The 72089-nt window shown below is 38.5% G+C and overlaps 1 protein-coding gene and 1 long non-coding RNA gene across 11 annotated transcripts; one reads left to right on the forward strand and one right to left on the reverse strand.

The window, feature by feature from the left end:
- The first annotated feature begins 10914 nt into the window (after nucleotides 1-10914).
- Nucleotides 10915-23935, forward strand: LOC130459445 (uncharacterized). The gene is made up of 4 exons (XR_008918843.1): nucleotides 10915-11260; nucleotides 11365-11476; nucleotides 12133-12197; nucleotides 23616-23935. It is a non-coding gene; the product is annotated as an uncharacterized lncRNA (long non-coding RNA).
- A 6201-nt stretch (nucleotides 23936-30136) lies between these two features.
- On the reverse strand, nucleotides 30137-46012 carry LOC110798076 (vacuolar protein sorting-associated protein 36). 10 transcript variants are annotated; one of them, XM_056843773.1, is made up of 20 exons: nucleotides 45343-46012; nucleotides 44068-44268; nucleotides 38605-38698; nucleotides 38406-38463; nucleotides 38246-38315; nucleotides 37857-37992; nucleotides 37698-37782; nucleotides 37059-37118; nucleotides 35702-36935; nucleotides 35298-35584; nucleotides 35047-35109; nucleotides 34374-34551; nucleotides 33655-33800; nucleotides 33370-33535; nucleotides 33007-33169; nucleotides 32799-32927; nucleotides 32525-32707; nucleotides 32279-32396; nucleotides 31938-32018; nucleotides 30137-30714 (listed from the first exon to the last, which is right to left on the reverse strand). In XM_056843773.1, coding segments are annotated over exons 1-9 (1299 nt in total). In that variant the 5' UTR covers nucleotides 45937-46012; the 3' UTR covers nucleotides 30137-30714; nucleotides 31938-32018; nucleotides 32279-32396; nucleotides 32525-32707; nucleotides 32799-32927; nucleotides 33007-33169; nucleotides 33370-33535; nucleotides 33655-33800; nucleotides 34374-34551; nucleotides 35047-35109; nucleotides 35298-35584; nucleotides 35702-36934. The 10 variants fall into 10 exon arrangements, with proteins under 10 accessions (XP_056699751.1, XP_056699744.1, XP_056699743.1 ...); XM_056843766.1 differs by having other exon boundaries at nucleotides 35298-35375; nucleotides 35459-35584; nucleotides 35702-37118; nucleotides 45343-46011; XM_056843765.1 differs by having other exon boundaries at nucleotides 33370-33499; nucleotides 35298-35375; nucleotides 35456-35584; nucleotides 35702-37118; nucleotides 45343-46011.
- Between the last annotated feature and the right edge of the window lie 26077 nt (nucleotides 46013-72089).

A 72089-nucleotide genomic window follows, 5' to 3' on the forward strand; every position in this document is an offset into this window, starting at 1 on the left:
TGAGCTTTGAACTTTGAAACTTGATTGTTGGAAATTGAATCTTGAATGCTTGCCTCTTCAGTTTTCGGCAACTTTGAATCTTGTATGTGTGCCTCTTCTGCTTTGGCAATTTTGAACTTTGAATGTTGAATACTAGATTCTTGAACTTGATGTTGTATTTCTTCTCCTCATCCCAAGGATAGGCTAAGGTAGGCTGAATAGAAAGGCATTTTGTAAGGTATTTTTGTAATGTTTTTTTGTGATGCTTTTTGTATGGTTGATTTTGTAAAGAGGGATTGAATTCCCGGTTTGTATTTGAAGGATGCTTTTTGAAGGTTTTGGTCTTGATGTATATCATTGGCGTTCCATTGCCTTGAATCAATTGTAAAATTTTGAGCCCCTTTTGAAAAGATCTTTTGAAAACATGTTTTTTCTTTTTATTTTTATTTTTATGTAAAGACGATCAAGTTAGGTAGTAAATGCTCATGTTATTTAAATGGAAATTGAAAATACGTACATGGAGGTCCTAATGCTAGACTTGCGGGGTAAGCTTAGAAAAAACATATAAAAAAGACATGGAATCCTGAGCTAGACTTGAGTTTGCGCGCTTGCGGCCTTTTAGTCCTCTTCATCATAAGAACCATCAGTCTCAATCTCCTCTGGCTCGCTTGTCAGGTCATCACTGAGTTGATCATCATTGTATGGGTCTTCTTCGGTGTAACACCCCCAAATTTCTCTCTTTTTGAAACCAACATTTAATTTAATAAAACCAACATTGAGAGAAACTTATGAGTATTACTGCCATGTGATTACGTTAAAGGCTAATTAACTCAACTAATGCAGCTGAATAAATCAAATACTTTTCTTTATTGAATAATAATAGCCGAAATAATAATAGAGTATATTCGATAAACCCTTGAAATAAAATACTAAAATCTGAACTCACAAATGAAACCAACTTAGAAAATAAATCATAACTAGTGAACTCTCCATTAATCCCGTATGCAAGCATGTCACATCATCACATCAAGTTCCTGAAAACTGCTCACCAAAATGTGAACAGGGCCAAGCCAAAACAAATAGGAAATACGGGTTAGCAAAAGCTAAGTACGAATATATTCAAGACATGTAAAACATTTATATATAGTTGAAAATACTTTCAGAAACCATTTAATTCGAACAAGATTAATTGAAATCATAGAAGATCCATTTTCCAAAATTAGAAACTTTCCATAAATAGTAACTTTCCGATTCAAGTAACTTTCCAAAAATAGATTCCAATTAGAATATGGAAATCCAAAACCTCTTCTTATCTCCCCTTCAATTCCTTTCTAAATGTGCATACCCCCAATCTAGTATTCCATCACAAATATATGCATTGGGGTACTAACCAAATAATAGTCAACAAGTGACCCTTGACTTACACAACAAGTGATGCGTATGAACTTTAATGTTCCATGAGATCCATTCCATTTTGAGACTTTACAAAAGTATAATAATGTCGCGAAAGACTTTCCGATTCCATTCCACATGATAAACCAATAAGCTCCTTTTACTTTTTTTTTTTTTGACGGGTAAGGGAAAATTTCATTAAAATAAAGCCATACGGCATCTACAATCAAATTTTTCCCTAAACAAGAACAAGAACAAATATAAAATAAAATAACAAATTCCTTTTTCCAAATAACTAAATGAGAAAATACTGAAGAACGGCTCCGGAATCATGGTATATGTGTAGCCATGAAATAACTTTGATGTCAAAGCATCTTTTTGTTGTATGGAGGACCTCGTAATAAACGTTATAGTCATCTTGAAAATTGAATCTGCTTCATATCATGGATTGATCTTGATCTTCAAAGTGCATACATCATAGAAACAACAAAATTTCCACCATGGAATACACAAACAACACCCCTCGACTCGATACCCACACAAAAGCAGAAAACCTTTCGAAAAGAAAGGAGAAAAAACCCTGTCTTTCAAGGGAGAATCGTTCCTCTCCGGAGGAGGACGCATTATTAGACCTACAAAAACAAAAGATAAATGAAGGAACACAAGAAATCAAAGCAATTGGGGCTTTCCACCGGTAAAAATCGATGAAAGCCCCTCAAAAATTACCAATGGAGGCTAGGGTTTGGAGGAGAGAGAGGAGAGCCGTGGAAGGAAGAATTAGATAGCTCCTTTTACTTAATCAAACATAAATACATGTGTAAATAAATGATTAATTATTAAATCATTAAAATACATCAATAACTCGAAGTGCCCTTTTAATTGAATCATTAACACTTGAAAATAATTATATTAATATATAAATTTGAAATCCATAAATCATTTGTCCATAAATTTAAGAATAAAATCAAAATCATAAGTTCACAATTCAATTGAAAATCGATTAATCAATTAGAATATAACAATTCAAACCATACATAGATTTAACACATAATTATTAAGCCACATACACGTACCTTGATTAAATAACACCTCACACAAAGATTAGTTTGATCCTTCTACGGATCACTCACGAGTTCCTAACAATTAATAAATAAAACCCTAATTAATTCATGATTAAACAATTAAATTAATAAAAATAAATATAATGGACTTAAATTTAATTCATGAGTTATGAATGCATAATAACAGTATTATAAATCAAAATTTTGAACTTATGGTTTAAAAATACACTTTTAAAAATTACGGCATTAACTTAAAAGAGTTTAAATAGTAAAAACTGACCGTAAAAGAGAAGGCTTTGAAAACAATTGGGATGTGAAAGTCACGACACCAAAAGGTAGACTTTGGCGGAAAGGAGTGCACTACGGGGGGGGGGGGGGGTGGTGGTTGTATAAGGGTTTTAGGTAAGAAGGTTTAGAGCCAAAGTGTAATCCCCCGTAATTCTATACATTGTTTATATATTTTTTTACGCATATTTAATATATTTAAATACAATTTGCGGATTTTAGAAATGAATATCTAATTAAAATATAATTATTTTATTACATTTTGAATATTTTAATGATTTATGAAATCAAAATTTAATTTTGAATTTTACGCTAAAACGGAATTCGGATTTTGAAATCACGTTCGATTGAAATTGGAAAACAATCGCAACCATTTTGGATTCATCAACCTAAATCCTACTCCTAGCCCAATTGGGCAAAGCCCAAACCAATAAACCCAACACAATACTCCCTTCCCCTTTTTCCTAATTCACGTGAAACTAGAAAAAAAAAAAAGAAAAAAAAAGAGAACCCTTTCCCCTATTCACGTAACTGCTCCTCCTCAACAATCCCCTCCTTGCTGCCGCCCCTCACACCGCCGGACCCTCCTGCACGTCACCGGAATCTTGTCGACGCCGGTAACTCTCATCCTCTTCTCCGTCGTTCCTTTTTCTTCCTCTGTTTTCGTTCTTTCTCTTCCCCTCTGTTTTTCGTGCTTCCCTTAACCCTTCGCGTGTTGCAGCAACCTGATTCGCGCAGCCACCGCCAAGTCGCGCCACCGTGTGCCGCCGTGCCCAGCCCCTGCCGCGAGCCACCTCCGTCCGCCGGCTCTCTCTCTCCTCCTTCTTGAATTGGTTACTTTCTTAAACCCTAAGTAACTAATTATTTTAAATTAAAGTTTGTTAATTTAGATTATGTTCTTGATAGTAAATTTATGATTTTTATGGTTTGAACATGATTTTCAGATTTGGGTTGAGATTAAAAACGAATTAATTTTCAGTTTTGATTAATTAAAATTAAGTTAGGGCTTAATCATGATTTATTAATTTGAATTATGTTTTCTTGAATTAAAGTTATGGGTTTTGTGATTTAAATTATAAATTTAAGATTATATGAATTTTATAATAAAGTTATTAATTTTCAGATTATCTAATTACATTGAAATATTGGTTTTGATTGTTTAAAGTATGAAATTCAAGGTTTTTATGATTATTAATCATGGTAGGTTGAGTATGGATTATTGAATTGGTTGTTTTGAGATACTAGGAACGTAGATTGACCTTGGTGAAGCTTTTAAATGAATTTATATTGCTGAAAATTTAAAGTACGATGTTTGCAAAAAGTTTTCAACGAATTTCAATCACTAGTTCAATAATTATGATGCTAGGAAAGCAAATGTTTAAGTTTGATATTGGGGAAAGTTCTAAATATGTTTAGGATGCATTTAGAATGCTTTATTATGGTTGCCAATGATTAGAAATTGATTGGGATTACTTGTTGGTTGTTTTAGGCGGAGAATTCTCTTTAGGCGACTTTTGAAAGTGTTAAAGTGGCCTATCAGTTTGTTTACACAAGGTACGTACATACCTGTGTGCTTGGAATGTGTGCTAATTGTTGAAACCATGTTGAATTGTTGATGAACTTGGTTATGTTAATGTTGTTGATGAACTTAGTCAGGTCGAAATCGCATGTTTGATAATGTTGGATGAACATATTAAACCTTTATTGCATTTTGAGGATTATAACATGTTAGTATGGAAGATTGATGCAAATATGCTTGATTGGGAACACTAGATTATTTAGTATATAATTCAGATCAGTTAATTGTTGTTCCCTTTTAGCTTTTCACTACTTTATGAGGGCGGAGGACCTTATTTAGTAAGTTGAAACCTTATACCCATATACAGGGGTTGATCAGTATTAAAGAAAAGATTGGAGTTAATTGGAATGAGTCTTGTTTGATGCCTTTGTGATCACTTACTCAATTCCAAGATAAAAACAGTTGTAAATAAATGTGAGTTGCATGTCTTATGTGATTGTTGAGTCATAACAGGGTGTCAATTTGTAAATCATGTAAAGTGAAACTGAGTAGCAATAGCTTTAGACTGTGCACGTCTAAAGTGACAGACAAACAGGAGTTGGGGTTCATGGTGGTAGCCCATGGCCTTTCATTCGGACCGGATTGATCACCGCGTCCTATTTTCAGTCAAACGTTCCTCGATATCGCAGGTCACTGAGGTTACGGAGTCGCGCCCGTACCTCGTCTTCCTTAGTGAAGACTTCTAGCTAGAAAACTCGGTCCATTGCCTATTTCAATTAAAATAATATTATTGTTATAAAAGTCTAGTCCAGTCTAGCCTAGTCTAGTTAAGTATGGTCGTCAGATTATCATGCTTTGTCTGCCCTTAATTATGTTTAATAGTATCATGTTAGGATTATTATTGCTTTAGTATGTAGTACTCAGCTTTGCTGATTACGTGCTTTGTTTGTGTGTGTTAATCATGGCTATGCCTATTGATCCTATGATGACCCATCTTTGGTGAGCAGTCTCTAAGGATCAATAAGCGTTGCCCATCTACAGGTTTGAAGATGATGCATCATTGGGATCGGGATTAGAGAGCTTGTAGTTATATTTGTTTTATTAAGTGATTTGGGTTGTTAACTTGGATTTGAAAGTTTTCGTACTATTCGTATTTCCTTATTTCCGTTAATTGGTTTTGGACTTAATATGTAATCGATTATTTATGAACCTAAAAGTTAGTTTTATGTTTTCCGCTGCAAAATTCTGAATAAGCCGTTACGTTTTCACACGGGCGATAATACTTTGGCAATTCTCTATAGTTATATTTATAAAAGGGTTGTTTTAGAAAAGGGAATTGTCGGGGTGTTACAAAGTGGTATCTAGAAGCTAAGGTTTTAATTTAATAAATTTTTAGGCGCCTAACTATCTAGTTATTTAAAATAAATTTCTTAAAAATCGAGATTCTACGTATTATAGTATTCAAAAATTGGCACTTTTTTTTTGGGGGGCCGATTTCCTTTTATCTTGTTTGAAAGTATATAATATTTCTTATTTAAGTTCGGAATCAAATTATTTATTCGAATTAAAGTGACTTTCGAAATTTTTATTCTTTTCTTATTATTTATTATTCAAAAAAAAAAAAAATGAGTACAATTTTTTTTTTTTTAGAAGTTCAAATTTTTTTTAAGTTGTTTCAAGAGTTAGAATTCGTTATTTTAAAAAAAATATAAATGTTTTTCGAATTAATAACTTTATTTTCGAATTTATTCGCTACGCATTTCCTTAATTTATTTTACTTTATTTATTTCATATTTATATTTATGTTATTATTTTATGTTATAATTTTCTTATATTATCGTTCTTTTACTTTGTCATTTAAATTATTTCAATGCTTTAGTTTATGAGAGATGGGTAGTATAAGAAGGGCATATAAGATAGAATTATATGTGCATTAGTAGATAGTCAATGCCAGCATAAGAAATTGATTGTTATGTACGTGCGTGTGCTAATTGTTTAATGTTACATTTAAATGTGCATAAAGAATTGTTTGCTTCCACCAAACTTATTGCATTATTGAACTTTGTTTATGATTTGGTTGGAAAATCGTTAGTGAGACATGGAATTGTTTATTTCAGGAATAAAATGTTTCTTTCCAAGTATACCAACATAGGATCCTTCGAGAAACTTGATATAGAGACCCCTGACATTTACGTGAAGAAAATTGTGTTTGGATGTGAATATCATGCTAAAGTTCAAGGGCAACCTATCTTAATGAGAAAGGATACCATAGCAACCACTATCATTAATTGCTTACCTAACAAATTTCCATACCTAGAACTCAAGGAAAAGTTTAAAGACATGCATTCTGAAAATGGAACTCCAAACTTGGCTAAGTATGGGACTTGGGATGGTAGATGGAAATATGACTCAGAAATTCTGACCACCATTATTGAGGCGGCAGAAAGTGGGTTTAGAGACGGTAAAATCGTAGGGAGTCATGTTGGAGATGTAGTTACAGAAGAACCTATGGGAGTAAGTGTAAATAATGACCTAGAGGAAAATGATGTAGCTGTGGAGAATGAGAATGTAGGTGTTGAGGCAGAGAATCCTAACCCAGCGGCCCATGAGCCAACCATTGAGATTTCTAGTGATTCAGATGCAGAGCTCGAAAGTGAACAGGAGATTGCAAGTGAGCCTAATCAAGATGAAGACATGGAAGAAGATGAAGACCCTGAGGAAGAGTTTGATGATCTTGAGATCTAAATTTCACTCCGCAAGTCTCAGGAGCAATGGATAGGCAAGAGGCCACAAATACTTTGAAGTCATAATAGTTAATTAGCTCTTTTATGTTTTAAAGAATAAGTAGCAAAGCTACAACAGTTTAAGGTCAAAGTTTATTGAAGTTTGAAATGTTCTTTATTATTTTGAAGGATGTAATAAACCTTTATGGAGTTAGCAATAAAAGTTAAAGTTTTCAAGGAATTGTTCTTTATTCTATTTTGAGGATTCCATAATACCCCAACCTTTAGGTAACACGTCATGGATTAATTTTTCTATTGGTTGCATACTCAGTGTGAATTGCGGATCAATTTAATTGCCACAATAATATTAAATGATTTGAGTACATAAAGGAAGTGAGGGCCAATTTAGACCCTCATGACCAATATGATTCAAAATGTTATGCCTTATGTGCAGTGTGTGAATGTCTTTCGTGAATTATTGAGGATGATTATTTTTCAATGATTATTGCATCTTGTAGACGGTCGTTGCACCTTCGTAAACGATTGTCGTGCCTTCGTAAATGATGTGTATTAATGTGAACATTGTTGGTTGAGGCGATCTTTATGGTCAATTCAAGTATTAAATTGTATGGGATAACGTATAGGTGATGTTTCAAACCTAAAGTAGAGTATACTAATTGCAGGTCGCGTTCTAGAATGGCCAACGACAATGATCTAGCCGTTGATATTCGCCTCTTGGCGGAAAAGCTGACTCAGGAAAGAACTGAGCGCCCCAATTCTGCAGGGGAAATGTTTGAAAGATTTGCTAGGGTTAAACCACCATACTTCAAGGGGCAATCAGACCCTACCTTCTTAGAAAATTGGATTAGGAAGTTTGAGAAACTGTTTGAGGCTGTGAGTTGCCCTAGGAGTATGAGAGTAGGTCAAGCTGTCCTTTACCTAAAAGATGAAGCCAATCTGTGGTGGAGAGAGAATGAAACTAGGCTAAGTACTGCCGAGGGATTTAATTGGGACTCATTTGTTGTTGCATTGAGGGAAAAGTTTTATCCTCCTTTTATAACAAAACGAAAAGCGCAGGAATTCATAAACCTTGGGATAAGGAGTATGACCATCGCTGAATATTATAGCAAATTTATAGCGCTGTCGAAGTTTGCACCTGAGGTTGTAGCCACAGAAGAGATAAAGAGAGGTTTGGGCAAGGGTTGACCGATGAGATCCAGTTGGGATTAGGTGGAGAAACCTTTACATCTTTAGATAATGTGTATGAGAGGACCGCTCATATTTATGGTTTGCAGTCCATAAGGGACGAGAAAAATGTTGTTGGGGAGAAAAGAAAAGAGTTTAATGCCCGGGAAAACCAAGGAAGTTTCAAGAGGTATATGAATGCGAATATGAATGAGAATATGAATGGGAATGGAAATGGAAATTTCCGAGGAGGAAACATTCAGGGGCACAACAATAGGAGTAAATCCGAGAGAGTGTATCACTGCAAGAGGTGCAATAATAACCACCCTGGGAAGGATTGTAAAGGAAAATTGGTGAATTGCCACTATTGTCAGAAAAGGGGGCATAGAGAGTTTGAGTGCTTCACTAAGCACAAAAAGGAACAAAATAGTAATGGAGGTGGGAACCAAGAGAGGCTTAACCAGTCTGGAGGTCAAAATTCAAAGCCTAGAGGGACACAAAACAATCAAGAGAACTATAACAAGCCTGCAAATGATAACAACAACCAGAATAAGTCTCTGGGCAAACTATTCGTGATGAGTAGAAAAGAAGCTGAATATTCTGCAGACGTAGTTCATGGTACTGTTTCTATTAACCCCGTGCTAGTCAAAACATTATTTGATTTAGTAGCAACTTATTCTTTCGTTTTGTCATTTGTTATTAAGAGTCTGAAATTAGTAGATTTTGAATGATTGACTTACCTGTTATTATGCCCACCGGTGTAACCATAAGGTGTATAAAATTATTCAAGAACTTGCCTTTGAAGACAAAAGGTTGCGTTTTCCCTTCTGACTTGACAAAAGTTTAATTTTAGGGACCTAGATGTAATTCCAGGGATGGATTGACTAAGTTTGTACAAGGTTAAGATAGACTGTGAAATTCAGAAAGTAAGTTTAAGGAACCCTATTAGAAAGGTTGACTTCATATCGACGTTTTGAGAAGTCCAATAACCCTTAGTTATTTCGGTAATGCAAGTGAGGAAATTTATGAATAAGGAGTGTGAGCTATTTCTCTGTAGTGTGCCAGTTGGGAGTAAATAAGTTGGAGTGAAGATCGAGGTTGTTCCCAGTGTGAATGAATTCATTGATGTGTTTCCGAGTGGAATTGTGAGTATGTCACCAGCTAGAGCATTTGAGTGCACTATAGAGTTAAATCTTGAAGCGATTCCTATATCTGAAACACCGTATAGCATGACACCTCCTGAAATGAGCTAATTAGGACACAGTTGCAAGAGTTGTTTGGTCAAGGAATATATTAGGCCTAGTACATCACCGTGGGGAGCTCCTGTGCTGTTTGTTAAGGGGAAAAATAAGAGTTAATAGGAATCATACCATGCATCTCTTTGCTCCAACACAAAGAGGCTTAACACTCGACCAACTAACACTCGACCAACACAAAGGGGAAAGATAAGAGTATGGAATCATGCATCGCTTTTAGGGAGATAAACACCATCAGGAACAAGTATCCTTTGCCTGGGATAGATGACATATTGGACCAATTGAGTTGGGCGAGGGTGTCCTCAAAAATTGATTTAGGTTTAAAGTACCACCGATTGAGAGTAGCTGATAAGAATATACTTAAGACCTCATTAGGATTCGTATTGTCATAAAGGGTTTAGAGTAACGTCTTTTGGGTTACCCATTGCACCTGCATTAACTATGGATTTGATGAATAAAATTTTCTACGAATTCCGAATTAAGTTCGTTATTATGTTATTGATGATATCCCGATTTTTTCAAGGAATGAGAAAGAGCATGACAAACATTTGAGAATTAGTTGGAGACGCTTAGAAAGAATCTAGTTTTATTAAATGAAGTATACAAATCTTGAAGTCATATGTGTATAAGTGACACCGACGGAAAAGTGAAGAGGACTAAATTGATTGAAAACTACGTTACGTAAGGGAATAAATTTAAGAGAAGATTTGAGTGGTCCAGGATCGTTTGAGATCATTTGTTGTCTTGAAAAGATGGGAATGTATGAATTGGTGAAAGTGCTAAGAGTTAAGCCCAAGAGTTATACATCCATTAAAGGCGTAATGAGGTTCACTAGAAAGGGAAAGCTGAGTAGAAGGAGTTTCTGTAGATCCTACTAAGAATCAAGATGTGAGTGAGTGACATACTCCAAAGGAACGTGTCCAATATCTAAAGTTTTCTAGGCCTAGATACCATTATAGGAGGGTTGTGAGAGATTTCAGGAAAATAGCAAGACCAATGACCAATCTTGATGAAAAAGGAGACAAAATTTGTTGAAGTGGAAATATCCAAAGTTATTCCCTTAGATGAGTTACGAGGGCGTAACTCGTTTTCTTTAAGGGGGTAGAATGCGATAGAAATTCGCGCTTTTTACCTATTTTTATGGTATTTTTATGCATTTTATGCATATTTGTTTTTAGCAACCTTTACATGTTGATGCAAGTAAATAGATTCTCCGCATAAGAAAATGTGTTCTTGAGTATTACAAGTAACGCTTAGTCGGCAAAAGAGTGCACAAGAGTGGCACAAAGTACTTCTACAATAAGAATAATTTGAAAAGTTTGGAAAGATAGGTGAATTTTCGTGTCAAGTTTCGGGACGAAACTTCTTTTAAGAGGGGTAGATTGTAATCCCCCGTAATTCTATACATTGTTTATATATTTTTTTACGCATATTTAATATATTTAAATACAATTTGCGGATTTTAGAAATGAATATCTAATTAAAATATAATTATTTTATTACATTTTGAATATTTTAATGATTTATGAAATCAAAATTTAATTTTGAATTTTACGCTAAAACGGAATTCGGATTTTGAAATCACGTTCGATTGAAATTGGAAAACAATCCCAACCATTTTGGATTCATCAACCTAAATCCTACTCCTAGCCCAATTGGGCAAAGCCCAAACCAATAAACCCAACACAATACTCCCTTCCCCTTTTTCCTAATTCACGTGAAACTAGAAAAAAAAAAAAAAAAAAAAAGAGAACCCTTTCCCCTATTCACGTAACTGCTCCTCCTCAACAATCCCCTCCTTGCTGCCGCCGCTCACACCGCCGGACCCTCCTGCACGTCACCGGAATCTTGTCGACGCCGGTAACTCTCATCCTCTTCTCCGTCGTTCCTTTTTCTTCCTCTGTTTTCGTTCTTTCTCTTCCCCTCTGTTTTTCGTGCTTCCCTTAACCCTTCGCGTGTTGCAGCAACCTGATTCGCGCAGCCACCGCCAAGTCGCGCCACCGTGTGCCGCCGTGCCCAGCCCCTGCCGCGAGCCACCTCCGTCCGCCGGCTCTCTCTCTCCTCCTTCTTGAATTGGTTACTTTCTTAAACCCTAAGTAACTAATTATTTTAAATTAAAGTTTGTTAATTTAGATTATGTTCTTGATATTAAATTTATGATTTTTATGGTTTGAACATGATTTTTAGATTTGGGTTGAGATTAAAAACGAATTAATTTTCAGTTTTGATTAATTAAAATTAAGTTAGGGCTTAATCATGATTTATTAATTTGAATTATGTTTTCTTGAATTAAAGTTATGGGTTTTGTGATTTAAATTATAAATTTAAGATTATATGAATTTTATAATAAAGTTATTAATTTTCAGATTATCTAATTACATTGAAATATTGGTTTTGATTGTTTAAAGTATGAAATTCAAGGTTTTTATGATTATTAATCATGGTAGGTTGAGTATGGATTATTGAATTGGTTGTTTTGAGATACTAGGAACGTAGATTGACCTTGGTGAAGCTTTTAAATGAATTTACATTGCTGAAAATTTAAAGTACGATGTTTGCAAAAAGTTTTCAACGAATTTCAATCACTAGTTCAATAATTATGATGCTAGGAAAGCAAATGTTTAAGTTTGATATTGGGGAAAGTTCTAAATATGTTTAGGATGCATTTAGAATGCTTTATTATGGTTGCCAATGATTAGAAATTGATTGGGATTACTTGTTGGTTGTTTTAGGCGGAGAATTCTCTTTAGGCGACTTTTGAAAGTGTTAAAGTGGCCTATCAGTTTGTTTACACAAGGTACGTACATACCTGTGTGCTTGGAATGTGTGCTAATTGTTGAAACCATGTTGAATTGTTGATGAACTTGGTTATGTTAATGTTGTTGATGAACTTAGTCAGGTCAAAATTGCATGTTTGATAATGTTGGATGAACATATTAAACCTTTATTGCATTTTGAGGATTATAACATGTTAGTATGGAAGGTTGATGCAAATATGTTTGATTGGGAACACTAGATTATTTAGTATATAATTCAGATCAGTTAATTGTTGTTCCCTTTTAGCTTTTCACAACTTTATGAGGGCGGAGGACCTTATTTAGTAAGTTGAAACCTTATACCCATATACAGGGGTTGATCAGTATTAAAGAAAAGATTGGAGTTAATTGGAATGAGTCTTGTTTGATGCCTTTTGTTAGGTTATGATACATATGACATTACATAGATCATGCGGAAACAACCATTAACCCAGGACAACATATTATTTACACATAATCATATAGCATAATTTAGATGCATACTCTTTGTTGCGTGCCCTCCCTAGCTGCGCCCGAACCGAACAAGAACAAGTCTTTAGGACTCCAAGTGTCGTCCCTCCGTAGATAGTCCACAGCACGTCCGGATCCGCCTTAAGATTGACCAACTAGAATCGCCCTTAAGGTACTAGAAAATTTCGGCACTTTTATGAGCAAGATGTGTGTTTTAATTTTCTCAAAAAACTCACTTTTGAATACTTTTAAACTTCTTATAAATTGTGAGCCCTAGCCTCATATTTATAGGGGTATGGAAAGGGAATCGAAATCCTATTCAGATACAAATTAATTAAACCTAGAATCCTACAAGAACTCTAATTTAATTAATTTATCAAATAGAATTAGGAATTTAATCATTAACCGAACTCTGCATGTTTTAGGAAACGTGCACGAACACAAACACTTGCACACACACGCACGGCTGCCACGATGGGCCCCATGCGTGCGCGCGAGCAGCAGCCCACGCAGCGCCCGCGCGCGCTGTGCGCGCTGCGCGTGCTGTGCGCGCTGCGCAGCCTGCTGGGCCTGGCCTTGCGCTGGGCCTGGCGTGGCTGTTTGTGCGGCGCGCTTGGCTTGCTGGGCGATGGCCTGGCTTCGTGCTGGGCCTCGTCCGGCATGCCTCGTCCGATGCTTATTCGTACGATGCGCTTCCGATTAAATTTTCTGATTCCGGAATTCATTTCCGATACGAACAATATTTAATATTTCCGATTCCGGAATTAATTTCCGTTTCGAACAAATATTTAATATTTCCGTTTCCGGAATTATTTTCCGATTCCGGTAATATTTCTGATTCTGACAATATTTCCGTTTCCGGCAATATTTCCGATTCTGGCAATATTTCCATTTCCGATAATATTTTCCGATACGTACCATGTTTCCGTTTCCGGCAACATCTACGACTTGGATAATATTTATATTTCCGATACGATCCATATTTCCGTTTCCGGCAATATCATCGTTTCCGGAGTATTCATTTCTTGCCTGTGACGATCTTAGCTCCCACTGAAACCAAGATCCGTCGGTTCCGAATATTCATAGATGGAGTATTTAATGCCATTAAATACTTGATCCGTTTACGTACTATTTGTGTGACCCTACGGGTTCAGTCAAGAGTAAGCTGTGGATTAATATCATTAATTCCACTTGAACTGAAGCGGCCTCTAGCTAGGCATTCAGCTCACTTGATCTCACTGAATTATTAACTTGTTAATTAATACTGAACCGCATTTATTAGACTTAACATAGAATGCATACTTGGACCAAGGGCATTATTTCCTTCAGTCTCCCACTTGTCCTTAGGGACAAGTGTGCATTTCCTAATTCCTTTGTCGCTCGATGCTTGCTCTTGAACATAAGGTAAGAGTTGTCATCCTTATTACGTCCAGAGGTGTTCCTCGGTTTCAGAGTTCAACTGATCAAATAAACAGATAATCATAGCCTATGATTCATCCGAGCACGGCCATGCATTTCACAGTTTCTAGCTCTCCGAGTGGCCTTGTACAACTTTTAAGCATCTCATCCCGACTTATGGGAGGACAATCCCAATCTTGCGATCTTGAGATTAGACTTCGTTTGATAGGTGATTACCTGAGCGTTGCCTTTATAGCCTCCTTTTACGGTGCGACGGTTGGTCAACGTCAAAGCAACCAGTTCTCAAACAAGTAATCTCAAATCACTCAGGTATTGAGGATTTAGTGTCTAATAATTTAATGAAATTTACTCATGACAGATTTTCATCTCTTACAGTAAAGTTTCATAGGTCTTGTCCGATACTAGTCTTCCCAAAGTAAGTATCTATGCAAATGATTATGACATTGCCATGTCCACATAGTTCAAGAAACAGAACTACTAGTCATCTTGCATTCTAATCGTCTAACGTTTTCTATGCGTCCAATTTTATAGAAAACTCCGATTAGGGACCATTTTCAACCTTTGACATTCAAGTTCACTTGATAGACATTTCTTAGTCACAGGACTGGTCCTGACAGTCTATCTTGAATATATCGTCAAATTGAAGGGACTCATCATTTAATAAACCACAAATTAAATGGAAAAATGAATTCTTTTCATTTATTGTGAATGATTAACCAATAATGTTTTACAAAGATTTAAACTCTAAAACTTTAAAACATTAAACAGAGACATCAAAGCCATTCTCCAATATGCTTGATTCCCATAGCTGCAGTGTGCGAGTTGTGCTTCGCCTGCGACAGAGGTTTAGTTAATGGATCTGATATGTTGTCATCAGTTCCAATTTTGCTTATCTCGACTTCTTTTCTTTCAACGAACTCTCGTAGAAGGTGAAATCTACGAAGTACATGCTTGACTCTCTGGTGGTGTCTAGGCTCTTTTGCCTGTGCAATAGCTCCGTTATTATCACAATACAGGGCTATTGGTCCTTTAATGGAGGGGACTACACCAAGTTCTCCTATGAACTTCCTTAGCCATATAGCTTCCTTTGCTGCTTCATGTGCAGCAATGTACTCCGCTTCAGTTGTAGAATCCGCAATGGTGCTTTGCTTAGCACTTTTCCAGCTTACTGCTCCTCCGTTGAGGCAGAAGACAAACCCAGACTGTGATCTAAAATCATCTTTGTCGGTTTGGAAACTTGCGTCCGTATAGCCTTTAACAATTAATTCATCATCTCCACCATAGACCAGGAAGTCATCTTTGTGCCTTTTCAGGTACTTCAGAATATTCTTGGCAGCAGTCCAATGCGCCTCTCCTGGGTCTGACTGGTATCTGCTCGTAGCACTGAGTGCGTACGCAACATCCGGGCGTGTACATATCATAGCATACATTATTGAACCAATCAATGATGCATATGGAATCCCATTCATTCGTCTACGCTCATCAAGTGTTTTTGGGCACTGAGTCTTGCTTAGAGTCATTCCATGAGATATGGGTAGGTAGCCTCGCTTGGAGTCCGCCATCTTGAACCTATCAAGCACCTTATTGATATAAGTGCTTTGACTAAGTCCAATCATCTTTTTAGATCTATCTCTGTAAATCTTGATCCCCAATATGTACTGTGCTTCTCCTAGATCCTTCATCGAAAAACATTTCCCAAGCCAAATCTTGACAGAGTTCAACATAGGAATGTCATTTCCGATAAGCAATATGTCGTCGACATATAATACTAGGAAAGCAATTTTGCTCCCACTGACCTTCTTGTATACACAAGATTCGTCCGCGTTCTTGATGAAACCAAAGTCACTGACTGCTTCATCAAAACGTATATTCCAGCTCCTGGATGCCTGCTTCAATCCGTAGATTGACTTCTTTAGCTTGCATACCTTTTTAGCATTCTTTGGATCCTCAAAACCTTCAGGCTGTGTCATAAACACAGTTTCTGTTAAAACGCCGTTTAAGAAAGCAGTTTTGACATCCATCTGCCATATTTCGTAATCGTAATATGCAGCGATTGCTAACATTATTCGAATAGACTTTAGCATTGCAACTGGTGAAAAGGTTTCATCGTAATCCACACCGTGGACTTGCCTGTAACCTTTTGCAACCAATCTAGCTTTGAAAACTTCAAGTTTCCCATCCTTGTCCTTTTTCAGTTTGAAAACCCATTTGCTTCCAATGGCTTGGTAGCCATCTGGCAAATCGACCAAATCCCATACTTGGTTTTCAGACATGGAGTCTAATTCAGATTGCATGGCTTCTTGCCACTGCTTGGAGCTAGGGCTCGTCATAGCTTGCTTGTAAGTCGCAGGTTCATCACTTTCAAGTAATAGAACGTCATAACTCTCGTTCGTCAAAATACCTAAGTACCTTTCCGGTTGAGATCTATATCTTTGCGATCTACGCGGGGTAACATTTCTAGATTGACCATGATTCTCACCAGATTCTTCTAAAGATCTCTGAGTTTCATCCTGAATGTCATCTTGAGCATTCTCTAGAGTTTGTTGTTCGACTCGAATTTCTTCGAGGTCTACTTTTCTCCCACTTGTCATTTTGGAAATGTGATCCTTCTCCAAAAAGACACCATCTCGAGCAACAAACACTTTGTTCTCAGATGTATTGTAGAAGTAATACCCCTTTGTTTCCTTTGGATAGCCCACAAGGATACATTTGTCAGATTTTGGATGAAGTTTGTCTGAAATTAATCGTTTGACGTATACTTCACATCCCCAAATCTTAAGAAAAGACACATTTGGAGGCTTTCCAAACCATAATTCGTATGGAGTCTTTTCGACAGCTTTAGACGGAGCTCTATTTATAGTGAGTGCAGCTGTATTTAGTGCATGTCCCCAAAATTCTAATGGAAGTTCGGCCTGACCCATCATTGACCTGACCATGTCTAGCAAGGTTCTGTTCCTCCATTCTGACACACCGTTCCATTGTGGTGTTCCAGGAGGAGTCAATTCTGATAGAATTCCACATTCTTTCAGATGGTCATCAAATTCATAGCTCAGATATTCACCGCCTCTATCAGACCGCAGTACCTTAATCTTCTTGCCTAATTGATTCTCTACTTCACTCTGAAATTCCTTGAATTTGTCAAAGGATTCAGACTTATGCTTCATTAGGTAGACATAACCATACCTACTGAAGTCATCAGTGAAAGTGATAAAGTAGCTGAAACCACCTCTAGCATTTGTACTCATTGGTCCACATACATCTGTATGGATTAAACCCAATAGTTCATTTGCTCTTTCTCCATCTTTAGAGAAAGGTTGCTTTGTCATTTTGCCAAGTAAACATGATTCGCATTTACCATAATCCTCTAAGTCAAATGGTTCTAGAATTCCTTCCTTTTGAAGTCTTTCTAAGCGTTTCAAGTTTATATGGCCTAATCGACAATGCCACAGATAGGTGAGATCTGAATCATCCTTTTTGGCCTTTTTGGTATTTATGTTATATACTTGTTTGTCGTGATCTAATAAATAAAGTCCATTGACTAATCTAGCAGATCCATAAAACATCTCTTTAAAATAAAACGAACAACTATTGTCTTTTATTAAAAAGGAAAATCCCTTAGCATCTAAGCAAGAAACTGAAATGATGTTTTTAGTAAGACTTGGAACATGGAAACATTCTTCCAGTTCCAAAACTAGCCCGGAGGGCAACGACAAATAGTAAGTTCCTACGGCTAATGCAGCAATCCGTGCTCCATTTCCCACTCGTAGGTCGACTTCACCCTTGCTTAACTTTCTACTTCTTCTTAGTCCCTGTGGATTGGAACATAAGTGTGAGCCACAACCTGTATCTAATACCCAAGAAGTTGAATTAGCAAGTATACAGTCTATAACGAAAATACCTGAAGATGGAACGACTGTTCCGTTCTTCTGATCTTCCTTTAGCTTCAAGCAATCTCTCTTCCAATGCCCCTTCTTCTTGCAGTAGAAGCATTCGGATTCAGAAGTGGGTTGACTGACCTTCCTCTTTGCAGATTTGGCGCCAGTTTGCTTAGTTGGGCTGGCCTTGTTGCCACCTTTCTTAGCATTCCTCTTCTTTCCAGATTTCTTGAACTTGCCCCCACGCACCATAAGCACATCCTGCTTATCACTTTTGAGCGTCTTTTCAGCGGTCTTCAGCATACCATGAAGCTCAGTGAGCGTTTTGTCCAGACTATTCATACTGTAGTTCAGTTTGAACTGATCATACCCGCTATGAAGAGAATGGAGGATGGTGTCTATAGCCATTTCCTGAGAAAATTGCTGATCCAGCCGACTCATATTCTCAATGAGTCCAATCATTTTGAGAACATGTGGACTTACGGGCTCGCCTTTCTTAAGTTTGGTCTCAAGAATTTGCCTATGAGTCTCGAATCTTTCGACTCGAGCCAGATCTTGGAACATGTTCTTCAACTCACTGATGATTGTGAAAGCATCTGAGTTGATGAACGTTTTCTGCAGATCCGCACTCATGGTGGCGAGCATTAGACATTTCACATCCTTGTTGGCATCAATCCAACGATTGAGGGCTGCCTGAGTGACCCCGTCGCCTGCAGCTTCGGGCATCGCCTCATCCAGGACATACTCCTTTTCTTCCTGCATAAGAACTATTTGCAAGTTCCTTTGCCAGTCAAGGAAGTTTTTCCCGTTCAACTTCTCCTTTTCGAGAATTGATCGAATGTTGAATGAATTGTTGTTTGCCATATTAAAAACTACAATTGAAAAGAATAAACAAATAAATAACCATTCACAGTTTCTCTTAATAAACTTAAATTCTAGCATACATGCATAATTCAATGTTTATTAAGCATTTTATTCAAGTTATGTGTTCCGGCAGGTGTGAATAAAATGATTCCAAGATCCTAAAATCATTGAAGAACTAAGCACAGTTTGTCGACTTAATCCTAGAACATCTTAGGTAAGCAAAAGCCTTTTGCTAATAGTCTAGAAACTATTCTTGGTTGATAGGTACGTCTAAGAACTTATTAGGTAAACCTATCGAATTTGCCACGACATAAAAGGACTCCTTACTTATATCGTTGAGTTTCACCAAAACTAACATGTACTCACAATTATTTGTGTACCTTGCCCCTTTAGGACCAATAAGTAACACCTCGCTGAGCGAAAACTATTACTAGATTGATGTAAAGGATATCCAAGCAAGTGTATATTTTGGCATGGCACCTTTTAACTCAATTTTTAAGTTTGGAACTTAAGGCTTTTACTATGTTGGTTAGATTTTAAGTGAACTAAAATCCTTAATCATGCAACATAATCAAGCTTTTGATCTCATGCATTTTAAGACATATTTAAAACAATAAATAACTTAAAACATGCATAAGATAAATGTGATCTAGTATGGCCCGACTTCATCTTGAAGCTTTGACTTCAAAGTCCGTCTTGAAAATCTCCGTGGGAGGCACCATTTTCTTCAAATAGGATAAGCTATAACTAATTACAACTATTTGATGGTTCGCAGACCATATTTGAATTGAAAAATAACTTTGGTACTTTAGACCAATTACATTCAAATTAATGGTACGCAGACCATATTTTCTATCCTATTTGGGCCATACTAGTCACTTCATAACCTGCAAAACAGTACATATACAATATATACCATTCACCCATTCATTATCATGAATGGCCCACATAGCTGGTTAGTAAAACACTTTATGCATCACGTAAACATCTGCAGCAATTAATCAAGGGCACCAATAATCTACCAATTATTCAGTCCTTATTAATTCTAATCAAGTTGTTTTAACCTTAAGGATTTGTAGACCTAATCAAGAGTTTATGACTAAAATACGCTCCCACTTAAACCAATAAATTTATATGCTTTACTAATTTTAAACATAAAAATGTATTTCTAGTCTAACCGGAAACATACAAATTTAATTAAAATTTAAAGCTCATATAAATTTATAATTGAATCCAAAAAGTTTAATTTAATTTCAGTCGTTATTTAAATTAATTCATGATTTTAATTTTAGTAAAATAATTAGAATAAATAACATTTATTATAATTACAATATTCAAAATTAAAATCCAAGAAAATAATTTAAATTATTAATTTTAAAATTAATTAAAATTACGTGAACTGAAATTTTCAAATTAAACATTCAAAACGATCTTTAATCGTAACGCAAACACCCTACGCGTTGCATGCCCATGGGCCGCACGCACACAGCCATTGTTGGCCATGTGCGCGCAGCCCATGCGCTCGTCGCATAGCTGCTGCATCCCCATCGCAAGCCTCCGCACGCATTGGTGCTCGCTGCGCGCGCCAGCGCTCATCGCACGCGAGCTATCGCTCGCAGTGCGCGCGCGACATCGCTCGCTGGGCGCGCGACATCGCTCGCTGGGCGGGCGACATCGCTCGCTGTGCGCGCGAGCAATGCTGGCTGTGCGCGCGAGTCCTCGCTCGTTGTGCGCGCGAGCAATGCTGGGCGCAGCGCTCGTGGCACGCGAGCTTGCGATCGCTGCGCGCGAGGCTGCGCGCTCTTGTGCGAGGCAGCGCGCGTTGTGGCGCAGCTCGCTTGCTGCCCACACGCGACTGCCTTGGCTCGCCCTTCGCCCATGCCCATTCGTCCATTGCTCGTGGCACACGACACAAGGCAGGGCTGCTGCCTTGTGCTCGTGCACTACGCCCTTGCTCATTGCATTCGTGCCGCACGGGCGACGAGCTCCCTTGCTCGTCGTCGCATGCCCGCATTATACAACACCCCTTAAGGGTAACACGAAGCGTCCATTGCTTCGTGCGTGCAAGTTTTATGAACGAATCGCATAAAAATTTAAAATTTATATTTAAAATTAATGACAAATTAATAAATAATATTAATTTCATAATTTTAGGGCGAAAAATCGAAAATTTATTATCCAATTGATTTCCGATTGTTATGGATTCAAGTCTAGGTCATAAAAATTTAAAATTTATCATAAATTTACAATTTTTATGGTGGTTTTTAATCATAGGTTTCTAATTAAATTACAATTAATTATGAAAATCAAATTAATTCTAAATTATTCTAATTTTCAACAAATTAATCATAATTACATATTAGATTGCATAATTAACAAGACTAGGCATTCAAACTTGTTAAACATATGCAGTAGGTCAATAAAAAATTCAAGATTTATCAACAAGAATCGCAAATATTTAATTTAACATCTTAAATTTACGAAATTTTGCATTCGAAAAACTAAAACCTTCGAAAAGTCATAGTTAGGCTTCGAATTTGAGAATTCTGGGTTCGGCAGAAAAATACTATTTTTGTCAAAATTTTAGAATGCCTTTTACATGCGGAATTGACACAAAAATCACTCAATTCGGATGAGTAACGAAGAAACTGCCGAAAAACTGCGTACGTATAATTAAATAAACGCAATTTGCAATTAATTAACAATTACGAAAATTAATCACCCCTTTTAATTCTTGCAAATTTGTAATATTTAACCATGTTCATGCAATTTAGATTATGAAAATAATAAGGGGCTCGTGATACCACTGTTAGGTTATGATACATATGACATTACATAGATCATGCGGAAACAACCATTAACCCAGGACAACATATTATTTACACATAATCATATAGCATAATTTAGATGCATACTCTTTGTTGCGTGCCCTCCCTAGCTGCGCCCGAACCGAACAAGAACAAGTCTTTAGGACTCCAAGTGTCGTCCCTCCGTAGATAGTCCACAGCACGTCCGGATCCGCCTTAAGATTGACCAACTAGAATCGCCCTTAAGGTACTAGAAAATTTCGGCACTTTTATGAGCAAGATGTGTGTTTTAATTTTCTCAAAAAACTCACTTTTGAATACTTTTAAACTTCTTATAAATTGTGAGCCCTAGCCTCATATTTATAGGGGTATGGAAAGGGAATCGAAATCCTATTCAGATACAAATTAATTAAACCTAGAATCCTACAAGAACTCTAATTTAATTAATTTATCAAATAGAATTAGGAATTTAATCATTAACCGAACTCTGCATGTTTTAGGAAACGTGCACGAACACAAACACTTGCACACACACGCACGGCTGCCACGATGGGCCCCATGCGTGCGCGCGAGCAGCAGCCCACGCAGCGCCCGCGCGCGCTGCGCGCTGCGCGTGCTGTGCGCGCTGCGCAGCCTGCTGGGCCTGGCCTTGCGCTGGGCCTGGCGTGGCTGTTTGTGCGGCGCGCTTGGCTTGCTGGGCGATGGCCTGGCTTCGTGCTGGGCCTCGTCCGGCAGGCCTCGTCCGATGCTTATTCGTACGATGCGCTTCCGATTAAATTTTCCGATTCCGGAATTCATTTCCGATACGAACAATATTTAATATTTCCGATTCCGGAATTAATTTCCGTTTCGAACAAATATTTAATATTTCCGTTTCCGGAATTATTTTCCGATTCCGGTAATATTTCCGATTCTGACAATATTTCCGTTTCCGGCAATATTTCCGATTCTGGCAATATTTCCATTTCCGATAATATTTTCCGATACGTACCATGTTTCCGTTTCCGGCAACATCTACGACTTGGATAATATTTATATTTCCGATACGATCCATATTTCCGTTTCCGGCAATATCATCGTTTCCGGAGTATTCATTTCTTGCCTATGACGATCTTAGCTCCCACTGAAACCAAGATCCGTCGGTTCCGAATATTCATAGATGGAGTATTTAATGCCATTAAATACTTGATCCGTTTACGTACTATTTGTGTGACCCTACGGGTTCAGTCAAGAGTAAGCTGTGGATTAATATCATTAATTCCACTTGAACTGAAGCGGCCTCTAGCTAGGCATTCAGCTCACTTGATCTCACTGAATTATTAACTTGTTAATTAATACTGAACCGCATTTATTAGACTTAACATAGAATGCATACTTGGACCAAGGGCATTATTTCCTTCACCTTTGTGATCACTTACTCAATTCCAAGATAAAAACAGTTGTAAATAAATGTGAGTTGCATGCCTTATGTGATTGTTGAGTCATAACAGGGTGTCAATTTGTAAATCATGTAAAGTGAAACTGAGTAGCAATAGCTTTAGACTGTGCACGTCTAAAGTGACGGACAAACAGGAGTTGGGGTTCATGGTGGTAGCCCATGGCCTTTCATTCGGACCGGATTGATCACCGCGTCCTATTTTCAGTCAAACGTTCCTCGATATCGCAGGTCACTGAGGTTACGGAGTCGCGCCCGTACCTCGTCTTCCTTAGTGAAGACTTCTAGCTAGAAAACTCGGTCCATTGCCTATTTCAATTAAAATAATATTATTGTTATAAAAGTCTATTCCAGTCTAGCCTAGTCTAGTTAAGTATGGTCGTCAGATTATCATGCTTTGTCTGCCCTTAATTATGTTTAATAGTATCATGTTAGGATTATTATTGCTTTAGTATGTAGTACTCAGCTTTGCTGATTACGTGCTTTGTTTGTGTGTGTTGATCATGGCTATGCCTATTGATCCTGTGATGACCCATCTTTGGTGAGCAGTCTCTAAGGATCAATAAGCGTTGCCCATCTACAGGTTTGAAGATGATGCATCATTGGGATCGGGATTAGAGAGCTTGTAGTTATATTTGTTTTATTAAGTGATTTGGGTTGTTAACTTGGATTTGAAAGTTGTCGTACTATTCGTATTTCCTTATTTCCGTTAATTGGTTTTGGACTTAATATGTAATCGATTATTTATGAACCTAAAAGTTAGTTTTATGTTTTCCGCTGCAAAATTCTGAATAAGCCGTTACGTTTTCACACGGGCGATAATACTTTGACAATTCTCTATAGTTATATTTATAAAAGGGTTGTTTTAGAAAAAGGGAATTGTCGGGGTGTTACACAAAGAGGGAGAAGAAGTTTAAGAGCGGACTTGGGAAAAATCTCAACTTTTGGTGTGAGGAATGATGAATGAAGTAGGGGGTATTTATAGGTGTAGGATTAGGGTTAGGGTTAGAATGGAACCCTAAAAGGTATAGCTGTGGTTAGTGTTTAAGCTATGATAGGATTCTGAATTTAGTCATGATTTTGGTGATATTCGGTTTAGAGTAAAATTGTTTAAAGTAGAAATACAAAAGATAAAATTACAAAATTTTAACAGAGGCTTGAATAATTATTTAGAAGATATCCTGAAATTTTCAGAATTTATCTCCAAGAATTCGAACTTTGAAAATTTTGAATTGGAAAACTCTTAAATTCCAATTTTAATAGAATTATCTTATTTTCCCAAAATAAATCAAAAATATATTCTCATAAATATCATATACTATAAAACTGATTTTATAAAATACTAAACATAATTTTCGGATGTATAAAATAATTTTAAGTTGATTAAAACTATTTTTCTCCAAAATTGATTCCTAATAGAATAAGGAATTAATAAAATCCGAAAAAAATAATTTAAATTCAGTTTTGAAAATAATATTCCCTCTAAGACATTTGAATATTTTCCTTCCAAATTAATTTAATATCAAATATATATTAAAAAAATGCATAAAATGATTAATAAAATGTCTAAAAATATGGGGTATTACAGTCTACCCCCCTTAAAAGAAGTTTCGTCCCGAAACTTAGGACATTACCATTCTATATTCCAAAAACGGAAATATATAAATTCTACCGACTTTCTAAGAGAAGGAAGGTGCTAATGCACTTGCATAACATAGACCAAAATCGTTAAAAATTGTTAAAAGATGCTAAAAATGGGTAAAAGCGCGAAATTCTATCGCATTCTACACCCTTAAAAAGAAAGTTACGACCCCGTAACTCACCTACTAACCTCAACAAAGAGTTCTTGGTGTTTCTCCTTCATTGCATTCCTCAGTTTTATGGTTTGACCACAATACCTTGATGATTTCTACATCCTTATTTCGGGTACTCCTGACTTTTATATCTAGTATCCTTACCGGCCTTTCCTCATATGTCAGGTTTTCATCCATTTCGACGGTTTCCGGTTGCAACACATGGGATATATGCGGGATGTATTTTCTAATCTAGGAAACGTGGAAAACATTATGCACTCGACTCAGCTCATTGGGTAAATCAAGTCTATACGCTACATTCCCAATCCGCTTCAGGATTTCATATGGTCCAATGTACTTTGGGCTTAATTTCCCCTTCTTTTCGAATCTCATCACTCCTTTTATTTGAGATATTTTCAATAACACCTTCTCTCCGACTTGGTATTCCTCTTCCCTTCTTCGTGAATTCGTGTAACGTTTTTGACGGTCTTGCGATGCCTTAATCTTTTCCTGGATGAATCTCACTTGCTTTACTGTTTCTTCTAAGAATTCTGGTCCAAGAACAACTGTTTCACTTATATCATTCCAGCAAATAGGACTTCTGCATTTCCTTCCATACAACGCTTCAAAAGGAGCCATTCCAATACTTGCATGGTAGCTATTGTTGTATGAGAACTCGATCAAATCTAAATTATCTTCCCATGAACCCTGATATTCCATCACACACGATCTTAACATGTCCTCCAAAGTCTGAATTGTCCTTTCTGTCTGACCGTCTATAGCTGGGTGAAATATTGTAGTACTCATAAGTATTTTTGTTCCCAAGGCTTTCTGCAAACTTTGCCAAAAGTTGGAAAAGAATCTGGAATCCCTATTCGAGATAATGTCACTTGGAACTCCATGATACTTCACCACGAACTTTACATAGGCTTTAGCCAATTGCTCCATGGTCCATACACTCTTCATTGGTATAAAAACTGCTGATTTTGTCAATCGATCCACTATCACCCAAATAGTATCATTTCCACTTCGAGTCTTTGGTAGAGCACCAACAAAATCCATTGAAATTGAATCCCATTTCCATTTAGGGACTTCTAATGACTGAACTTTCTCTTGCGGTCTTCGATGTTCGATCTTGGCCTTCTGACATGTCAAACATTTAGCCACAAATTCAGCTACTTCACGCTTCATATTGGGCCAACAAGATGTTTTCTTCGTGTCCTTATACAACTTATCCCCACCTGGATGCATTGAATAAGGCGAGTTATGCGCCTCCCCCATGAACCGTTGCTTCAAATCCTCGCTTTTCTGCGGAATGCACCATTTTCCTTTGAAACGAATACTTCCATCCTCAGGGATCTGAAAGTCCAATACTTCCCCTTCCATAATCTTTTCCCTTATTTTCACCAACTTCTCATCACTTGGTTGACTTTCCCGAGTTTCGTCATAAATTGAAGGTCTCACCAAAATAGCATTCAACATCATTTCCACTTCTCCATGCTCCAAGACTTCCAAATTCATCTTCTGGAAGTCTATACACAACTGATCTGCCATAATCAATGCATTCACCGAATGGCTGGACTTCCTACTTAAAGCATCTGCCACCACGTACAGTGGCCTTCCCTTCATGGTACTGAATATCCAAATCATAGTCTTTTATCAATTCTAGCCACCTTCTCTGCCTCATATTCAGATCTTTTTGGGTGAATATGTATTTCAAACTCTTATGATCCGCAAAAATCTTCACTGTCACCCCATACAGGTAGTGTCTCCAAATTTTCAACGCAAACACGATAGCTTCCAACTCTAGATCATGTGTTGGATAATTTACTTCATACGTTTTCAATTTCCTAGATGCATTAGCGATAACCTTCCTATTCTGTTGCAAAACACAACCCAAACCATACTTCGAAGCATCACTAAACACCTCATAACTTCACTCCCATCCGGTAATGCTAAAACCGGTGCATAAGTCAACCTTTCCTTCAACGTTGCAAACGCCTCCCCACACTCCGAAGTCCATACAAACTTACTTTCCTTTTTCATCAAACTCGTCATACGCCTTGAAATCCTTGAGAAGTCCTTCTATTGATTCCGTAGTTAACTATTTGTAAATTTAAAGTTAGTTCCGCTGCAAAATTCTGAATAAGCCGTTACATTTTCACACAGGCTATAATACTTTGATAATTCTCTATAGTTATATTTATTACTCCCTCCGTCCCTTAATAATCGCACCGCTTTCCTTTTCGGGCCGTCCCTTAATACTTGCACCGCTTCTATAAATGGAAACTTTTACCAATAACATATTATTTCTCACACTTACCTACTAACCCACCTACACACCTACTCCCTACAAAAAAAATCATTTAAACATTCACATCCCCCCACTCACCACTCCCCACCCTTACACATTTCCCACTAACTATATTAAAAAAAATACTCCACTATCAACTAACACCCATTAAATTAAAAAGTCAATTCAAATGTCTTAAACTCCGCACCGATCAAAACAGTGCGAGTATTAAGGGACGGAGGGAGTAAAAAGGTTATTCTAGAAAAGGGAGAATTATTGGGGTGTTACACTTAATCAATTTGTCCCACAACTCTTTTGGATTATTATCCTCTAAGACATTGTAATTGATCTCTGGTGCAAGAGCCAATCTAATCGTACTAGTAGCCCGTAGTTGCATATCCTCCCACTTGTCCTTGTCCAACAAATCAGGTTTCTTATCCTCAAAAGTCTTGCGAAGACCTTGATGTATAAAAATATCCTTAATTGTACTTTACCACAATGAGAAATTCGTCTTCCCATTAAAAGGTTCTACCTTGTACTTGTTCCCGGAATCATCCATGGCTAAAATCCAGCTCTTGTTACCAGTTTGTTATAACCAAACGCGTGCCACAAACGATTAGGAACAAAATCGCAAATGCAATATAGAGCAAATAGCAAAAATAATAATAAAAGACATAAGTGTTTGTGAGGAAATTTAGATATCGTCCCCTCAAATATTATCGTATTATTAAGTTCCTGCAAAATAACACAATAACCCCTCAATTGATAATTCCTCTCACCAATGTATTTTTCCCTCTTATTTTCTAACTAGGTCTAAACCCCATTTTATAGGCTAAAATAGAAACCCTCGTATACTAAGATACAATAACTTATCCTCCAAATATAATATCTTACGTACATACCAAATTCTATCTATTTCCTAAATATACATCCCATTGGTTTAGGAAACTAGAAGATAGAAACATAGTAGTGCATAATATATGCCAAAAAAAAAAATTCCTATGTTGACTTGATTTCCTAATTGTGTTGCTATCCCTACGTGACTTTCCAAGCTCCAATTCCTAGGAGACTTGCAACGCAATCCCCCTCTAAACTCTTCGCAACATTGTATATTTGATATTTTGGCATCTCGGCGTACTCGGCTTTGACCTCAAACTCCAATTGCAGCCTTCATCGGTTTAAGTAAGATGTGTTTATTTCCTGACTCGACGTAAAACCGGTCTTATAATACTGGATTTTGAACAAAATTTTGTGACCCGTGTTGAGAACACTAAATCACATGTGAGTTGAGATTAATTGTCTCACATGGAAGAAATAGAAAGAGCTTAACTTGCATATAAGATTGGTGGACTACTCCATCTATCACCAATTGATTTTAGAATGGAACACCATCAAACTTATATGTGGTGAATCTCATCTCTTAAAAAGGGAGTTCACATGTGAGGAAGAGTGTAAACTATAGCCTTCCCCCCAAACAACACAATAAGGTTAGGGGGCGTTTGGTTGGGGGTAATAAACAAAGGGAAAGGGAATGGGATGCAATCATTCCCTTTGTTGTTGTTTGTTAGGCTTCTTTTATCATTCCCTTTACCTTATTATGTTTGAGTTTACCCTAAAACCCTCTACACTCATCCCCCCTAAGACTTTTCCATACCCATTCCCCTCTTAACTTCCCCCACCTCCTCTATCTCTCCTCTGACCCTAGATCTAACCTCCGACCACGCCACCACCAAGCTCTGGCCACCTTCTGGGTCACCGATCAACTTGCTCAGCCACGGCAACACCATCCACGCCTGCTCAGCCGATAGCTTGCTTAGATCTAACCTCCGACCACGCCTGCTCAGCCACCTCCGCTCTGACCACACTTTTAAGGTGGCATGCGATAGAGGGGAGAGGGAGGGGCGACGGGAGGGGAGAGGCAGAAGGAGGGGGCGGGGGAAGGGCGGTGACATAGGGAGAAGGAGAGGGAGGGGCGGCGACAGAGGTGAGAGGGAGACAGAGAGAACAACGACGGAGGGGAGGTGGAGGCGGGCGGCGGGCGGCGACAGAAAGAGCGGTGAGAGGGAAGATGAATGGAAAATGAATAAAAGCCTTCCAAACAACTTTTTACATCAAAGGGAATTATTTCCATTCCCCTTCTATCCCATTTTTAATTCCATTCCGTTTACCTCTTGCGAACCAAACGACCCCTTAAGGTGTTGCTCCCTTTTTTCCATGTGGTTTTAAGGTGGAATTTGATACGGTCTTGTTAAGTAGATTCTCTCTTTTGATGACAGGTGCAGCTCAAGCCAGTATTTAACAACCCGATATCAGATTTTATTCAATACCTGAACAACCCAAAAAATAATGGGTCAAAATTTAACCGAACTGGTATTTGACCCGGCCGATTGAAAATGATTGTATTTATATAAATAAATGAGATTACAATTAACAATAAGCATAATAATCACATTGCTGTTGCTGAAATTTTCACCTTGAGCCTTTTAGATAATGATCTCGAAATCAACTCCGTTGTCAAGGAAATTTGAATTTACAGCAAATAAACATTAATGACATACTACTAGGTAGGAAAAATGAAAACAAAATTATCATAACCAATTACAGCCAATGCGAGGAATTGTTGAGGGCTATGGCCAGGTTAAAGCACCTGGTATAATCTGTCATCTACCCTGAGCCTGAGGAAACTGCATCTGAAGGTGAGATTGCCAGAGACAGAAAGACAATCCAACATTCCAGCAATTAAGAGGATTTTATTTCTATGTGCTCATGCAAGATGTTGAAACTGCTAATGACTAATGAGAAACTTGAGACCGAGCAACCTGTGCCTCATGCCTGTCTGATGTTGGATTTACTGAGTTCGTTGTCTACCTCAGAATTTTTAAAAAAACTAGTTGTTGGACCGCGTGCGATACCAAGGGATGTAAAACCTATTAGTAAAAGCAAATTTCTATTACTTGTATAATTAAGGGTAATGAAACGCAATATGAAAATCACAAAGAGAGAAATGATTCAATATATAGACGCAAATACTGACGTTATACAGTAGGAACTATCAAAAGTATAGAGAAAATACTTAGTTAAACAATAGGTACATGCTACATTAAACTAAGGTGATGCTTGCATGCAAAAGGACAAAGAGTGCTAGAGATGTTCAAAAGATTACTTTCATAAAACTTAACTGTCAGTCTAATTTATACATACACCCAACTGGCTAGCAATATGGAGATGCACATTAACTAAAGCCAGGAGACAGGAGCATCTGTGCAACACTGGTTTTACTCATGCACTCATAGTTTATAGGAATTTTGGTCCCAAATTTGCAAGAAGTTGTTGCATTTGCAGGCACTCCATAGAGTTCTAAGGTTTGTGACATCGATTGGAGACGGATATACTTCAGAACGATCTGAACGGACCTCAAGGTTACTTCTTGCTTTTTCATAACAAGCAACTGAAAGTGCGACATATGCATTAATGTGGCGGAAACATTATCCATGGGCGGCTGGTATTTGACAGATGGAAGCCTCCAGAGTAAAATTTGTTCCAATTAAGTCCAAGGGGCATCCTATGACAGAAGAAATAAGTTAAACTAATTGACCAGAAGCGGCTCATATAGACAAGCGATGAACATAATTTTTCTGATTGGTTAATTTGGTAAAGATTAAGAAAACAGCAAGTCGTATATTAGCAAAAAAGTTACACATTAGAAATCATAATACTTATTCTTACTCCAACCAAAAAGCTTAAAAAACTCAGGAACCACAGCCTAATGTATTAGTGTTACAACTTAAAGAAGACTTATACAAGAACCAATTACACATACAGTCATACACATTAGCCATCAGAAAAGCTAATCAATTGTGCTTCATAAACCACATCTCATCCAACTACATCTGATCAATATATAACATCAAATTCAACAGGAACACAGAGGCAATTGAATAATACGATGCAGGAAAGACAAGCAAATTTTAGGTAGGTAACTCAAAAAGACATAACCATGTCCTAATAACATTGCCCCATAATAATGTACCCTGTTAGGTGTTTTGAAGAAGTGGAACATCAGTATTGGTTTATGCAGTGAAAGTGACAGCAAAAGGAAGCATATATTGGTTATAAACATTTATGTTCTTTTAAGAAAACTACATAGAACTTAAAAAACTTATTTTATGCTAAATTATGAAAGTAACACTAATCTGATCATAAAAGCAACTATGTTTATTTAACTTTAGCAACAACACCAGCAGAATTCATAACTAATATCACACAACTACAATTGACAATGCCATCCCCGTGGACATCAAGAATTACTGATGCAGAGCTCCATGTCTATAAATAAATAGGATCCTCCCCAGATCCTAGGATCCCAAGTTCCCACTGTGGTCAACTACATAGAGTCTTGAACAAACCGAAGACTAATTTCATGGGAAGCTCCAGCAAAATTTTATTCCGCCCTTCCTATCCCTAAGCTACATTTTAACATACGGCTAATTAGTGATCACATATTCATCTCTTTCCTTTAGCTTGTGGTATCAAATCATAGATTAGCCTTATATCAATTCTGAGGTAAACCAAGGAAAACACTTTATTGAACCAAGCAACCGAACGCCGAAAGGAATACAAAACTGTAAGTAAACTACCAGGGATGTTCATCTAGCATTTTAGCCAACAAAACCCAATCAAGCAATCCAGACTTCAGTAACAGAATATGGAAGCAATCATAATTTACGTGGTTTAGATCAAGCAAAGAGCACATGTACGTAATACGAGTAGATAACAAGATTTTACCGTGTCCTTAAAACTCGGCAATTCTATGTCTTCAGCTACCCAGGTGGTTGATCAAGGAAAGCCACAAATGATTTTAAACCCCTGAGAAGAATATGGCACAACAAACAACTCAGTAAAACTATAGGCTTCATTTATAAATTATAATGCCTTCAAAAATAATTCCATTCCCCAAAATCTACATTTCAACACAAACTCAAACATTCTAGCCCAAATTAACAAAAACCAAGAAATCACAGATAATCAAGAAATACACACATGAATCAAAGTACAAAATCCAAAACAGTAAAGAATGAGATATGGGGCATCTCTTTCTTTTTAAAGGGTTAGGATAAAGGACAAACCCCAAGATCTTGCAAAGTTTGCTCAACTCGCTTTATGGTTATAAGGTTAGCAGAAGAGCAAACAGCCAACACCAGATACTCAAGAGCATACGTCCTCAAGTACACGCGCATCTAAAAACTGTTCACAGACCATATCAAGACTTAGTAGCCAGAAACCATATCTAGACTCAGCAGCCAGAAACCATATCTAGAATATTACAATTATCAAATCAGTTGACATATGACAAGAGGTGAAGGGAGACTTACCGTGCAAAGAGAAGCCCGTGAGGCAGCATAATCTGCTACAACAATAGGAGCTCTTGAGGCAGGTGATACAGAGTTGGGAAGAACATTGCAATCAACATTTTCCGTGCCAACATATGATGTTGATGGTAGTTCTGGCTATAATATGCCTCGTATTATCCATCAAGATTCTTTGTCTACCAGTCTCTGCATTAGGAAATGCTTTTCTTTAGGATAATGCAGTAAGTGTGAGTGTTTTAAGGAAAAAGTAGGTAAAAAAACAACTGAAACAAAGTACCTTGATGCTGTCTATGAAGTCTGATGGAATTTCTTGGTCGATTTTGTCAGATAGCTTGAAATACAGCACCAGACTTATGCCTTCACCATCGCTGTCACCCAGGAACATTGAAGGAGCATATGTAGGCATCTGCGAAGAAAAAACGAATATTATAAGTTTGAAAATGGTTTTATTCCCAACAAAATGCACGAGGGGAAAAGTGCCAAACCTATATATTAACAATCAGTAGTGGAGGCAATTTGCTGTTCCCTTGAGCGGTGGGAAGTTCAATGTGCTGAGCAATATGACTTATCTTTTGTGAGCAAGCAAACAAATCAACACCTATGGGAGTATAAGGACAGTAACCTTCTGCTACATGTTTCTGCTTGTCTCTGCATTTCAAGTCAATATACGTATAATTACATCTTCATACCGAAAGACCAGCTTCTCAGAGGGATGGCAAATGGCAATTATAGATTTTGAGGTAACTAATTGCATAGAAGACTTGTTGTATAAGGTAATATATAAAAGAAGATGGGATTTTTTTAATGTAATGAGTAAATGAAGATGCTTATAAACATATTGAACTTACTTGAAGTAAGTCTCGCCCCGGACCCTAAAAACGGAGGGTGAAATTGCAGACCAAGAGCCTGGTAATGCCTTCTCATCACCATTTGCACAGGGAATGAGCAATCCTGCTTGGGGACTTAACATGTGTGCACCTGACCACAGGTTTGACAGGTTGAGTATTTTTCCATCTACCACCCGCATGTAATAATCATGCAACAATCAGTAAAAAGGAAATCATGCCAAATATGAAAGTGTACTTTAAACAAACAAGAATTCTTGACTCCAATCAGGAAAGTGAAAAACGTACCATTTTCATCGACATGGTTCCAATGCACCTGAGTTAAATGGAAGGATTTATTAGAAACCTCAGATCTCCTACAAGTAGTGGTGCCTCCCTTTTCAAAGTCAATTTGAACAAACTCGCTCACCGATATGGGGTAAAAACACCAGGACCTACTCAAAAAAGAAAAGGGAGTCAAGACAAACATTAACATCCGTGAACATAATTGTAACCAGTTTAGGAGACGTCGAGACTGCAAATTGTAGTCAAAAACAAAAATATGCAGAGAGGACTTCTTAATGAGAAATATGCCTAATGAGTAACATATGCAGATACGTTGTTTCAGGCATCTTAATGTACTACCAAACAGTGCATCTTAATCCATTATCCATTATGCATACTACCAAACAGTGCATTATAAAAGGGATGAATTGAAGGTAACTCATGGTGTATAAGGTAAAAGAGTATTCTCCAGCCCCGTTATATATAATAGGAAGAGTATGTCGTAGAACAACCAGAACCATAAACTGCTTGCAAAGAATAAAAGAAATATCACTTCGGTTCCATATTGTAGATGACTGTATATATTAATTGCTACTAAAGATGAGAACATAATAAAGTTTGAAGAATCTTGATGTTAGATACTCCAAAACTCCAATTAGGATTGGTGTTAATCAACAGAAGAATGCTTGCTATTCAAACAAGTTTTGATATGCAAAAAACAAGCAAGGAGGAAAAGAGATTACTATGATTGTAATGATCCGGCAACAGATTATGCTTGCAGTTGGAGCTGTATAGTCATCAAGTCTATGATCGAAGAAATTTTCAGCAGCAACTATTGATGGATGAGTTTATTGATTACTCGTTGCAAACTCCCAAGGTACTACCCGGATTCAATGTATGGAGTCGCTAGTGTTGACGTATCTATAGATAATGGAAGATGATACATTAAAAAAGTAGAAGCTAATAGAAGTAGAGAAATATTCTACAAAGAAAGCAAGCTGGCATATAGCAGTTTCTATACATCACTCGCAACAATTTTATTCTCTAGACAAACAGTAATATTAGAATCCAAGAGTCACCCATAGCTTTGCTTAAGATTAAAAATGTCACTACGGATATCAATTAAGCGACAACATCTATTGCCACGTGATTCCTATCCATGTCTTATTCATTCTCTCATTCCAATTATAACCTTTACACTAATACAACAACATCAAGTATTCAAGTTATCACAATGACGAATAGTCGAACACTACGTGTAGGATTACAATAACTCTACACCAATTTCACCAATGCAGGGAACAATCCTTTCAATATTACTATAGTCGATTCAATGACTCGTATTCATACTCATAAAGATCAACCTAAGTAATTAACTAAGCAAGAAATATAGTAGGAACAAGTACATATGCTTACATCTAAATCCTGTAATGCCAACACAGCTGATTGATGGTTGTAAAACGCCACAAATGTAACAACCTGTAGAAAAAAACATACAATAAGCTTACCAAATGAAGAAATACTTTCCCTAAAAAAATGAAGAAACATAATCCAAAATCAGAAAAATGCCAGCAAAATGCAAAATCAAACCATAAATTAACCAAATCAATCTTTCAAACATGAACTTATTTAAGAATTAGAGAAATGTAATATAAAAAGAGGTTAACTTAATTGCCGCGGCCAGTGAACTTGAGCTAGTAGGACTCGAACCCGGGACGACAGCCACCTCATTCCATGTCTCAAACCTGAGCACAGCCACCACGGTCATAATAATAATAATAATAATAATAATAATAAAAGCTACGACTCTGGAAGTAGCAACAACCACCAGGACTCGGTTCTTTTTATGGCGGAGCAGCCTCTTGATGAAACCCTAGGCAATTCTTTCTGTGACTTTCGTTCCTCTGCTCTCTCTCCTACTTCCTCCGATCACTTCCTTTCCCCTTCTCATTCTCTACGCTTTGACGAAAAAAGAGGAGATGATATAATTACCTTGTGGGACAAAACGAAATCGGAAAAATCAAAATCAAAACCCTAACTTCAAATTAAGCTCAGCTTTGACGAAACTCACCTCATTGCAAACCCAGAGGAACTAAAATCTGTTGAACTAAGAACGCATAAACCCAGGAATTAAAATCATTGAACCAAGATCATAGTTAAACCCAATAATTCATATGAATATGGAAAACAACAAATACAGTTTCGTGAAAAACAATGGAGATGGATGTGGCAGAGAAGAACAATGAAGGAGAGAGAAAGAAGAAGGTAGAGGAGAGAGAAAATGTGGGCGGAGCCGAAGAACCAGGGGTGAAAAGAAAATGAGGGAAGCAGGGAGGACTGAGGACTGAGGACTAAGGAGGGAGAAGGGAGGACGCGTGACTGAGAAGGGAAGGGGTAAAGCAGTAGTAAAACATGAGAGTTGGGGGCAATTTTGTAATCTCACTATTGCTGCAATAATAACCACAACTTTGCTCTTGCTCTTTTAGAAGTGTTAGGATTCACAGCACTTGAGACATTGTAATTTTCTACTTGGGAGAATCCTTCAACATCAGAACAGACTCGTCTAGCTTTATTGGGTTTGATTGTGCTTTTGAATTTTTGTTAATATGTTCAAGTGTGAGCATCTTTTTAAGGATTCTGCTTCTCCATACATTCATGATTCATCACAACAACTAAAAAATCTAATTTACTAGTCTTATCTAAATGCTTGACATTATAGCAGGCTACAGATATGAAGACTAAATCAAACCAATAAGCTGCCGCCTTTTGGCTTTTGCCATCTACTGGAATTAATTAATATACGGAGTATGATTTTAGTATAAATTGCTTGCTGAAACGACTTACCAAAATATATATAAACACTGATAGGAAGTAAAGATTGAAATTTACTGGAATATGTGACTCGCAAGAAAAGGAAAGAAAATGAAAAGTGTAATACCTTAAATTCTGAATCTCCATACAAGTCTGGATCGTTTTTATTGTGCATATGATATTGGAACGTTCTAGGAAGTAAACAACTATTAAATATTAATACAAGACAACCAACTTGGTGACAATTGACAAAGCAATAAAGCATAAGATATAATAGTAATTGAGGAGGATGCTGAGAAACAAATTCAAGAACCAGAACCAGAACCAGAACCAGAACCAACCTTATTAGTTGTTTCTATCAAGGTTACACAACCAAAACATTTGACAAGGTTACATAAAAAATATCAATGTTACAAAAGATATAGTTTATGCATCACTGTAACTCAGACTTGATCGCACTGACTTTGAACTTTAATATCATTCGAATTTGCGATCTGGAGTAAGAGTCAATACAAACATCAAAGAATGAAAATAAGTAAGATATCCAATCAATTACATAGATCTACAACACTATAACATATACTCCGTATGCAAGTTGAGACTTGAGACCATCTTACTAAGATGTAGATGTCCCCACAGAAACGACCCAGGAAGTATAAATCCCAGCTTCTTTCACTCTGCAAATTGAACACAAGATACATATTACACAGTCAGGAAAAACTCACTTTATATAAAATTTAACTCCCATATACAACAACTTAGGAGTTCTCGTTACGTTATTTGTCCTTTCTATCAATATTGAAAATCCTCATTTCTTTGTTAGAGTCATCAGAAGCAGAAAAATGCTGCAGATGACCTTTTTTCTTTTCTTTTCTTTTTTTTTTGGTGGGGGGAATCTGTAAGTTTAAAACTTGAAGTTCAATCTGAAGATAAATAATCTAGCTTTACATTTGAGGATATGAACCATGTAGGCAATTATGATGCATTGACGATTTGACACGCAACCACCTTGTAACAATTCTCACCAAAATAATCATCATCATTAGTGATCTGAGACCTAAATTTTTTTATGGAGCTTTTTTTTTTTGGAGGGGAAGATAGCCTGGGGCATTTTTTAATTTAAATCGATTTCCGCCAAAGTTGTGATACATTAAGGCTAAGGATACATATTTCAGAAGAAAAAAAAAAAAAAAAAATCTGAGAACCATGACAACAAGCATCTTAAAATCAAAACGGGAAATGTAGAGTTGTCTTACAGGTATATGTCATCCAAATTGATCTCTGGAAAGAGATTAACAAAAAATCTGAAACCATCGGGGCTAGTATCCCTACAAAGCAGACCTGGCAATGGCATTGAAAGGTTATTAAAGTCCCTAAAATAACAACAATTTGCCAGACTTTTTGGTAAAGCATACCATTGCTCTCAGCAGCGAGAAGATGCTCCTTGGCCATAGCTGGAGCTATTCCAAGAGTCATTGCAGCATCACTTGCACTTATCCCAGCTCGTAGGGCTTCAGGCTTCATTACAAGATTTCTGATTCTACCAAAAACCTGTATCCAAATATGTGTTTTATGAGCGACACAAACTACTTAATCCAAGGCATTTATAATGAAATGTAGTCAGAAATTATACTACATCAGAAGAAGAAAAAAACCTAATGAACTCATTACGAAATATCCATTAAATCTATTGATGGACAGTGAAAGGAAAAGTAACATGCAACAAAGCTTACAGAGATCCAAGTGTAAGCCAGAAAGAACTTTTTTTAAAAGCACAACATTACAAAAAATGACAGGATATTACCTCCTCGTCACTTTGAGACTTGCTTTGGATGACCATAACACCGCTATCAAACTTCCGCAGCATTATAGAACTGTCATAAGAAAATATTACCCAATCAGGAATCCAAAACCTATGATCCCATACAAATATAATTCAAATGGAAACAGAATATTGCCCTTACACATCAAGCTTCTCCCAAAGAGTGCATGCTTGCAATAAATCATCAGGTGAAATCAACTCTGTACAGTAAAAACAAATGGTTCTCATCACCAAACTCACAGAAAATATACTAATAATACTTCCAGATTCCAACTCAGAAAATTAGAGAGTACATAAGCTACAGAAAAACAAAAGACACAAACAACTGTTGAAAGTCTGACCTGTCCCACGAGCACGATTGAAAAGGCAATAAACATCAATAAGATTAATCATTCCTCCGGCTCTTTCCAATGGAACCCTGACAAAATCTGCTAACTACAAGAAAACAAACATCAGAGTAAAAAGCAAGCTGTTTCGTAATTTAAAATAAAAATAAAAAGTAAAAACCATTTTCCTCATAATTGTTGCACCAAATTTTTTTACCTCTAGGTCGGGGAAATTTCGAGAGAGACAAAAATCAAGTTTCAAATACATGCAGCATCAGGAATTTAGGGTAGCACTTATAGTTCCACACATTGCATTACAGTTCCACACATTGCATTCATCCAATAATAGTAGCTTCCTAATCACAAATCAACTACTGAAAGATATATAAACTGCTGCACAAATGCATTATCCCTTCAATATTCTTGTTTCCTGCTTGCACACTTCAACTCAACATATTTAGAGGTTGCTCCAACAGTGACATCATGGTTATGGAACGCATAAGCTCCACTTCCCTAGGAAAGATGATATGACAAAAATAATACTAATTTGCAATTCAGTTGTATCTGTGTATAATGCTGGATACTGACAGAGACTAATCCACAAAAACTGAAATGCAAAGATACTTTCAAGTGAAACAAGAGAAATTCCAAGAGGTAAGGGAAGCTAAGGTAAAATGAAGGGGTTCAAAACTACCTCAACAAAAGTCAATAAAGTGAATTGTAAAAATCTCTTGCATTCCATAGGAATTGGAGTTGGTCTAGGACAATGTAGGCATACCAAAAAAATTCTTGATTCTCTTATTTTTCATTTCAAACTTCCTCTTTGCTATAATCTTATTTATGCCTCTATTAGATCTTGGGATTAAGTCTTCAATTTCAAGGGTATGGAAATGGTTCTCATGGTGACAAAAATTGAAGGTCTCTTTACAATGGGAGGACCATTAATTACTACAAAAGTTGTACTTCAACGAGTGGTAAATACGGGAAACTTTGGGTCATCCATTTTATGATGGAATAACCTTTCATCATGAATTTTCCATTCTTATCAACTGCAACATTGAAGTTTTTAGCGCCAAAGGTATCAACTTTGATCTTGCAATTTCTTATGGATCGTCTAAGAGTAGAGCATGCATAATTGCGCTCATGGGTCTTTTGTTGTTCAAGGAAGATCTTGGACTATGTGACAATAATATGGTTATTATGCAACCCAAGTAGCTCATGGGAGTAGATTAGTACCATTGATTTCGGGAGACATGGTCCTTAGCCTTAATCATCAAAAGGAACAATCATATACGGATATACCATTATGAAGGGAAGTCCATTAGTGTTTCATTTTTGACAAATGGAGAAGTTAAAATAGGTGAATCATTTAAACAAATACTATCATCCCAAAGTTATTTTGGCTAGAGGGTTTCACCTTCTTATCATAAGATGAAGAAAGATAGTACATGATGCTACACACTTGAAGGTAACATCGAGTAGGTAACCCCACTTTTGGCGATCTAGGAAGTGATACATAGTACCGCCAACCAGAAGGATAAGTGATTCTGAGTATCAACAAGATCACTTCCTGTTATCCATGGAAGTGCCTTAGACAAATTGGGCGTAAAATTTTGCAGCGGCAAGCTTTCTTGAAATACCTTATGCACGCTGAGACGATTGTTTTGTTTCTGGGAACGCACCAAGAAAATTCCATGCAAAGTTTCAATATCACTAAAAATATCGCCACACCGAGCATTTTGGTATATGTCCAGTGATTATTGCATGCATCGAAAGTTTAGATTTGTCTAAGATACCTTCATGAATAATAGAAAATCATCTTGTTGATACTATCACTACCCTCTTCTTGTACTTCCTCAATTCTCAAATGTGAACTTACCCTCCTGCAATATCTTTATCTTACGATAAGAAGGCATCCCCTAAAGCACAATTCTGGGATGATAAGTATGCTTATTTAAACGATTCATCATATTTAACTTCTTCATTAGCCACAAATGAAGCACTAATAGACTTCCCTTTTTAGTGGTGTATGGATGTTCCTTTTAAAGATCAAGACTAAGGACCAATTCTCCCAAGATCAATGGTCTTAATTTCCCCCCATGAGCTGCTTAATAGGCTAATAGCCAGATTATTGTCACATAGCCCAAGATCTTCCTAAAACAACAAAAGATTCAAGAAAGATATCACGCATGATTTATTCCTAAGCAAACCATAAAATATTCCAAGTTCAAGGTTGGTACCTTTGGCCCTAAAATTTGGAAGATCACTCCATCATAAATTGGAGGTTCTAAAGTTTCACGTAGATCAACTACTCATTGAAATACATTTTTTTGTGGTCACCCATGGTAAACCTCTAAGAGACTTTGATATGATTTTTCTCGGTCAAACGGACTTCACAAAACCTGGGTGTTAATTTAGAGTCGAACGGACCTAAACTAACAATTTGACCAAACGGACCAAACAATAAATCAAACCAGAAACGCTAGCATGGGTGAATAAGCATCTCACCTACTCTCATAAGTTTTATCCAAAACTCTATTAATCTCAATCACCTTGACTCTAATAAAATAACAACCTAAGGCCCTTTATGTAAGCAATATAAGAATTCTTAATTATATAGAACACCAACACCTAATTATACTAAGACTCTTAATAAAATACATCTTTTTTCTACACGTAAACTCCAGTCCTTAAGGGACTAGCCAAACCGTGTAGGACTCCTACTAAAGCATTAAAATATATGGCTTATCCTATCAAGACAAGAAATAAGTTTGACAGACTACTTGTATGCCAAGGATTCTTTTCCTTCGTACAACTCTTTAAACTTGAACCATGATGTACTTTGAATTTTGACCATAGAAATTCAAATCCACATCAGAGTTATAGGCAACTCTTTAAACTTGAACCATGATGTTGACTTTGAATCTTGACCATAGTTTGATGTGGATTTGAATGACTATGGTCAAGATTCAAAGTCAACATCATGTTTCAAGTTTAAAGAGTTGCACGACGGGAAAAAAAAAATCATTGGCGTACAAAGAGCCTATCAAGCCTAGTCCTGTTACGATAGGTCATATCTTTTAATGCTTTAATAGGAGTCCTACAGGATTTGACTAGTCCCTTAAGGATTGGATTTTACGTGTAGAGAAAATAATGTATTGTAAGTTATCGGGAGTCCTAGTATGATTAGGTGTTTGTGTTCTACGTAATTTAGAGTTCTTATATTGGCTATATAAAGGGGTTTAGGTTGTTATTTATTAGAAAGATATGGTGATTGAGATTAATATAGTTTTGAGTTTTGTGATAAAACTTATGAGAGTAGGTGAGATGCTTATTCGCACATTGTAGCGTTTCTAGTTTGGTTTATTGTTTGGTCCGTTTGACCAAATTGTTAGTTTAGGTCCGTTTGACTCTAAACTAACACACGGGTTTTGTGAATTCCGTTTGACCTAGCAAAATCATATCAGACTTCAAGGTTTTTCACCATGGGAACCATTTCGACGCCTTTGAAATTGAAGATGTCTTTCGAACACCTAGTAGAAACATAAACAAGATCATAGCAAAGAGGAAGTTTGAGAAAAATGAAGAAGAGAATCAAAGAATTTTTTATCGTGCCTACGTTATCCTAGAGAAACTTCAATTCCTATGAATCAAAAGTTAGTTGCAATCCACCTTATTTATATCATTGAGGTAGTTTTCTGAACTTTTCCTTAGCCAAGGTACTCAAATATTTATGCTAAACACGGAAACCATAATAACTCTCAATGGTCATGTTCTTTGTTGTGCACATGGGAGCAGCAACTGCATCTCCGCGTTATGCAAGTTCCAAAAAGTGTTACCAGAATTTACGAAAGCCTTTCAGGTTGCCCGTAGTCCACTCAAAAGAACCAATCTTAATATATCCTAATGGTTCAGGCAAGAATAAGATCAGAATCAAAAGGCAAACTAGTTTTACTCAACTTCAAGATGAATATTAAGTAATCAAATCTCCAATAGCTGCTATATATCAGAGGACATCAATCATCAAAATCCCAATACCCTTTAGTGGGAAACCCATCATATTTCCTTAGGTAACCCTCAATTGTCAAATAAATTTAGTTTGAGAGTGAATTTCCCACTTGATAGTTATCTTTTAGATGCAAAAAACCACTTGACAGTTATCTTTTAGATGCAAAAAATAAAGGTTATTTTGAGAATTTACCATTAGTTCTGGATTGTCTCATACAATTTCCAAATCAAAGATTACCTTTATGGCCTGACATTCTCCATAACTCCTAATCATACACAAATTGAAAGATTGTGACCCCCACATATCAAACATATACAAAAAAACCTTTGAGCAACTAATGACATACAGTCATGCACGCTACCCCTTGAATTTCTTTACATTTCCACATAGACCATAGATCCTGAAACCATAACTATTAGAGCTGAGAGACTATGTTATAATCAACAAACTCTTAGGTGTTTCCCTAGAGCTAAGTGTACCCAAGGTAATTTTTTACCCACTTGCTTGTTTGGATGGCTCCAAATGAGCAACAAAATAGCTTCTAACTAGCTCTGGGTGTACAATAAAACATATAGTACATCCGATAGACGTCATTAGTTTGAGTTTGCCTATCTCTAAGTTTTGAACCTTCATAGCATTTAAAACGGTAACATAATGTTTATCATGCTTTCCATTAGATCATGTCCTCAAGATCTACCATGTTGTAAAACTAACAAGATTGAGTTTTCTATAGAAGTCTTAGAGCACAAGCAAGCTATTTCACAACGACCCACTGGAAATAATATGAGAATATTCAAATAAGATTATGCTTAGGGTGATACTCGCCCTGTATTTTAAAAAGAGATACACTTTCCTTAAATGGCCGTATTTTAGAAAGAGATACACTTTCTTTTTTTGACATGTTTTGGTCCCCACTTTCAATTATATTAATATTTCTCTCTTCCTTGTGGTCCCGCACTTAATCACATCATCTTTTTACTATAATAAATAATTCACCCACTACCCTACTTTCATCTTATTTTAATAAATTCAACTCACCCTCCTAAAACTACGTGCCGGTCAAAGTGTTTCTCTTTTTAAAATACGGAGGGAGTATGATTTACATGACTTTTCACATCAATGAAACACACTAAATTCTTGAATGGAATTATTCAAGTAACCCTTATTTTATTTTATTTGTAAATACATTTGACAATCTTGACATGGTGCATCATCCAAATTTAAGCACTAATGCCAGATTCGGCAGAATGCAAAAATAATGATTATCCTAATTCCTAAGCCACTTTCCAGCTTGAGCTTTGCTCATTATAGAGTACAATAACTTAGTACATGCAACTGATGCAAGAACCAAAACTCTTATCAACATACATGAAACGAACATAAAATGGATACTGCAGGCACAAATGGACATCCACTCTATAATTAAATCAAGGTAGCAACTTTGGAGAAGTTATTCAAAAGATGACAACCTGGCGAGCTAACTGCTGATGATACAAGGCCCCGGCAGATTCCTTTGTAACCGGCGATATGATACCGACACTGAGCAACAATTCTTGCACGTCTTTGGAGCTCATCTCTTCATCACCTGCATTACTGGACTGACTATTTGGCCCAGCCAAGAGCTTTTGCCTCATTCTCTCTGCCAATTTTACCATCTCTCTCGCTTTACTCTGCAGAAGCCAATAATCTGGAGTCATACAAACTAATCAAACTGCAAGAAAACATCAATGAGGTGCAGACTAACCCAATTCCTAACCCTTCTTTGTTGCACCCTATGTTACGTACTCAAACTCTTCTTTCCTGAAGTACCCGTGTAAGATACTCAGACAAAAGTATGGACAATTGACACTTCATTTTCAAACCATAAACATGGAATTTTTTTTCTTAAAATAACCAAGTCTGACACTTGTACATGCACCCATGTCCAATGCATCATTGTTTAACTACGTATTAGATATTACTAAAACTCAAAGCCAGAAAATGCAATATCATGTGGCACCTGCTCTTTAAAGCTGACACAACGCCACACTGCAGTGACATAGCAACTATTAATGATAGTAGTTTCAATTCACATTAACAAAAAAAACCATTTGGAACAAGATTTGAACCCTTTTTGCCCTAGCTTTTATAAACGAGGGTGTTCGAGTATATATCGGGGATGAACAAACAAATATAAATAGGGGTATTTTGGTAAAATTGCTGACGGATTATTCGAGGAGGGAAAATGTTGATAATCAAGAGTAAATGTTGTATATGCAAAATCAAAAGTAAGTTACAGAGTGCTGGTGGAGCACAAAAATTGCTACTATTTTTATCTATTTGAAGCTTCTACTTCCATGGATACGAAAGATTCAAGCAATTAGATGGTGAACTGAAGCAGATTCAAGTAACTTCCATGGAATGTAGATCCAAAACATGGTCTTCAACCGGGTGCTATCAAATTGGGGGGGTTTTTTTTTTCCAATTGAAAATTTTACCCTTATGTAAAGTTTGTCACTGGTATACCGTATATACAATTACATATATATCGGGTATTAAATATGAATTTCTCTGTATGAACTTCAAAGTTTAAACTACCATCAAGCACTCAATCAACTTCCATAAGAAAAGCCCAAAGAATATTTATCAACTGTTTTTCAAGATGGTAATTTGAAAAATGTATTTGCTTAACAAACTGCTAATTCCTTCAATTATACAATTACAGAAGAAAAAAATAAGATTAGAGAAAAAAAGAATTAAATTACCATGAGAGCATTCAAGTCCTGGAAAGCATCTTGCAAAGTCTTATCAGTACTTTCCCACATTTCCTGCTCTTTCCTCATTATCCCCGCCACACCAACAACTGGCACCCGAATCGCCATGCTACTCGCAGAGTCCACCTCCGCCGCCGCTGCGGCAGCAGCATTGAACTCAACGCCTGAATTCTGCCACGCCCTTCCTTTCCACGCCTCCCAAAGCTTCTCGTAGAACAAGTCATGATTATCCGACTTTCCCCTCATCACCAGCGTCACCGACGTGGACCCCACGGAGGAGAGAGAAAGCTCGAATTTAACCCTGGGACTGGAAATAGAGAGCATGGATTTGAGAGACTTTTTTGGGGGGAAGATGTGCGTGATGAGAGAAAGGGAGATAGAAACGGCATCGTCTGAAGAGATCCAGATGAGGCGGTGGGTGGTGAGAGTGAGGATTCCGGCGGTGTATGGTTTGAGAGTTGGGTGGGTTGCGAGGTCGGGTTCGATATCGACGGCGGAGAGGTAGAAGCATTCTACTTCTTCAACGGAAAGTATTGGTCTTCCGCTGGTGGTTAACTCCGCTGTTGGTAGCCATTTTCCGGCCATTAGTATAGGCGGTGGAAGATGAGACAGTGTTTGTGGAAAAGGGGGTTTATTTGATCATTGACTAGAAACATTTGAGTAAGGAAAGACCGCTTTTTTGGCAGTCTTGCTGGTAGCCCCTCTTTAACAGCCATGTTAGCGCATATGCGGACGTCACCATGTAATTTTTTTTTAATTTTTTTTTGAAAATTTAATTAGTTAAGATTTCAAGCTTAACTTATTGGATTTCAGGCTTAATTAATTGGATTTCAGGGTTAAATTTAAATTTTTTCGAAATTTTTTCAAAAATAAAAATTTTAATTTTTTTGGGTACTAACTAAACTAGTGTAAAACATAACTATAATTAATAAAATTATAACTAATTGAATAACAAAATAGTTAAGGTATAAAATCAAATAGTTAAACTTATGAGTCGAATAGTTATTAATTTTAAACAAACTTATTATTAACTAAAACTCATAAAATCTTAACTAATTAGTTGCAATGCTTAACTAATTGGTTTCAGTGTTTAACTAATTGGTTCATTGCTTAACTAATTGGTTTCGTTGCATAACTAATTAGTTTCGTTGCTTAACTTATTGAATCTCAAACTTAACTAATTAGTTCTAGTGGTTAACTTAATTAAATCCAGTGCATAACTAATTGCTTCCAGTGCTTCACTAATTGGTTTCAGTGCTAATTGGTTGCATGGTTTAACTAATATGTTACATTACTTAACTAATTTATTACATTGCTTAACTAATTGATTCTAAAGCTTAACTTATTAGTTTCATTTTTAACTAATTGATTCAATTGCTTAACTAGTTATTTTCAATGCTTATAATTTTATCTTAACTAAAACTCTAAAATTCTTTATCTAAAACTCAAAAACACATAACTAAAACTCAAAAAATCTTAACTAAAACCAAGAAAATCGTAACTTAAACTGGTAAAATCATAACTACAACTCGGAAAATCATAACCTAAAGCCCTGAATGGAAACTCATAATACGTTACTATAACTCAAAAAACCTTAACTAAAACCAAAAAAATCGTGACTAAAACTTAAAAATTCATAACTAAAACATAGAAAATCAGTCCAGCAATTCCACTAAGAGACCATTATTTCAGAACTATAACTAAAACTAAAACACGAGGCTAATGCGTGACCTCGTCCCTCGTGGGTGTGACGTTTCTTTTTGTCAAATCAAGTGTAATTGGATTTCCTGTGAGTTTACACCCAATTGAATAGTAATATAGGAGTCGCCATTCAGTTTTTAACGACAATGAGAAAAACTGACAAAACCCGGTTATCGTGACATAAAGGGAGTGCAATTATGTTTGACCACGACGGCCATAGGTTCCCTTGTGATCCCTGGTGTGGGGACCTCTCAACATACACCCGCAAGGTAGAGATTGAGGGTTCGGGGGACTGTAACTACCGAGAGGAGTACTCGCTCGTCGATAACTCCAGAGGCAGGATATCCTTTCTAGCTCAGCATAAATAATTGAAGGGACATGCGTTAACTATTAAACTAATCTGAGTTGATTTTAACAATACGCAACATATAATACTAGATCGATCGCGATTATCTGATTTAGATTATTTTAAGGGACCTAGCATGATAATCCAATTTTCCAACATATTATCTTTATTAGGCGTGATAGAACAATCAGATTTAATTAGTGTACCAGTTCATAAAAGGGCGAGGAAAGCAATTAAATCATGGAAAGGGACACATTACGACGCACCCTTGAGAGGTGCGTCACAGTTCTCAGAAAACTAACCACTTTGACTTTGCTATTTCTCCTTTTATTTAACGAATCTCAAGTTACTGGACAGGATATGTTCTGTTCGATTTTTGGATCGATAGCGACAGAACGCGTGATCAATTTCGCAGCGTGAGGCTTAGGCTTAGGGGTTGGAGTCAATACTCAGAATATGAATTGTGTGTTCCTTTCACGTCGAACTTGGGGCTATATTTATAGAAAAGAGTTCGTGGAAAGATAGAATTGTAGAACTCTAATCCACGAGGAATTAGGAAAGACACGTCCCAGGTAATTTCAGCGCCCAGGGCTGGGCGCCGAAGATTTCGGCGCCCAGAGCCAGGCGTTGAAAATAGGGTCTGGGCGTTTCTTTGTCAGATTCGGACTCTTAGAATCCGGAGTGTATGAGACTTAATCGAGTCTTTTAGTGCGTATTAATTTTATGACGGGATGCGTCTGGGCCCGTTACGAACTCTAGGCTCGTTAGGATTTTAATTAATACGTAACCCTTATTTTCGAATCATATTAGGAATAGGATTCTCTCGCAATTTCTATCTCATTAAGGATTTATGTTGGAGTGCAACACCTAATTCTGACAGGTTTCTATCTTTTATGACTTGCCACTTTTAACAGCTACCCATTACGACAGTTACTATTTTTAGCAGGTTTCCATAAATAGCAGGTTTCTATAAATAGCAGGTTTCGGGTGAAATGAAAAGGGTGATTGAGATTCGTTATTTTATAGGAGATGCGTTGTCAAGTGGAGATTTATGTTCTCATCATCGAACCTTCCCTTTCGGGAATGGGGACAAAAGTAGGTGTCTACAGTTAGCCCCCACTTTGACTGAGTCTTGGAGTAAGACGATGGTCAAAGTATTAGACGGAGTGCGTCACACAAGTCATGGTGACCTGTTTTTGCGAGGGTCTCACGAGCCCCCGAGTGATAACATTTGACTTAAGGGTCATCACTTGAAGTGTCGACATATCCCTCACGCGTCATTGGGATTTGTCAACGGATAGTATAGAAACTCCCTCACTTTGTCATTGGAAGTATCTAAAGAGGCGTAGAAACTCCCTCACTTTGTCATTGGGAGTAGCTACAGATGTTTTCGAAATCAAAGCTATAAAGTGTAATTCGGCCTGGCCAAGCCCAATCACGAGGTAAAAATGTTTTTGAAGATTCTCATTTTCAGGGTTAGCTAAACGAGAAAACCCCCTTGTTTTTATGGGACGTAAAACGAAGGAAAATCCAGCACATCGTTCTTTTTTGGAAAAACGGAAAACCAATCCTTTAATTTTTGGAAAAAAGGATAACTACTCACATCGTTCTTTTTTGGAAAAACGGAAAACCAGAAAAAGTTATAGCTGCAGCGACTAAGTGAAGGAAATAATGCCCTTGGTCTAAGTATGCATTCAATGTTAAGTCTAATAAATGCGGTTCAGTATTAACAAGTTAATAATTCAGTGAGATCAAGTGAGCTGAATGCCTAGCTAGAGGCCGCTTCAGTTCAAGTGGAATTAATGACATTAATCCACAGCTTACTCTTGACTGAACCCGTAGGGTCACACAAATAGTACGTAAACGGATCAAGTATTTAATGGCATTAAATACTCCATCTATGGATATTCGGAATCGACGGATCTTGGTTTCAGTGGGAGCTGAGATCGTCACAGGCAAGAAATGAATACTCCGGAAACGATGATATTGCCGGAAACGGAAATATGGATCGTATCGGAAATATAAATATTATCCAAGTCGTAGATGTTGCCGGAAACGGAAACATGGTACGTATCGGAAAATATTATCGGAAATGGAAATATTGCCGGAATCGGAAATATTGCCGGAAACGGAAATATTGTCAGAATCGGAAATATTATCGGAATCGGAAAATAATTCCAGAAACGGAAATATTAAATACTTGTTCGAAACGGAAATTGATTCCGGAATCGGAAATATTAAATATTGTTCGTATCGGAAATGAATTCCGGAATCGGAAATTTAATCGGAAGCGTATCGTACGAATTAGCATCGGACGAGGCCCGCTAGACGAAGGCCCAGCACGAAGCCAGGCCATCGCCCAGCGAGCCAACACGCACCATCGCATGCCAAGCCTCGACCAGGCCCAGCGCAAGGCCAGGCCCAGCCAAGGCCTGGGGCGCGCGCGCGAGAGCACAGCAGCAGTGGGCCGAGCGCTGTGCGCCTAGCGTGGGCCGCAAGGCTTGCGCGGGTGTACGGTGCTCGTGCAATGCTTGTGCGGGAATCCTAAAGCAATCGGGATTCGAAATATGATTAAATCCTAAAACTATTAGATAATGATTATTTAATTAGAGTCCTAGTAGGGTTATAATTAAATAAATTAGTATCCTAATAGGATTCCAAATCCTTTTCCATAACTCTATAAATAGGTGCCTAGGGTCACATATTTACAGAGATTATTCAAGTATTCAAAGTGAGTTTTGAGAGAAAAATTCAGTCACACATTTGCCTATAAAGTGCCGAAAATAATAGTACCTTAAGGGCGATCCTAGTTGGTCAATCTTAAGGCGGATCCGGACGTGCTGTGGACTATCTACGGAGGGACGACACTTGGAGTCCTAAAGACTTGTTCTTGTTCGGTTCGGGCGCAGCTAGGGAAGGCACGCAACAAAGAGTATGCATCTAAAATATGCTAAATGATTATGTGTAAATAATATGTTTTCCTGGCTTTATGGTTTTTCCGCATGATTTATGAATTGTCATATGTATCATAACCTAACACTAAGGACCTGCGCGGTTAGTGACGCAGACCCCGCCGGCTAAAGATGGCGAGCCTGTCCGCTAAGGGTGGACACCCCGTCCGATAGAAGTGGACGAATCTGTTTTTGAAATTTGAAAATAAGGACCTACGCGGTTTGTGACGTAGACCCCGCCGGCTGAAGATGGCGAACCTGTCCGCTAAGGGTGGACACCCCGTCCGATAGAAGTGGACGAATCAATTTTGAAATTTGTTTGTGCTTTTTGAAAATAAGGACCTACGTGGTTTGCGCCGTAGACCCCGCCGGCTGAAGATGGCGAGCCTATTTCATTTCATTTTTTTTTGAAGATTCTTTTTTCGAAAACTGAGGACCTGCGTGGCTAGTGACGCAGACCCCGCCCGCTGAGGGTGGGCGAGCCCTATCCGCTAAGGGTGGACGTCCCTGAATTCGTTTTTTTTTTTTCGATATGGAACTCGCGTGGTTCGTGACGCGATCTTGCCAACTGAAGATGGGCAAGTTCCTATTTTTTCCATCGTGATTTCTTTTGAGAATTTCTTTTGTTCATTCTTGCAAGGGTGAATTCTTTCGAGGGATGCTCGGACTTAGTTGTAACCTGAATGTGGGTTGACAACGGGTTTAGACGGAGCTTTGTCTTGTGACCGTCTTCTTTTGTGGTTTTGAGCTAGTCTTTACGGCTCGATTTTTGCCACTACTTGGTCTTTGATCAGAGGACCATGTACAAGTGTCAACGGCGACCTTTCTCTGAGGCCGAAACCCGTTCTTTTGAGATTATCCAAACATGGGACTGTGTGTAGCGTAGTCCGGGAATATGATTTTGACTCCGTACACTCTTTGTTGGAGTATATATTTTTTTCGCGAGCCCCCAAGCACTTGGGCTCGTCGGTCATTTTTCACCAAGGGAGGTATGTTTTTTATAACGTCTTTTAATCATGTTTGGGGTCGTGCTCGTATGTGCGAGCGACCTTTATAGTGGTGTGCTATTTTGGCGAAGTCGTGGAGTGCGACTTCAGTTTCCGGGCGACAAAGTTTATTTTCCAATAATATCCGGTTTAGCTTGGCCCGGATTTAATCTTTTGACAACCAAACATTTTTCATTTTGAGAAACCAACGACTTAACAATATTTTTTGGTGTTTCGAAGAATGACCTTGATATTTATTTTGCTCATATTTGTTTTGAAAAGTGTACACATATATTCCTTGAGACGAGTCTAAGTTTCGACCAAGTTTTAACATTCATTTTTGCTATTTGGGTGCTAAAGGTGCTTTTGGGCTTGATCTTGATTGCAATAGGGCCTCGTGTCTAGCAACACGGTTTTAAGTCCTTTCCTGTTATGCGTTTTGTGAAATCTGGGCCTTGGGCTGCATTTTCAGCGCCCAAGGCTAGGCGTTAATTATTCGGCGCCCAGCCGTGGGCGCTGAAAGTCTTTTCCTGGCGATTTTTGGTTTTCGGATTTCTTAATGCGTTTCCGAATGGGATCAGGATGTCACTTGATGTCTTCAGCTATATATAGGGGCTAGATACGTCCCTATTTTCCATCACTCTTAATTTTCTTCTCTTGTAGTTGCTTAGCCTTAATTCCTCCTTGCTTTTGTCATGTCGATTCCTCCTTTCTCACTCCAGCGAGCTGTTAGGCGTTGGCTACGAGCCCTTACTCCTACAGAAAAGGCTTTGTTGAAAGAATACTACTTAGAGGCACTTTTAGGCTTACAACAAATTAATATTGATTATAATTTTCTGCATGCAGCCCTAAGCTTTTGGGATTCCGATCATCATGTTTTTGTCTTTCGGGGCAACGAAATATGTCCATTGCCAGATGAATTTGCCGCGATCCTTGTTTATCCTACTAATGCTACTCCTGCCACCCTTGGCACCATTGAAGAGGGTAAAACAACCATAGGGGCCTTCCTAGGACTAGATGCTAACACGTTTGCTGAGATTGTTGTAGGTGATGAGGTTAATTAGGCAAAGCTTGTAAAACATCACTTTAGGCCTAGTAAAAATATGACCGAACAGAAATTGAACATTCGAGCCCTTGTATTTTGCTTGTTGAATCATTATTTGCTGTCGAATAACAATGGCAAGTTCGGTGACATAAGGTTGATCCCCTTGATTAGCCAGATGGAAAGTTGCTATTCTATTATACCGTTGGTTGTTGCCGAGACTTTACTGAGTGCGGATGAGCTGAAGAAGGATGCCAAATCTGAATATTTTAAGGGGAGCCCCCTATTGCTGCAGGTAATCGATTTTTTCCTTGCGCATGTTTTTTTTTTGCATACTTTTTATTCATCCTGCCTGGAGCTGAGTTTCAGCGCCCAGGGCTGGGCGTTAGAATTTTCGGCGCCTGGTCCTGGGCGTTGAAACTGCGCCCCAGGTTTCGTTTGTTTATTTATTATTTTTTGATCTGATCGTACCCGTTTTTTGCAGATTTGGCTCATGGAACGACTTAGGCTCTTAGAAACTCCTGCCGATCCTAAACATTATCGCCCTATAGCCTTGGGTAACCGGAAGTATTTGCACCGAGGCCAGGACGAGGCCGAGTGGGCCTCCTTTTTTACTCATGGTATCTGTTCTATTAAATGGGTGGTACCGTGGTGGGGTTTGACTACTATGACGGGGGGTTCTGATGTATCGGTTTATGTTTCTTTGTTGGAGCTATCCCGGCCCATTTATATCTTTCCTTACCGAGTCATGCGTCAATACGGCTTAAGGCAGACTATCCCCTTTTCCGATACGGTACCACCTAAAGTAGCGGCTTTTTCACAAGCACGAGTTCAAGCGTGGGCTAAGTATTATGATGGTCTCCCGCGTTGGGCCGTGGCTGCAAATGGCTTTGTGGGTCTTTCTGAAAACTACAAGTTGTGGATGAGCTCCGATGATAAAGCTGTGAGGACCGAGGCTCGAAATGGGGAGCCGGCTGAGCTTTTGATACCTCGTATTCGGGTTAGATATGAGGGCCGTGATTCTGCCAATCCTCGCACCCATGGTATTAAGACTATGAAATCTCGTCCTGATCGAAAGTGAAAGGAAGTTCCTCCCCGTTCCAGTTCTAGGCCTAAGAAGATGCCTAACATGAAGGGGCCTGCCGTTGCTAAGAGAAATGCAAGCTCTCGCGGAGATCGTCGCCGGAACAATAAATGGGTTAGGAAGGCTCAGCCGCCTGTAGAAACAGTGACTAATCTAGTTGATGTTGATAATCCTTCTCCCACCATTGTCTGTGCCCTTGAGGCTGAGCGGGCTATAACTGAGAATGTTTCTGAAGTCTTGGCATCTTTGGAAGTTAGTGTCCAGGAGCCGGTTCTTATGGAGATTGATATAGGGGCAGCGCAGAAGATTGTGGGGGTGGATCCTGCGAACATCGCCCTCTACAAGACTTTATTTGATGATCTTGAAGAACTAGAGTAGTGTAGTTCCTGCTAGGGTGTAGGTGCCCTTTTATTTATTTCAGTTGTGTTTGTTTTCATTCTTAGCACTTTTGTTTTCCTTCTTATCATTTTTAATAAAGGCGTATTTTATTTTTATTTTCATTTTTTGTCTAACACTTTTTGCACAATGTATATATGTTTTTTTGATTGGACCGAATCCATAAATAGGATTGCCTACGTATCTTTGTTAGAATCAGGTCGCGCGTAGTTCTAGCTAGAATAAATTCTAGGATGCCGGATTTTAATAGATATGCCCTGAGGTGGAAACATATTATTTAATCGGTCAAATGAATGAAGTATCATCATTATTTTCGTCTGCTGTTTTTTTTTTGCCGTAAGCCGCGTATAAAGATGAAATTCCATTGTTTTTTTTGTACGGCTATATTTTTTTTTGTACGCATATCTGGATACGTGCTGTACCCCCCAAGTGTTCGTTATTTTTCCGTTATGTGCGGATAAAATGACGAGCACTTCTGGAAAAAAAAAATTTAGGCAGGCAGAGAGTTTCAACGCCCAGGCTGGGGCGTCAAAGATTTCGGCGCCCAGCCCTGGGCGCTGAAAATGATTTCTGGGTGGTCGTTTTTGACGCTTTGCTTCACATGTTCTTGCATTTATTTCTTTTCTCTTTGTTTTGTGCTTTGCCTTTTTACTCGTATTAAAATAAATTTTGAGGCTATTTCGGAGGCTTTTTGACTGTTAACGTGAGACGCATTTTTGTCCGGATTAATTTTTCCTATTCGTGACTCGAAACAGTTTTGAGAATTGGGTTAGTGTGTGGAAGATATGAAGATCTTTGTGTAGGCTTTTGAGTGGGTTGAGGTGCGTTTTGATGCCGGGGGCGGCGTTTATTTTTATGAGTTTTTTTTCTTGAGCAACATTTGTATTGTTTTGAATTTGATTTCCTTTTTGATTTTTTTTTTTTTTTTGGGTTGCATGGGTTAGACCCTTATGTTGTGGCAATAGGATAGTGTGGTTTATTTCGATGTCACGATTCAAGACCGAGTGGGCCTTGTTTATTGGGCCTAGAGTGGGCTGCCTTTTTTTTGTTTTTGTATTTGCAAGCACGTTTGGTGCTTATTTAGTGTTTAAAAGTTTTTAGGAGAAATATTACGCCTTTATTAATTTGGAAAGTAAGGAAAACATACTGAAATAAAATTAACCTATATTCTAAGGGGTCTTAGGACCATCTAAAGCCTTTATTATTAATTTTTTTTTTTACCAATCTAAAGAACTACTAGGCGTTTTTTACTAAGTTGCTCTATATGGCTCAAGCCTTGGGTTTAGTCTCGTAAAACTTTGGTCCTTCACCGGTACTCATCTTGAATTCTATTCCTTTTGCGTTGACCCACTGAAATGTCTTCACCCATCCGTTCTCGATCTCTTCTAGTGTTGATGCAGGAGAGATTAACCGGGTTGGATCGAAACCTTCATCTTGTAAAGCTAGGGTAGTCATCACAGTCTCGTCCTCCATAGGCCTCGATTCGTTAAACAATGTACATAGAGCCTGGTTGTCCAATATTTCAGCTGTTTTGGTCTTGGTGAGGTGGGGTGCCTCATCCAAGGTGTGGCAGTCATGGAAAATTTCAAATCCGGGTTTTAGCAAGCCATCCTGGACGAAGGGTTTAGGGAAATCACTGCATGGGTGTTCTTCTCCTTCCCGAACGAACATCCCGTTAAGGGTTCTTTGATATGGGGGAAGGAGGGTGGTTTTTTTGGCCTTGTTAAGGCGTAGCCCAGACAGGCGGCCAGCAATATCTTCCTCCGTTGGTTCATATCCTAAGCCAAAGGGAGTAGATTTGTTGGGTAAAGGATGGAATGTGCATTCCTTCTTCCTTATGCCCAATGGGGTTCCTGGGAAATAACCTTGAGCTAACAGCATTCTAGAGACGACACGGGATGCGCGCGGGTCTAGGAATGCTGGATCATAGTCTTCGATGAACTGGATTGCTTCATCCATTTGAAACCCATAAAGGTCGTCTGCAGTTTCGGCCGTTCCAACCATAGTACAACTGATGTCGAGAGGAGGGGCGCGGATTTCCAGTATTACCCCGTTATGGTTAAGTTTAACCATTTGGTGGAAGGTAGAAGCAACACCTCCTAAGTCATGGAGCCAAGGTCGCCCCAAGAGGAGGTTGAAAGTGGGCTTGATGTCGATTATTTGAAACTCCGTGGTGCGTGCCACAGGCCCGGTTTGTATGGTAAGGTCGATTTTTCCCAACACAGGCCTTCGAGAGTTATCATAGGCTCGCACCCCTTGCGTGGAGGTTTGGAAGTCATCGTTTCCTAGCCCCAAGCAATGGGCGGTTCGCAATGGGCAAACGTTAACCGCCGAACCGTTATCTACGAGCGCTAGGGGGATGTTTTGTCCTTTGCATCCAACCACTAGATAGAGGGCTTTATTGTGAGCACCCCCCTCTTTGGGCAAGTCTTTGTCAGTGAAAACTATGGCCTTTTCTCCAGCATCTCTCGTGACGTGGTTAACCAATGAGTCAGGTGTGATATCCGTAGGCACCGAGATGAGGTCAAGTGAGCGAATAAGCTTTTCGCGATGTTCCTTTGAAGTACACATGAGATCCCAGATGGTAATCTCGGCCTTGGTTCTTTTTAGTTGCTTCAAGATAGGATTTTCAATGACTTCCGCAACGGTGGTGTGCCGTCCATTCTCAGGAGTTTGTCTGACTGGGATATCGTCCATAGGAGGTGGGTGAATATCCGGTTGATATATCCTTCCGGATCGGGTGAGATTGTCGACTTCGGGTTCCTGAGGGGTGGTGTCAATGAGAGCATACCCGGGCCAAGTTTCAGTAAAGAGGTCCTGGCCCGATACTTGAGATAGGTAGATATCTTCAGCATCATCATCCCACACACCGCATACCTCTCTCTCGATTCGATCCATAGGGACCACAGCGAGTGGTGCACCTTGAGGTGTAATGTACACCGTAGGGTCGAAGTTCTCATTTTCTGGTTGGTCGAGAGAGATGTGACAAGAGTCGAGTAAGCTCTTGTTGTTGTTGGGTTTGCCAACGTTAGGGAGAGGTATCACTTCATCCTCTATCATGTCCTGGATCGTATGTTTTAGATTCCAGCAGTTTTCAGTGTCATGCCCATTTCCTTGATGGAATTTGCAGTAAGTACCTTCGACCCAATATTTGCTCTTGACAGGAGGGTCACGGGTGGGGCCTATAGGCCTCAACTTTCCTTGATTGGTTAGTCTTTCAAAGGCTTGTACCAAAGTCGACCCGAGTGGGGCAAACTTTCGGTCTCGGACCCATCTTCCAGGGCTTCTTCGGGCGGGAGTCTCCTCTACGGCATGGACTTCCTGGGCTTGGGATGTGTTGCCCCTGTTGTAGGTGTTGCTTTTGTATGCGGGTTTACTTTGTATTGTTTTTGCGAGGTCATCCTCGATCTTTATTCCCACATCATAAACTCTTTTGAAAGTGTCAAGTCCCAGGTACCTAAGGTGTTGTCTGTAAGCCGGGTCCAGGTTGTCAATGAATTTTTGGACCAATTCTGTTTCGGGAGGCCTATTGATTAGTTGGGCCGCCTGGTCCCTCCATCTAGCAAAGTAGGTTGTGAAACCTTCATTTTTCTTTTGGAAGAGAACTTCCAGCTCGCGCATGGTGACTTGAAAATCCATGTTCGACGAGTATTGCTTGATGAAGACATTGACAAAGTCTTCCCAAGTAGGGAAGAGCTTAGGGTCCTGGTGGTAGTACCATTTGAGCGGCACAGGTTCCAAGGACAAAGGAAAGGCGGGTAAATACATGGACTTGTCCACGCCTTTCAAGTTCATGGAATTCACAAAGCTCAATAGATGATCACGGGGATTGTCCGTGTCTTTAAACTTTGGTAAGTCAGATGAACTAAACTTTTCTGGTAGTTTGCCAGGAAAAGGTTCAGGATCGAGGGAGAAGTATTTGCTCCCCATGGTTTGCTGTAGGACCATTTTTTCAATCCTCTTCTCGTTATCGAGGTCATTTTTGGCTTGTGCAGCCGCTAAGGCTTCGTTTTCCATTTTCAGTTGGCCCATGAGTTGGGTCATTTGGACCATCTGGTCTCACAATTCTTCGATGGACATGTTTGAGGGTGCGAATCGAGGTTGGGGAAGCGGAGATCCTTGAAATGAGGGATGACGGACGGAGCTTGGAGTCACTAAACCTGGTGTTGGCGATGTATCTTCGAGACGCACTAACCTCTGATTTCCCGATCGGCACCAAGTGGCAGGACCAGTCCTATGCATAAGATAAGCTAAAGTTTAGGCCCCAAAGTTTCAAGCATTACTTAGTCTAGACTTTGACTCTCTCTATTGGTTTTTTCGCTCTTTCTTTTGTTGGTACACTTTTGGTTCTTTCTTTTGGTCATTCTTTGGATTTTCGAAACACTTGCCCATTGTGACATTCATAGTTATTGGCATGTTCGGTTTTGGTGCCGAGCATTGTCGTCGTAGGAGGCCTAACAACGACACAAAGAGTTATTTATATATTTTTTTTAGTCGCTTTAAGAATCGAGTGCTTTTCATACGCCCTTGCAGCAATTTTTACGAATGGTTTTTTCTTGCTACATATTTTTTGCGCGGGCACCGAGGCTGCTGCGCCTGACCAAAATGCCAGGCAGCAACTTCAGCGCCCAGCGAAGGGCGTGAGAAATTATGGCGCCCAACCAGGGGCGTTGAAAATGCGTCCCTGGCTAGTTCTCGTTTTCTGTTTGCGTATACTTTGCGACGTTGATTTTGCGTGCTTGCCTAATAACGTCCTTTACGCGTTGTGCAGCGTTTGTGGGATTCGTTACAGGCCATCCCGAGCGTCGCTTATTTTTGTGGCGATCGTTCGGGTTTGCGGAACACGTATCTTGGTATAACTCTTTGGCCAATTGTTTTATGAATGTTTGGGCAATTTTTTAAAGGTCGTTGGTTTTCTAGGATGGTTTGTCACACACAATCATATATTTCGCTACACATAATTAACATTACATCATGAGGCAATAATAACATGTCATGTAGTTTTATGATAGGCTTCTATGGGTAGTATTTGCGCCTGGCTTGGTACCGCTTCTATCGCAGATCCGACACATGCCCCGGTCGAGGTAGTGTCTTCAACAGACGAATTTCACCCAAGAGGCCAATCACGATGTAAGCCAAGGGGGCATGCACCAATGAGAGGGACCTAATGGGCGAGCGATTGGGTTTGGGACGGGTGTACTACTAGCGAAAGTGCCGAGTGGACAACATTCGAAGCGTATGCACCCCCCGGTTGCGATGGGTATCCTTAGTCCTAACTCCCCGAGGGAGCCAAGATTCGTTATGCGGTTCTGTCCGTTCACATTAATATGCTGATTTTCAGGTCGTCCCAACTTGATGGGGAAATAAACGCGGGGTAGGATCGTTTCACCCTTCGGCTATTTTGATTACCTACGAGCACGAGTATTTCCTTCACTATCCCCAGTGGAGTCGCCACTGTGAGGGGGTCGAAAAAGCACGAGGCTAATGCGTGACCTCGTCCCTCGTGGGTGTGACGTTTCTTTTTGTCAAATCAAGTGTAATTGGATTTCCTGTGAGTTTACACCCAATTGACTAGTAATATAGGAGTCGCCATTCAGTTTTTAACGACAATGAGAAAAACTGACAAAACCCGGTTATCGTGACATAAAGGAAGTGCAATTATGTTTGACCACGACGGCCTTAGGTTCCCTTGTGATCCCTGGTGTGGGGACCTCTCAACATACACCCGCAAGGTAGAGATTGAGGGTTCGAGGGACTGTAACTACCGAGAGGAGTACTCGCTCGTCGATAACTCCAGAGGCAGGATATCCTTACTAGCTCAGCATAAATAATTGAAGGGACATGCGTTAACTATTAAACTAATCTGAGTTGATTTTAACAATATGCAACATATAATACTAGATCGATCAAGATTATCTGATTTAGATTGTTTTAAGGGACCTAGCATGATAATCCAATTTCCCAACATATTATCTTTTTTAGGCGTGATAGAATAATCAGATTTAATTAGTTTAACAGTTCATGAAAGGGCGAGGAAAGCAATTAAATCATGGAAAGGGACACATTACGACGCACCCTTGAGAGGTGCGTCACGGTTCTCAGAAAACTAACCACTTTGACATTGCTATTTCTCCTTTTATTTAACGAATCTCAAGTTACGGGACAGGATACGTTCTGTTCGATTTTTGGATCGATTGCGACAGAACGCGTGATCAATTTCGCAGCGTGAGGCTTAGGCTTAGGGGTTGGAGTCAATACTCAGAATATGAATTGTGTGTTCCTTTCACGTCGAACTTGGGGCTATATTTATAGAAAAGAGTTCGTGGAAAGATAGAATTGTAGAACTCTAATCCACGAGGAATTAGGAAAGACCACGTACCAGGTAATTTCAGCGCCCAGGGCTGGGCGCCGAAGATTTCGGCGCCCAGAGCCAGGCGTTGAAAATAGGGTCTGGGCCGTTTCTTTGTCAGATTCGGACTCTTAGAATCCGGAGTGTATGAGACTTAATCGAGTCTTTTAGTGCGTATTAATTTTATGACGGGATGCGTCTGGGCCCGTTACGAACTCTAGGCTCGTTAGGATTTTAATTAATACGTAACCCTTATTTTCGAATCATATTAGGAATAGGATTCTCTCGCAATTTCTATCTCATTTAGGATTTATGTTGGAGTGCAACACCTAATTCTGACAGGTTTCTATCTTTTATGACTTGCCACTTTTAACAGCTACCCATTACGGCAGTTACTATTTTTAGCAGGTTTCCATAAATAGCAGGTTTCTATAAATAGCAGGTTTCGGGTGAAATGAAAAGGGTGATTGAGATTCGTTATTTTATAGGAGATGCGTTGTCAAGTGGAGATTTATGTTCTCATCATCGAACCTTCCCTTTCGGGAATGGGGACAAAAGTAGGTGTCTACAAAGTCTAATAAATACGGTTTAGAATTAATTAAGCAAGTTAAGTATTCATGAGATCAAGTGATATGAATGTTTAGCTAGAGGTTGTTTCAGTTCAAGTGGAATTAATAATATTAATGTCACATCTTACTTTTGACTGAACCCGTAGGGTCACACAAATAGTACGTGAACGGATCAAGTAACTTGGTGAATATAACATTCAGTAAATATTCTAATAATGGATAAACGGAAATGATGGATGTTGGTTTCAATAGGAGCTAAATAAACCATCAAAAGGAAAAGACGAGAATATTTGTCTGAAACGAATATATTGCCGGAAATGGAAGTATGGTCAAATATTATTGGAAATAGAAATATTACCGGAATCGGAAATATTGTTCGATTCAGAAACATTGTCGGAAATGGAAATATTGTCGGAATCGGAAATATTACCGGAAACCAAAAATGTAGTTCGAATCGAAAATATTACTGGAATCAAAAATCGATTTGGAAACGCGAAGCTCGATCCATGAGCTGGAATCACGGGCCAAAGGACCACGTGCATCACGACCCATGGAGAGCAAGAGCGACAGCCAAGCGCTAGCGCATGGGCCAACGCCCATGGTGCAGCGCGCAAGCGACAACGCCCATGGGCCAGCATCAGCCCGCAAGCGCGTATGCCCCAGCCATCGCACAGTTGGTAGTAGGATTGCCTTGGGCGCCAAGTTAACTTGCCAAGCAAGTTACTTGGTCCACTAGAATTTCTCACGGCCAGCTGAGTCCTTGATGGACTCTAGGGCTCGTTTCCTAATCCTATCCTAATTCTAGTTACCTAATCCTAATCGTCTTAGGATTTGTGGAAAATTTAGAATATTCCAATGACTATAAATAAGGGCCTTTGGCCAAATTATTTATACATCACAAAAACACACATAATCACGTGTGGATTATAATTCAAGGGAGAATTGTAATTTTGCCTATCACCTAAAAGTGAGATCCCGGTTATCCTAAAACCTTATACTTCCTCCGTTCCGAAAATATTGCACCATTTTTTTTACACTACTCACACTACGACTTTGGCCATTTTTTGTGATTTGTACGTAAGGAAATTTTAGTCATGTGGGATCATATTAGATTCGTATCGATATATATTTTCTAAATATTAATTTTTTTATAATTTTTACTTGCACACAATTTGAGATATTAAGAGTCAAAGTAATGGTTAGAGGAGTAAAAGTCAACCATGGTGCGATATTTCCGGAACGGAGGAAGTACTAAGATTCTAGTTGGTCGAATTTAAGGCGGATCCAAACGTGATGTTGACTACCTACGGAGGGGCGACATTTGGATCCCTAAACTTGTTCTTGTTCGGTTCTGGAGAAGCTAGGGAAGACACGCATCATTAATTGTATGTATACTCAATTATGCTAATTGATTATGTAAATTTACTTGGATTCTTGAAATTATGGTTTTTATGCATGTCAATTAGATTGTTCATAACTGTAGACACCTAATTTGTGTCTCCCCTAATGGGATAATGACGAGACCATTATCCTCGCTAGGTGGTTGGTACAACTCCGTGCAAAAGTCCCAATTGTTAAGATATATTCCAAAATCCAATATCCAAAGTCCAATTCCCGAGACCGTTCCAATTCCGGAACTCGGTAAAAAATTCTTCCAAAAATCAAATTCAAAATCCAAACACAATCTCACCCAATGGACCTCTCCATTGGTCTTACAAGGCCATTTCCAGTCGAAATACCATTAAGCAATCCAAAATCGGGCGCCGACTCATAAAACGAGCATGCCGGGCCCCGTTTTGTAAAATCGAGTCCAAAATACAAAATCCGAGCACGAAAAAAGGAATGTTTTTAGTCGAAAACTTCCTTAACATCCAGAAAAGCTACGTGCCAAAAACCGTACAAGTCGTACAAAGGTACAAAGCTATAAAACAAAGCACAAGGACGGTGTCATCGTCCTTGTTTGGCGACACCTAGGACACGTCACCTGCGCCAGGCGCTGGCCATGCGCTGGGCGCTGACGTGTCTTGGTGTTTAGCCGCATAATCTCCTATTTAAACCCTCATGTTCACACAAATTGGAGAGGCATAATTCAATACAACGTCGTTATTTCGATTTTTCCTCTCAAATTCCAATACAAAATACAAGTTCTAATCTACAATTTCTAATACAATTCCTCAAAAATATCAAAGCAATTGGAAGTACAAATCGGAAAACTATCCTAATCCTGAATCGATAAATACGAATCCTTAATTAAATCATCATGATATATATTCTCTATTTTTCTACCTTTCTAAGTTCAATATTCAATTCCTATGATGTTTTCATTTGAGTGCAAACTCATGATAAACTAGGAAAGTGTTCAAAAGTGCAATCTTTGGGAGGTTTTCACTCTTGAAACTTCTCCCAAATGATTTTCTAAGCACATTTTCAATATCAATATGCAAGATTAAAGCTTTATTTTCGAAAATGATTAGTAAAGTGAAGAACTTTTATGCTTGAAAGGTTTATTCTTTACAACAATCATCATACAATTTTACAAAATACAAGTCTTTTCAAAGTTCAAGGATGTTTGAAAAAGTGCAAACCCTTCTCCAAACTAGAATACATGAGCATTCAACTTTCCATATTCAAATACAAGTCCTATTTTCAATATTCAATGATGTTTAAGAGAGATCAATTACTCCTTAAACTAGAATCAATTTCAAGTTATGGAGCATATTAAAGGTGAGGCCTTTTTTACATTAAAAGGTTTAATATTTAAGAACCAAGTCTCCTAATTTCAATATTCAAGTTCAATATTCGAGTTCTATTTCAATAACCAAAATCAAGGATACTTTATGATGAGCAACTCATCTAAAGTGGAGACTTTTAGAGAATTGAATCCGTGTCGGACACACTTATTATTAAGTAGTTATTTGGCGTTCGGATCTCAAATACAATAATACAATTTCAATATCGTCATTTAAATATTGTCATTTCAATATCGCACTTTCAATACCGCATTTCAATACCGCATTTCAATACCGCAATTTCAATATTGCACTTTTAATATCGCAATTTCAATAACGCAATTTCAATATCGCACCTCTATTTTCTATGCTTGCAATTTAAATATTGTCATTTGTACGCATTTTGATAATTCCTACTGTTTGTGATGATGCTTTACATGTTTATCGTTTTCATCACCCAACATGCTAAATACAACAATATACAAAGGTTACATCACGCTTAACAAAGATATTTTTTGGACAAACCGGCCTTAGGTTCCCTTAATTAACTTTAAAGCAAAGTGACCACGTACAAGTAGAAAATAAAATGTTTTAATGCATGATTCAACCTGCCTAGTGCCATGATTAGGATTTCACGAAAACGATCCTTGTCTTGTGTTTGAACGTACTTTTCAAGTTTGCCAAAAATAAGCGGTTCGTTCCCGTACCCGAATTTCACCCGTTCGGTTTCAAGATTAAATGCCTTATCCAAAAAGAGTCATACTATGGTCTTTCCAAACTAGACCATGAAACACGTTTGGTGGCGACTCCTTCGAATTTCAAAATTTCAAAAGCCGTAGGGGCACATACAAAAAAATGATACAAGAAATCGAAAACCCTCTACAATATGGAGACTCCACTAGGGAGTTCAAATTTAAATTCGAGCATACGAGCATCTCATGAGCATTCTGCCACTGCTGCGCTCAAGTGCTGAGTGCCAGCAGTAGCGCTGGGTGCAGCCCCCTGCGTCTGGCGTTGCTGCCTGCCATCAGCATAGTGGCCTCCAGTGGCTCACTGCCCATTTTTCCCCAAGTGCTCGAGTAGGAGTTTAAGCTCGGAAATTTTGAAATTCGAAGGGCACTTCCAAATTACGAGAACGAACGTCGAAGGGCTAACTTTTCAAGTACAATGTTCAAATACGATTATGTTTTAGGCATATCATGCATATTTTTTGAAAACATTTATATGTGCAAAACAAATTTCTACCTTGCCCAACATGAATGTGTTCTACATTTTGGCTAACCCCGGGGTTAAACGGAATGGTCATTCTCCATACGGTTCATTACCAAAGTGTTGACCATTCCCGCACCTACCGAAACTTGACATTTGCTTGACGTTCCTGACGTCAAGTATGGAGGTCGTCTGCCAACAAACACCTCCCTTAGGTGGATTTGAAAGGGTTGTTGCCGGATCCGCCTCTTAGTCAAGGACCCTTTCGACATCCAAGCCGACCACTTGCATCATACAAAACTTAGACCAACTTTAGGTTGAGAACTTTGCATGTCGCAATCATATCCATGTTAGTGTGACAACGTGCTATTTGTGCATTGTGTGGGCGTCTTTGTACGCGTGAATGACTTACCTCGAGTTCTAGCTTTGGCAAAACCATTAACCTCCAACTAGGAAACCTAACACCTAGGAGCATCATCCAAACCTCATGCATCTAAATCGCCGATATAGGGTCTTCTAGGAGTGCCACTCCATTTGATTCAAAACCCCTAAACACGCCTCACGCACAAATGCCAAATTCAAAAGTCCAATCCAACGGTGTTATAATGCCAGATTTTTGAGTCAAAAATTCCAAACTAAAGTTCAAAAGTCGAATCTAACGGCGTTATAATGCCGGATTTTCGCGTCAAAATTCCCAATTCAAATTCAAAAGTCCAAATCCAACGGCGTTACAATGCCGGATTTCCAAATCAAATCTCCAAACTCTAGTTTCAAAAATCCAATTCAATGGCGTCATGATTTTCAAGTCAAACTTCCAAATCCAAGTCCTATGTGCAAGTTCCCAAGTTCAAATGTCAAAATCTATGATGGCGTAATGCTGAATTTTCAAGTCCTTGCTCAAAACCTTTCAAAAGTCGAGCTCCAAATCTAATTGAATAAAAAAAATGATGCTATTCAATACGATGCCGGAAAGAATTTTGATCCAAACACCAAAATAGAAAATATTTTAAAAAATTGCAAATGCCTAAAACCTATGGCGGCATAATGCCGGATTTTCAAGTCCAAAAATTCCAAGTCCTTCAAATTCCAAATTCAAAGTCTCATTTACTATGCAAAACTTCTCTTGTCGAATTCTCAATTCAAATTCCGAATCAAACTCAAGTGTCAAAGTTCAATGTGCAAACTACAAAAATCCTTACCTACCATTATTCTCAAATACCAATGGGTTGAAATCCCCCCGAAATAGTTCCAACGGGTTGCAAATCCCGGAACGAATTACCGCATTTCCAATGGGTTGAAATCCCCCTGAAATTGTTCTGACGGGTTGCAAATCCCGGTAGAAATTGCCGCATTTCCACTCGGTTGAAAATCCCTTGAAATAATTCCAAAATATTTCCAATGGGTTGAAATCCCTTGAAATAATTCCAAAAATATTTCCAATGGGTTGAAAATCCCTTGAAATAATTCCAAAAACATTTCCAACGGGTTGAAAATCCCTTGAAATAATTCCAAAAACATTTCCAATGGGTTGAAATTCCCTTGAAATATTCCAAATCCAATTGGTTGAAACTTCCTAGAAATAATACAAGATTCAATGTCATTTCCAATGGGTTGAAATTCCCTTTAAATATTCCAATTTCTTTAACCGGGTTGAAATTCCCCTAAAATATTCCAAGTTCTATAACTGGGTTGAAATCCGCTTTAAATATCCCAAATTCTATAACCGGGTTGAAATCCCCTTTAAATATTCCAAGTTCTAATACTGGTTTTAAATTCCCTTGAAATAATACAAGAAGATAGCTTCCACAAAAGAATGAAGCTCCTTTCCAGATATTTCCAACGGGTTGTAAGTCCCGATACAAGTACAAATTCTTATACAAATCCCAATAGGTTGAAGTCCCTTTGAAATATTTCCAATGGGTCGCAAATCCCAATACGAGTACAAAAATCCTAAAAATCCCGAATCTTCGGAGTGGCACATAGAGTCAAGTCTAGGTCTCATTCGTTGCATGCATATCATACCATGAGTAGGGAAGTCCAAGTCCTAAAGTCATGCCGTGTAATCCTAAATAGGAATCAAAGGATCTTGTGGGTTCACCGAAGAGGAGAGAGATTGAAGAGAGCTCCGTCAGTCCTATCCTTCCTTATAGCCGGCATCGAACAAGCAACAAGTCCGTCTTCTACAAATCAAACCTCAAACCCCTTTCAATAACCAATTCAAATGGCCACCGCCGATCAGATTGCCCAGCTCATGGCCCCCGTAGCCAATCTCAACACCAATTTGGAAAATGTGAACAACCACTTGGGTGCGGTGGAGAAAACGGCAACCCCGGTCGATCTTACTAAGAAGATTGAGAACATGGTCAACAAAGTAACCAACCAGGAGAACTATTTTGACACTTCAGTGGAGGACGAGCTTAAGGGGAAAGCCAATTTATCTGAAAAATTCTCTGCCAATGACATTCCAAAATTCAAGTCAACAAACAACCCTAAGTACCATCTCAAGAATTTCAGAGCCACCATGGCCATCAAGGGGGTTGACCCTGATCTGTACCCCGTAGTGTTTCCTATGTCTTTGGAACCTGTTTGTCAAAAATGGTACTATTCCCTCAAGGACCATCAAACTAGCACTTGGGATGCGGTATCTTAGGCATTCATGGAGCAATACCAACCAAATATACAACTTCAAACCACTCTTAGAGAATTGGAGGTGCTTAGTGTAGGTGGTTATTTTCTCGTATCTTGCCTTTTTCCCCTACGGGGGCGGTTGTTTTAGAAACCTTTCGTATCTTTGTACTTTGAAGGAGTCGCCACCAAACATTATTTGGGGTCTCGTTTGGAAAGACCGAAAAGATGACTCTATTAGGATAAGGCATTGAATCTTAGAAACAGATGGGTGAGATCCGGGCAAGGGAACGAGATGCTTATTCCGCGAGCTCTAAAAATGATTCAAATGCGTGGCACAACATTTTCGAAAATACCCTAGTTTAGACTATGTGGGTTTGAATTTAGAACAAATAGAATTTCTAGTTTTTATTGTGGTCACTTTGCTTTAAAGTTTAATTTAAGGGAACCTAAGATCGGTTTGTCCAAGAAATTATCTTTGTTAAGCGTGGCGTAACCTTGTATCTTGTTGTATTTAGCATGTTAGGTGATGAAAGCAATAAGCAAGTAAAGCAACATCACAATGAAAAATAGGTGCGGAATTAGTAAAGTACAAGACCACCTAGAAATGGACTAGGAGGTAGAACCACATACTTTAGGTCAAGTTGCTCGACCTAAAGTGTCTTAGATTTTGAACATAGAACTTGAACTTTGAAAAGTTTGAATCTTAAAATGTTGGACTTGAAATATTGAACTTGAAATGTTGAACTTTGAAATATTGAACTTGGACTTGAAATATTGAACTTGAAATTGAAATATTGAATTTAAGACTCTTGAATCTCAAAGATTGGACCATTTATTGTTGAAAAGGCTTGATCTTTAATGAGCTCTTATTTTGAAATGATCCTAGTTTAAGGAAGTGATTGCAAACAACCCTAAACATTATGGGATCTTGAAACTTGAACTTGAAATTTGAAAAATGGAGTCTTGAATCTCAAAGATTAAACCTCTAAACATTAGAAAGGCATCATCTTTGATTACTCCATGTTTTGAAGGTGATTCTAGTTCAAAGAAGTGATTACAAACAACTTTGAACATCATTGAATCTTGAAAATTTGTATTTTTGTATCACATAAAGTTTGGATTTTGTAAGAAATGTATGATTGTTATAAGTGATACTTTTAGGATTAACAATGCCAACTTACTAATCATTTTTGAAATAGAAAATCAAAGAAATTACATGATTGATTAGGGGTGGGATTCAGAATTACCTAGTTAGGTTTAGCCAAGAATTCCTTTTATAGCTCTCAATTGCTTAGAACTTGAAAATTGTATGTGATTTTAGAGGATTTTTGTATTTTTGATTTGAGAGGCAATTTTAGTATTACGACGTTGTGTTTTGATTTTGCGTCCCCTGTAATGCTCTGAATTAGGGGTTTAAATAGGAGAAGCTGCTGCTAAACACCAGCTCACGCCAGCGTCCAGCGTAGCTGCCAGCGCCAGGCGCTGCTGACGTGGCGCAGAAGCTGCCAAAAAGGACGAAAGATGTCGTCCTTGTTTTGCCTTGTATTGGTGTATCTTCGTACGAATTGTACGAAGTTGGCACGTAGTGTTTTCTTGATGAATAAGGAAGTTTGCGACTAAAAACTAGCCGTTTCCAGGTTTTTAAATTCGGTTCTACGGGACGAGGCCCGACTCGCTCGGTTTTGTGGGTCGGCGCCCGAATTTGGATTGCTTAGTGTCATTTTGACAGGAAAAGGCCTTGTAAAACCAACGGGATAGTCCATTGGGTGAGATTGTACTTGGATTTTGAAATTGATTTTTGCAATTTGTATTTTGTATCGAGTTCCGGAATGGGAACGGCCTCGGGGATTGGATTTTGGCTCTTGGATTTTGGACATGTTCTTAGCAATTGGGATTTCCGCACGGAGTTGCTCCAACCGCCTAATAAGGATAATGGTATCGTCATCATCCCAAAGGGGAGACACAAATTAGGCGTTTACACTTAGACAAGGACATCAAGAGGGTTTCACCAATTACCTCAATCGATGGAGGGAAATGGCATCCCAAATGGTAACTCGCCCCTCTGAGAGAGAACTAGTCAAGATCTTCATCGCCGGACTCCTACCAAAATACAACACTCATAAGAAGTATCTAAGCCTAGAAAGTTTCAAAAGGACCTATGATATTTGAGTTGACATCGAAGATGACCTCATGAAAGCCCCAGCTCCTCAAGCCGAGAAATGGAAGGATAAGAAGGCCGAGACCACAACCAAGGTCCACGAAGTCAATGCTCTAGAAGCACATCAAGGACAAGTTCAAAAAGGCGGCAATTTCAAGAACAACCAGCGCAACTTTCAAAATCGGCCTCAAAGAGTCTTTACTAACCTGGGCATGTCTTACTCGGATGCCTTTGACCGGTTGGTGGAAAAGCAACTAATCACTCCTATTGGTCCAACCGAGGATCCTCCAGCTGACAAAAGGTCCAAAAGTTGGGACCCGAACGCCCATTGCAAATTCCACCAGGGAAACGAGCACGACATCGAGAATTGCTTCAAGCTCAAGAACCTGATTCAAAACATGGTTGACAACAAAACTTTGCCTTTGCCCAGGGAGCTAAGCAGTCACCATAAGTCCAAGCCATATCTCAAGACTACGGGGATGAGGAAAATGATTTTACGTGTAACCTGTTTTGTACAATGTACAAACCTTCTTTTGAGTTGGTAGTCCCAAGCTTCCACCATCTCATCCCGCAGATTCAAGACTGGCTAATCCCTAAACCCCGGGTAACCACTGACATTCAAGTAAACATCTGCCCCCCTAATAACTCTCAAAGCTTTGGGCTTCACTGAATACGACCTGATCCTGACTATGGAGCGGGCAATCAAATTCCGTGGCATCACATACAAAATCCTGGGGATCCTCGGTTTGGTCTTCTCCTTCGAAACTTACTACAACAATGTTGAGTTCCTAGTCATTGATATACCAGCCGACTACGATCTGCTGTTTGGGTAACCTTGGTTTGAGGAACTGCTAGATTGTCCTGTCTGTCTCACACCCAAGGGCTCTAGCTACAAAAGCACCTCCATCAAACAGACATTGGCCCTGCACCAAGGAAGAGATGAGCCTATTCATGAATACTACTACAGGTGGAAGACATCTGCCCGTGAGATTCAACCTAAGCTTCAAGAGGGGAGGTTGGTAAGGATGTTTCTCCTAAGCCTCAACGATTTATGCAAGAGCCGCTTTGCTGCATTTCCATACAATACCTGGAATCAAGTCGGGGATCAAGCTTCAAGAATCTATGGCCACGACTTTACCTACGATGATGATGATGAGGAAGTTTGGGAGTACCCCGAGAACTACTTCTATGATTAGTTTCTTATGTTTCAAGTCCAGAGTCTGTCTTTCAATTTCCAAGTCTAATGACGAGTCTAAGAGTCTAGGGCTAGAGTCTTGCATCAATCAAGTGCCCTTAGAGGCCGAACTTCAAGTTAAAACTGTCGATGTAATGATTGCTAATTTCAATAATGCTTCAAATTCACCCTACTCTTCAAGTTCAACTTCAAAACACATTCCTAATCCAAACAACTTTTCTTCTCAAGAAACTGACCTTGAAATCTTAAAAGATATCGAAAATCATGAAAACAGGACGCCCATAATTGAGGAAACAGAAAAAGTTAACCTTTCTAACAGCAGTGATCCAAAACTAGTTCAGATTTGGTTTGACTCTATCTCAAGCAGAGCGGGACGATCTGATCAAGCTACTTTCAGAGTACATAGACGTCTTCGCATGGTCCTATCATGATATGCCAGGGGTTGATCCAAGCATCGATTAGCATACAATTCCCCTCATTCCAGGTTCGAAACCCATCAAGCAGAAACTCCGTCGCATTAAACAGGATGTTTCCCTCAAAATTCAAGAAGAGGTCTCCAAGCAGCTAGAGGCCGGGTTTATTCGAGAGTCCAAGTATCCGGAGTGGATCACCAACGTCGTTCCAGTTCCAAAGAAGGAAAACAAAGTCTGAATGTGCGTCGATTACAGAGATCTTAACATGGTCCACTGCCACACATCGAAATTCTAGTTGACAACACAACAAATCATGCCTTACTCTCTTTTATGGATGGGTACGCAAGCTACAATCAGATTCCCATGAAGAGGACGACATGGAGAAAACAACCTTCATCACTCAGTGGGGTACATATTGCTACATAGTTATGCCGTTCGGACTAAAGAATGCGGGGGCTACTTATCAAAGAACAACCGCAACTATCACGAGTGACATGATTCACAGGGAAATCGAGGTGTATGTCGATGACATGATCGTCAAATCCAAAGAACGGGACGAACATACAACAGTGCTTCAAAAATTCTTCAACAGACTTAGGCAATACAATACGAGACTCAATCCTCAAAAATGTGCATTCGGGGTAACGTCAGGCAAGTTGCTCGGCAATGTCATCAGTTCTCGGGGCATCGAGGCTGATCCTTCAAAAATCAAGGCAATTCTAGACATGAGACCGCCAGCGAATGAAAAATAAATCCGGGGGTGAAGGAAATATGTCCTTCACTCAAGGTGCATTAAGTCTAATACCAAGGTTCAGATTAATTGCGAACAATTAATTCAGTGAGATCAAGTGATCGGAACATCTAGCTGGAGCAATGCTTCCGATCAGTGAGTTCTAATGGATATTAAGCTCACAACTTAATCTTGACTGAACCTACAAGGTCACACTAATGACATGTAACATATCACCTAATTAAATGAATC

The sequence above is a fragment of the Spinacia oleracea genome, chromosome 4 (assembly GCF_020520425.1).
Source record: "Spinacia oleracea cultivar Varoflay chromosome 4, BTI_SOV_V1, whole genome shotgun sequence".
Lineage (NCBI taxonomy): Eukaryota > Viridiplantae > Streptophyta > Magnoliopsida > Caryophyllales > Amaranthaceae > Spinacia > Spinacia oleracea.

What these genes read in the sequence shown, in the direction of transcription:
- LOC110798076 (XM_056843773.1), bottom strand. Translation starts at nt 45,936, where the DNA reads ATGGCCGGAAAATGGCTACCAACAGCGGAGTTAACCACCAGCGGAAGA. An exon ending in ATCAGCAGTTAGCTCGCCAG is followed by an intron (nt 38,699 to 44,067) that starts GTTGTCATCTTT and finishes GTTTTCTTGTAG; the next exon opens with TTAGCAGATTTTGTCAGGGT. An exon ending in CAATCGTGCTCGTGGGACAG is followed by an intron (nt 38,464 to 38,604) that starts GTCAGACTTTCA and finishes TTTACTGTACAG; the next exon opens with AGTTGATTTCACCTGATGAT.